Below are 69,323 nucleotides of genomic sequence, written 5' to 3'. Positions count from 1 at the left end.
AGCATCCATAGCACCGGGACTTTGACTGTGACTAGTGCCGCGGTCAGGCGACTGGCTGCGAAACACGAAAAATAAACGGCAACCACGTGGGATGCGGTCGTCTTGGAGAAGTGGAGGTCACTTTTAACAGCGAACGCCGCCAACATCTCGGACGAGGTGCTCTCGATCACAACGTATACACCCACGTAGGCGCATAGCATTGCCAACGTAATGCGGGTGAAGCCCCTCTTATTCGCCGAATCTTCTATTATGGTGCCGATGCCGTCAGTAGTGGGTGAGTCCTGCGGTTTGAAGTCAGCTTTGTTGACGAGGTAGAGCACGATCATTGAGACCACAAGAGCCATATTTAAGGCGCTAGCTACTGCAACTGCGTACTGAACCTGGCTTTTGTCGGCTATTTCAGGAGTCATCAGGCGAATCGGCCCCATTTCTGTGTGCGCGATGTCACTGCCGTTGATTGCTGCCAGGTGCGTAGAGTGAGATGTGTTGGTCATGTTGCATCCGGGAACCACTGACAGGAAAGGCTTGGCGATGAAAGGAGCGAGAAGTCCACCGATGCCAAAGGAAAAGTGGAAAGCTTGCAGCGCAGGGCTGCTATTATCGGGCCACATCCTGATGATCCACACGTTCGCTCCTGCGTGAATAGTGAACAGCTGTGTCAGCCAATGATGGTGAAAGGAAGGTAGAGTTTTAAAGCATCTTCGGTGAAAGTTCGTTTGGTTGAGCTTGGAAATACAGCTGAAAAGTACTGACACAAACCAGTGTTTATAAAAAGTCTGATGTATCGATATTCCTGAAGAAGTGACCGCTTGAGTAAAGAAGCCTAGGGCTCATAATTATTACTGGTTGGTATCTGCAATTCATGCATTCTCCAAGACAAGAACGCACTAAGTAAAAGTTCTGTACTTAGTACACCTATTTCAAAAAAGCCAACTTGGGATAGGATCTGGAAATAATGGTAAAGGTTTAGATATTGAAGGCGGTACTTTTCTGTCATAAAGGTGAGACTCGGTATCTGTCGCCTTTACACCAGATTCCTTGTTCTCGTGAACACACCTTCCGATTAGCTCGCAAATAAACCCTGAAATGTTCATAAACCAGACTATGAGCTGATGCTCACCTGTGCCAAAGGCAGCAAGGCTGAGTCCTCCGAGGAAAACCATGACGTGAGCTAGCGCCAGGTATCCGCTGAGGGGGATCATGAGCACTGTGAAACTGCTCAGCGACATCATGATGATGGATACCACTTGAGTGTTGTACGTGTCGTAGAGCTGGCCACCTACAAAATCATTAAAATACTGATAGTTTAACTGAGTTAACTGCATATCGAGCAGCAGCAGGGCGTTTTGACAGCATTGTCTTTGCTGTGTCTCAATAATTAAACGTTAGTTCGCTGTGTTAAACTGGTGGCCATGCTTCCAGACCACAGATGACATGTTTGCTGCATCGATAAACGTTCTAAAAGCACTGTAGAATCTGCAGTGGAGAAATGCGAAATCCGGAGTGTTGCTGCTCAACACCTTACATCGCGAGCCCCTGACCATATATACAACCAGCGTTTTAATGAACGCAATAAAGTTCTTCGGCGTTCTGTAGTTGGTTTACAGGAAAGGAAGAACCCAGTATTTGTCACACATGTTTCGGTAGACAGTCCTGAAGTCCATCGGAAAGGTCAAAGGTGAAATCGCCTGCTGACATCGGGTTTTTGCGCGAATGCTGGTAGTAGTGCTGCAGCAGTAAATATCTAGGAGCACTTTGGACCACTAAAGTGCTTTAAGGCGACAGCGTTTATAACGCGGTGGTTGTTGTCTTTAGGGCGATGTATACTGATAGTGGTTGCCGATTTGAAATTCCGCTAATTCCTTCTTTATTACGTTTGCGTCTGCATGCTGCGTGATACAACGTTCAAGGAAGCGGTAAATGAAAGGAGCTGCGTGGACGCTTCGATCGGACGATCGGCGGGGTCAATTTCGTAAATATGCGTGAATCGCATGGTTAAGTCATCGGTCATGGCCGGAGCGACTCCATGACCGCATGTAATGTAATGAAGACGTCAGTTCCGGTTACTAGACAGGGCCGGATCTGGCATCATGATGGCATCACATCCGGTGATGACATCAGGACCGGTCATTAACGATGACGGCTTTGGAATCCCGCAGTAACCCGAGGAATCTCGTGAAGTGTGACACTTCGCGCGGACGGACACTCATGAGCCGATAGAGGTTTTCGCCGTAATAGCCGTACCGCACTCCCTCATAATCCTGCCATCTTGAAAAGGGAAAATAGACTATTTCACAAAATTTCCAATGTGGCTGGCGTTCAATATATAGCCGAATCGGTTGTGGTCTTCAAGAAAGCTCTTCCTGAACTAAACCCTTAAATCTTGAAACGAGCTCAGTTTTTACTTCAGGATAGCTTAAATTAGCTCATTTTGTATTTTTGGATGCATGGATAAGATAGAGAGAGGGAAATGGTGATGTTAAGAAAAATGACACTATATGGAAATAGTAGCTGTAGAGAGGGTGAGCGACTCTTAAGAAGACAAAGTGGCGAATTCGTACCAGAAAATAGGTGTGGGGTCGTCTATACTCAGGGGCGAAAAAAGTGAAATGGGGGCTGCATAGTGACGTTAGCTGTCGTAGCTCATACCCGAGTGACCCTCTTTCTTTCTTTCATGAAGTAGCCTAGTGCTAATTAATTTTCCGTTATTTGGTGCGTTGTGAATTTACGGCTAATTGCATGTATTCTGACATAATCAGCGAATTACCTAGAAAGCTATTTCCCGTAGGTTTCTGTTCGGCTGAATGTTTCGATCATTAGTCGACTGCTTGTGACAAAGTAACAATGTAAATTTATTCTAACCATGCCCCCCCCCCCCCCTCTTTAAGGAATGCAGGCAAGAATCCATAGGCGAGTCAAGTCGTGAAATGTGGCCGTGAAGAGTGCTTAGAAATGTTCACTTGCAACATTCCGCACTGCTTTCGCGCACGTACCCAGCAGAGAGCCCAGGAGGTTTCCCACGCCGCGAGTCGTGATGAGGTACGAGACGCTGGAGAAGCTGGTGTCGTAGATCTCCACCAGATCCAACAGAGCCACGCCCGTGAGAGCGGCGATGAGACCCTTTGGCACCACATGGCACCGAAGCAGCACATGCAACGCTCAGGCAAGGCGAGATTAAAACAAAATTCAGAGATTTTTAGGATGAACAGCGGAAACGTACACATTCTGATTTGAGACAATTCCGCGTGCTTGTTGGAATTTATGGGGCTGAATGGAACGCGTGCAGGCTATTAAGTGCTAAAAGTAGCATTTCAGTATAGGGAGGTTTAAAGGCTGCATAATTAATTATTTTCGCTAGTGTCATCACCCTAGATGGGGTGGGGTAATCCCGAATGCACTTTCGATTGTTTCTTACCGGCAGTAGGTATTAGCTTAAGGAAACCGGCAGTAGGAAACCGGCAATGGGATAACCAGAATGGCAGAGGGTGCTAGAAGTGGAAAGCCTTGTATAAATCATTTTTTCTGAAAAAAAAAAAAAAAACTTAAATCGACCAATGCTTGGCTTTGTTCGATTACATGGTTTAACGTCGAAACGTATCTCAAGCTACGAAATACATCGTAGTGAAGTGCTTCAAAATGTTCGACCTCATGCTCCTTTTCTTTTTCATGTCGTTGTTGTCCTCTTAACGTACGGCACATACCCACTCTGGGGGATCAGCTAGAATTGGTTGCTAAGAGATTTTAAGAGGTGTATATTTACATCGCATAAATGAAATGGTTGCTAGGTAGTAGGTGCACTGACATCGAACAGTGCAATGGCATCTTTCTTTTCGCCTCCATAGAAAAGCGACCACCGCTGCCGGGATTGCACCGGAAGTAGAAAGTCCTAGCCACTGAGCCTCCACGGCAGTTCCTTGATTGTTGCGACGCCTATCTCAATTCGCAATTTAATTGTCAAAATTACAATAAAATTATGTTTTTCAATAAATTCCAAATTAACAGCATGGAGAAGCAACTACTGTAACGAAAAAAAGTATATATTTTTATAATTTGTAATTGTCCAAATAGAAACCCTATTCAAACTGCAATTTATTGGGTCCGAAGCCCTCAAAGTAGCCGCTAGGTATCGTGTAAACGTTGCAGCCACAAAACTACGCTAACTAAAAAATCAGTGAAATAAATCTATTTCAGTATAGCTTGGGCAATGACGTACGTTTTGCTGTGCTATAAGTGTATGAAGACTAAGGAAATATGCTATGAAGGATTGTTATTCAATTCATAGTTGTGATTATGTGAATATGCTTCAAAATTATCGTCCGCTTACCTGAATAACTCAATAAACCACAATCTATTAAAACATGTGCACTAGGTGCACTTACGTATGAAAACATAAGCAGAAAATGGTGGGAAGTGATACATTGTTCCTTGTTTCCAAACACTTTTGCGTCTTTACCTGTTCCAGAATACATTAAATATATTTTTCAATTAATTCATGAAACTTCGCCCTTCTGCAAATAATGATAATTTTGATCTCACAGTCATTTCTGCTTCATTAATTTCAGAAGATCAAGTATTCTTGTCGTCTTCATTACACTGTCATGGCTTGTTTTATCGTCACTATGCGAAATGTGTTTTTTATTTGCTGAATTATGAAAGGAGCAAGTGTAGCACTTTTTTTATACAGACATAGTGTGTATGCTTAAACCACAAGTTAAAGTGTCACATTTAAAGGAAGATCCCGCCGTGATGTTGCGCGATATAATCTGCGCAACATAAACAAAATGTCTATATGATAGTGTAAATTCTCTGAAATACTGAAACTGTCCAGAATGTGCAAAACTCAATCACAACAACCGCGTCTGGAATGACGGCTGGTCACACTATGGTAAGTAGACAACTGCTCTCACCATTATCAAGTTTCCCATGGCCAAGTTGAAGGTACGGCCCAGGTTGAGCCACAGTGGCCTCCGCGAAGGCATGCCGACGGAACACTTGCCGGGTGTAAAAAAGGATTTCGCTAACTGTGCTGGCGCGTAGCGTGTATCATTTCGCTCCTGTTGACGACTTTTCGCTATCATCAACCTACTTCCACGCACACGCACAGCGTAAAAGCGTAGGATAAGCATATCAGATACCGGCGGCTCTATTGAACAGAAAAAAAGAGAGGCTGCAGCGATATCTCCACAATGTATCCTCATGCCGTGCTATCTACTGTAGTGCTCCTACACGAGACGCCATGTTGCAGGAACGTGTCACGGTACGGCAGGTGGTATTCAAGACCCTTTTATTTATGGCCTGAATATATTCTCGTATCCTTAAAATTGTCCTCTCCCACCTCTAGCCCTAACAAAAACGCCTCTGGATACGTATAGCACCGCAGTTCTTACTGATCCTCAGCGCGGTTACGCCTCGCAGTACCCTCCCAACTAGCCGCGTCGTAAAGAGATAACAGCTGGTACTTGTCTCCCAGTGGGCCGGGCGCGGGAATGCCTGCTGACGTGGCCATTACGTCAGAAAGAGAAGAAGAGCTAGTCTGGCTTGTTTTTTATTTGTTTGTTTTTTCCACCCTCGCTCTTTGTCTTGCGCGATAAGTTTGCTCCACCACGACACGTGCATTACCTCTTTAGCAGTTTGTCTCGATGCTGCTTGTTTGCCTCTTCTAACAGAGCGGAAAAACAATTTTGGACTATTCAGAACCCTTCGAGGAAAACACGACGATCTCCGAAACAAGAGGGGTCATGCACCATTGGAAGAAAAGATTTTACCCCCAGCGAAAAGAACTTTTTTGTAGGTACTCTATACTTAATATTATACAGCTTTAGAACGTTGTGCAACGCGTAATAGTTAACGGGACTAACAGGCTCGATTTCTCATGCGCAACCTTTTTTTTGAGGCTGCTATACTACAACGGAGATCACTTTTACCTCGATACCTGAAGGGTCAACGGATCGCGCCTTCACTCCAGCTGAAATTCACACTTGCTGCGCGCGCACACGCTTTTGTGTTCAATGAACGTCATTTTTCCGATTAACTGTGAGGTGTCGCTCGCAAATTAGCGTCCAACTTGGCTAACAGACGGATGCCAAAATAGAAGCAAAAAAGTATGACACAATGTAAATATTGCACGACCCATGGTTGTTTCATGCTTTGTGACGCGCAATCGCGCACGTATTTTTCTGACATGTTTCTAAATCGTCCTTGAAAATTCCCTCAAGCTAATGTACAGAGGCGGCTTTCGGGCCATATGAGACGCTATTTCGTCAATCTCAAGAAATGTGCTCAGTTTGAATTAGAAGCAGGTGGTAAAATAAACGAGACCGAAGGACTGCAGTGAAGTGCATGTGTCACAATTTTTGGCAACTGTAATGATTAAAAATAAAACACGTTTAATTAGTGCTCACATTGTTGTGCATCTTTGGCAGAAGATAGTATCACCATCTGCAGTGTAACATGGTGTACCAGTAGTCCACTGTCAATTCGATTCACTCTCAAAGGTCTTTCGCTTTGGCATGGCTGGTAAGCCTGGTAGAAATCGTATTCAGATATGTGGCGCAAACAAAGACAAACACAAGAGAAGATCCACAACACACGCGCACACTACCAACTGTAAGAAGAACCGGTTGGTAGTGTGCGCGTGTGTTGTGGATCTTCTCTTGTGTTTGTCTTTGTTTGCGCCACATATCACCAACTAGCCTCTCAAGCCGTTATTCTGGTAGAAATCCCTGGTCAAAATGAAAATGACGAGACGAGGTGCAAAGGCACCGCTTCCTCTGCTTTCTTAAGCGGTGATTTTATAGGGAAGTTCAACAATTTGATGAGGAGCGACGGAGCCAATTCATTTGAAGGATTGAAGGAATAGAGTGCGGTAGTGATACTGGAAGAGTGGTCTTGATGCAAGTATTTAACGAGAGTCCCATTAAGCGTCGTCGATGTCAGGGCAGGAGTGTGTCGTCGTATGCGCACACACCATTGACAGCTTTCCGGTGAGGCATCCGCCTATATTGATTGCAGTCAAATACCACTTGATAAGAATAACATATGCGGCCGTACCACATGCGAAGATAAGGCCGATAGTCAGATGGAAACCTCAACCAGTTAAGCTGGCTCTTTAGTTTATGCAGCATTTTTCAGTTGGTTCAAGCTAAAACAAACTAGGAATTGCTCAGACGAACTCATAGCACTCTTCGAACACTTCCCCAAATGCGGCGCCATTCGGTCGATTACCTCTTTACCAGCCAATTTCTACAATCTGCAGCAAAAATATTAGAAATTGGAGCATTGATATTTCAGTATTTTCCGCTCATCAAGTTTGCATGATGTTTTAGGGCTAGTTTATCAAAAATAGGTAGTTTATAGGCCGCAACGTCGGGAATAGGCATTTATAGGCACCAAAACTCTACTTGGGCAATTATAGGCACTGTAGAACTAAACCTAGTCTTAACCGTACTTCCGCACCTAATCAGTGCTCACATGTAAAAATAGTGGGCGTACAATGCGCAGGAAAAAATGGGAATTTGCCTACAATCCAGTCTCTCTACCCCTGCCTCATCAACCAATAAAGTTTTTCAGCTAATCCGTTAAACTGTGGTGACGGCGGCTGCGCAGGGGCAGAATTGTTGCTCTCCAGCACTAGCCGGTGTTTTACCACCTTTACTTTTGATCTACACCCCTTCTATTGTGTGTTCTAGCTAACACCTGACGCGTACTTCCGTGTTGAATATTCCATTTGTCGACCAAAGTATCATTTCTGTACATAAGTATCCTCTCTGTGAGACTGGTACTATACAAAAGACGTGACACAGTAGATTGATATGCTCAGCGACGAACGAGATATGTCAGGAGTATAAAACAGAGGTAGGCGATAACGCCTGGCTCTCTTCAGTGAATTTGACGACCCCATCTTGTTGATGAGCATTTACTCGGTGCGTGCTTCACTTGCAATTCTAAGAAAAGGTTGCTAGTACTACAGTGAACCTCATTTTTGGAGAGGGATGAATGCTCACTGACAGCCAATTCAGACTGTGCCCTTTTAAGAACAGCTAGGCACGTATTGTCTCGTTTCAAGAGGGCTGAGTGCCTCCGGGGTAAGTTATGACTTAGTCATAAGCGAAATCTTCTGTTTCTCAGGTAATAATGTTCACTTTTCTGCGCTTTTTCTCCCTCCAGTTTATATGTCATTAATTTTCCGCTAGCGAAGGGCAACAAGGCAAAAGTTTAAGGTAACTTTCGCCTCTGTTTTTTTTTTTTCCACACATTTTCGGCAGATATTGATATTACTATCCTTTGGCCTTCACTGGCTAGCATTTAGGTTCTTATGCCTCTCTAAAAAAGTGGGTTGTCAATTAAATTGTTTAGAAATATGTATTTTGATATCTCTATGCAGGTTAAAACGTGGGGATCATCAGGATGTGGCGACCCGAGAACAGCAGCCCTGCACTACAAGCTTTTCATCTCGCTTTCGGTGTTGGCGGACTTTTTGTCCCGTTCATTGCCATTCCTGTCCACAGGAAGCGCAATCAACGCGAGCATATTGAACGCAGCCGGCTTTTACTTGAGGTTAGAAGTTAGGTTTGGCTCGATTGTGGAGTTTAACGTCCCAAAGCGATTCAGACTAATTTCGACCACCTGGGATTTTTTCACGAGCACTGACATCGCACAGCACACGGGAGTCTTGCTTTTCGCCAACATTAAAAAGCTGCCGCCGAGGCCTGGATTTGATCCCGCATCGTTTGGAACAGTAGTCGAGCGCCGTAACCACAGCGCCATCCAGGCGGGGCATCTGCTCGTGGCTGGTAACTTTAGTTTCTTGGACAGCAGCAATGTCAAAGTCATTTTCAATGACTAGGCGGCTACCCCGGCACTGCCTGCTCCTACTTGACAAGCCTCGGACATTAAGTGTGGCTACACGAAGGGCTTTCTTGACGTTCGTTGTCATGCTCACTTAGAGCAAAAGGGTTGCATTGGTTTATCTGTGTCCGCTGTGCTGCAGACCATGCGTCTTTTAAAGAGAAAGTCGACCGCCGCACCCCTGAGGGCTCCCAGCCGTTTTGCTGGAACTTGAGATGCCGCCATGATTTGTGCAGATGAAGGTCGCCGACACCGGAGAACAACACGGCCACATTGTTGCTGGACCCCTGGCGGACCGCTTTGTCGTGAGGGGTGGCTGTCTGTTTTGTCTTGCTACCGAGTCACGGCTGTTTTGGGAGGTGGTTCCTCGCTGCAACCGTCTCCAGCACCCATTGTCCCTACATGCACTCTTTTTGCTGGTCCCCGCTCGTGGCACTCACAGGTGGAGCTTTTCATTTCCTGTCAACCATCGACAGAGCTTTCAAAGCCCTGCTGGGAACCCTTTTCTACGACCTTTTTGCTGCGTGGCTTTTCACTCGCGTGATCTTATTCACCAATGCTAGCATCACCTTGGGTTTCTTCCCTGGCGGGGTAAGAGGCGTCGCTCGCTGGTAGCTGCACTAGCCCACCTTCAGCGCATCTGGAGGCTTCTTCCAAGTCTTGAGCGTTCATGACGGGCTCTGCTACTACATCAGTTCTCGGTTGGACTGAGATGGTAGCGTCCGTCTCTACGCATTCGGTATCGTCATGCCCGAAGCGTCGGCATCGCGTGCAGGATGAGACTTTGCAGTCACACTTGATGTGGCCTGTGCTGCCGCACCATAAACACAAAGGAGCTCGGTTAGGAACCACCATCAATGCAACCTCACTTCTGACACGTAAGTGATGAGGCAGATCTTCGATTGTGGTTCCCGCCTTCAACCTCAGGGCCACTAAACATGTCTTCGACTCCCTGTCGTTGATTCCTCGGATTCGCCACTTCTCTTGGGTCAATTCGGTTACCTTGCCATAAGCTGCCAAAGCAGCCCAGACGTCGTCGTCGCTGACTCCATGAAGAAGCCAATGAACTTTAAGCCTGACGTCTTGGTTGTCCGGATTAATAACGAGGCACGGGCATGCCTTGACAATGAGGTCTCCTTTAGCAAGCCTGCGCTTTGCCACTTCAATTGCCTTGATTGTCACTGCCCAAACACGATTCATTTGACGCACCCAAGGTGATAACGTCGGGGAGGGCATTAAAATCAGCAAGGGCATTTCTGCAGGACACTGATTTTGACTCTAGATGGTGACAGCTGGAATGGATTATGTTCTAATGTGAGTAAATGTGTGCGTTGATGCTGACTTCTGGAGTGGACTATGCTATTCGGTGAATGAATGTGTGCATAGATGGTGACTGCTGGATTGGAATATGTACTAATATAAATGATTGAGCGCATGGCAAATTTCAGAAATATTAGGACTTTTGTAACACATAAGTGACGCTACGGTGGAGCGATTGCCAGCAGAATAAGCAAGAATTCCACCTGTAGCACACACCTCAACTCGAATCATTTCAATCTTCTACACGGAACGGCTGCGCCTTCACGTTTCTATGCAAAGCAAAAACGGTATTCAAGACTATCTGACCTGAGGGCAGTTGCGGCAGTATCACTTGGCAATTGTGTCAGCTCAGCTTCACCAGTAACCCTTTTACCATGGGCAAAAACGGATGCTGATACCGCTCTGTTGGAGCACATGATAAGCACGTCCGCTCTCTAGCGCAACCGGAAAAAGAATTCTGCAAGGCCAGCAATCGCCCTGTCCCTCTCTTGTCTAATGTCCTGTCAGAAGTCGTGACTGTATTATCCCCACAACAGTGTCGCATCAAATGGCCCAAAACATCCAGTTATTGAGGTTTGAATATGTCCTCCACCAACACTACCACCATCAGCACCGCCACCCCAAGCTCAGTGATTCTCCTGAAAGTATATGATGCTGCCGTGTTGAGGATGTCTATCGGATGTTGAAACATTCTTGTGCAACCTGCTGACGTTTATTATTTAATAGAAAAAGGAGGCAGCTGCATGCAAAGGGCTCGCTTGTCGTATATCTCCTGCTACAAGCTGAAAGAGGAGGCATGCAAGGGTTATGTTGTTTAGAGGTTGCTGACCAGCCCTAGGCTTAGCTCAAACGCAAATGATTAATCCATAATGTTTTAGTGGCCTGTGTTCCGTCAATTGTGGCTCAGTGCCATCAATTCAGGGTTCGCTGCGGCGATTATTCAAATATCTCTACTAGGGAATGTAGGATGCAGACGAGCTGGCTGGCTACCGCCGTTCTGACCAAGCATGTGCTCAAGTATTCGCTTCCATCTTTGTGTTGACTAAAAAGACATGAATGACCTTAACAGGGCAAAAAAGAAAATGCACAGTGGTCGAAAGAGTTCCGCAGTTCGGAAGTCAACTTTTAAGATGATGTTGTGTCTTGACGCTCCTTCGGGTGCAGAAGACGTATGCTATGGTCCCCAGTGCACACAGTATCCACGAGTGTTGAAATAGCGACAATGTTTCTTTTGGTGTTGTATTCTCTGAGTCTGACCACACCGTGTGGAAAAAAATGGGTTCGCAAAAATTCAGATTTTGGCCCCCCGTACACGATCATTTTCACCGAGAGAGGGTTGAGGTTGGCTTTTTTGTCAACCATATCAACCATAACAGCCGAGCACCAACCAAAGATGGTGGCTACTCTTCAGAGCTGAGGATCAAATTGAACATCTGCCATGTGCGAGGCTGATGGCCTACCACAATAGGAGCTTTGTTGTCGAAAATGGCTAGCGGATAAGTAAAATATGGTTCGAGAGTCGTCTTTTTCGCAGGTCATCGCGGGTAGTGACAAGTGAACAAAACCAGCAGAAGTGCATGTACGTGTGCATAACTGACGTCCGATTTTGAAGACGTCAAGAATTCTTTGATTTTGGTGCAGTTTAACAACGAAAAGTGCTTTAAACCCTGAAAGCCGGCAAAGTCCTGGTAGCCAGTAGTTCAGAGTAGAGCTGTAAACGCTACAACAAGCACGGGATCAAATTTTTGTGTAACGACAAGAACTGCGAAGTTGAGAATTATTATCAGCTTAAAGCGAGCGTACCAAGCCCTAGGTCCCGACGCACATCAGTGGCTGAATATTTGTGGTAACTGTGAGGGCAGAAATGTTGCTAACCCTCTGCTTATTATCAACTTCATTATACACTGCCATGCCAAAATATAGACATTCATCAGAAATGTTTCATACAACTTTTATTGTGATGGCAATACTGTGCCAGGTTTTGAGTCGCGTAGTGGTTAGAGCGCCCGTCTCGGATGCGGGAGGTGGTCAGTTCGAAACCCACTGCCGGGCACCCACCGGCAAAAATGGGTACAAGCGTCCCCCGGCCTGGTGCTCGGCTTTTCCAGGGGTGTGCGTTTGGGAGAAGCTCCTTAAACCCCGCTGCGCGCCCCTCCTCCGCAGTGGGCCCAAACCCAGTTTCGAACCTCGCGCCTGCAAAGGTGGTTCTGTTTGTCTTGCAAAGGTACTTCCTTTGACCCTCACCTGAAGTGCTCCCTTAGAGCCTGAGCTGCAGCAGTCCGGCGGAGGCCACGTTTGAAGAAGACGAAGAAGAACGCTCGGCCACCGGCACCCAATGCTTTCGCTCCACATTTAGTTTCGCTCCATGCAAAAGCAGCGGTCCTTGTATTCAATATAAAAGATCCTGTAAGTCTGTCTGTAATATATCTGCAGCAAATAATACCACAGGTTATATCATTAAAGTATTTAGGGGTCGCTTATGATGCTAATCTTTCATGGCAGCCCCACATTAACCATATTGCTACGAAAGGGGCTCGGGGCGTGGGCATGTTGCGCCGAATTAGTCGTCCCCGATCTGGAATGCGGAGAGATGTGCTTTTAATGGTTTACGTTATGCATGTGCGTCCAATTTTAGAGTTCGGTTCAGTCTTGTTTTCTCGTTTAGCAGCTTATAAAATTCTACCGCTTGTTCTCTTGGAGCGAGAAGCGCTTCGGTTTGTCATGGACTTCCAAAATTTGTTGCCAACAATGTGCTCGACCTTGAAGCCCGGATACCTCCTTTGGTATATGGACTACAAATTCTAACTGTTCAGACGTACCTAAGGATATATGAATCAGAGTTTCAGCGATCTATGTCTATTTTTTGCTGTCAACCAACTTCTTTTTTCGGTGTCTATTGGCGTACATTTCACACCCCGCAGGTAGTTATGGTCAAAAATTTGCTAGAGCCTTTAAATGGTTTCCTTCCTAGTATTCTACCCATACAAACCAGCGGTCCGTCTGTTGAAATTGTCTATGACGACATATTCCCGAATAATGTTAGACTTATCATCCGTTATTCTAAACAGATTATTAGATGATCATTTAAAAAGCCTTTCTGCTAGTTTATTAGTAGCTACTGACGCATCTCAATGTAATGAAAAGGCGGGTGTGGGTATATATTGTCCGCATTTAGACTGGTCTTTTTCTGTCTGGCTTGCGGACTTCACCCCTATTTTTGAAGCGGAGTTTCTGGCGGTGGTACTCGCTTTACGGAAATTAGACTCCTCTTTTTCTGAAGTGGCTGTAATTTCCGACTCTCTATCCTTGTTTTCATCTCTCTCTTCGTCAGCGGATTCTGCGATAGTAAAAATCTTTCTCTCACTGATCCCTAGACATTCGAAAACTGTACATATGGTATGGGTACCAGGCCACAGCAATGTAACTTTAAATGAATATGCTGATAGTTTGGCAAAAGAAGCCCTCAATGGCCCCGTATTATCTATCCTTGCGGCAACAGCGTACATCACCGTAGCGATGTTCCGGAGAAGGGTTTTATTAAATACGAAAAATGGACATCTTTTAGGATCTTATGACTATCTGCATCTAAATTATTCTTGGAATACAAAATTATGTCATTCACGGCCACTTGAGTTGTCTCTAACAAGGCTGCGATGCCGTATCCAACCTTTAAATTTCTATCTTTACAGGTTCGGTTTGGCACTTTCTCCGGTCTGCGCATTTTGCGGTGAACGGGATTATTAGATCACTTTTTATTGTTTTGCAGCCGCTTCACTACGTTGAGAAGACAGTTGATGGAAAGGCCATTGCAACAGCTTGGCCTCAGTTTAAGTAGCCCGATATTGTTATCATTTGGCGACACCATCCTTGGGCACAGTAAAAGGTCTGTTCTCAACGCCATGCAAAATTGTTTACTGGAATCAAATCGTTTTCCTGTCTAAATATTTAAATATCACTTGTTCTACAATTCCAGTGTCAATCTCCCGTGTGTGTTACCACTTTTCATTTTATATTTCACTTATTTCCCGTTTTGTTTTCTTTCTTTGTTTGTCAGAAAACAAAAGGGTGGCATGAATGGCCGCTAACGTTAGAGGAAGTATAGTAGCTTTGTAATGGGACTTCCGTGCGATATAGCCGGGAGGTCATATATCCCCAGTCCATTGTTACACGACAGGAACGTGGGTGGATGCTTTGTTGGCGTTCGAGGTGTAGCACGTTGTGCGTGTTCGGTTCGATGTTTAGAGTATTGAAATCATTATTAGTTAACTTAGTGCACCCAATTCTGCAAACTGCGCGTCCTAACGACCGAATGTCGGGAGAAAATGCATAGCGAATGATACTGGTTTATCTCTAGTCAGGAACGACAGAGACAAACTTTTTATCGTGTGCATTTTTTGTTTGCTTCAGATACTGATTTCGTATCTTGTACTAGATAAAGGCTATACTGCGCATTATCGAAATGCTCAGGGTTGTTTTTTTTCTCGCGTACGGCACAACCCTGAACGTCTTTGACTGCAGTCTACTATATAATGACGCTTTTCCGAATCAGCAGGCTATGTGGAGCAGCCATGTACGCGCTCGTCCTGTTCCTGGCACTCGTAAGTCATTCGTAAATTTATTGCTTCTGTAGTTGAATTTTCATTTTATTGTGAACGTTGTATTACTTTTCGTACGTTCTTACCGCGCGGCAGAGGGAAACTAGGGCGCGGCAGAGGGAAACCAGCCCCTCAAGTTGTCATTTTGAGATGGAGAATCTACACTGCAGAAATGTAAAAGTCTAAGCGTTGCATCACGTTTGGACTCATTACCATTATGAACCAAAGCAACGTCATTATCATTGCTAATGTCATCATTATCATCGCTACTATCATCCTCCCGGTAGACAAGGGGAATTATGATGTGCTTATCACGAACCACCTTAAGAAGGACATTGAAATTACACCATATACCATTAGATATTTGTTTGTTGACAAAAATACTTTTGTGCCTTATGATCTATTTGTGTTGGTGGGACTATTTAGTCCTTGGAAAAACTGTATGATGGACAGACATGCCGAGCCACCGAGACTGTCCAAATCCATGTTTCGTGAGCAGTGGCCTCGGGTAAGAAGTGTATATGCTGCACAGAAGAACCTCCAAACTAACTGCCGTACCTAGACGCATGGGTGTGCCTTTATGAATTTTGATGTTTTGGTGGTAGCAGTGCCGGGTTAGGAATATTACGGGCTCATATTAAGCAGCCCGGAAACTTGAGACATGAATAAGTTTGAGTAAGGGAAGGTTTTACTTATTGTACGGAAGTTCTCCCATGCAATGAAGAAAAATAAAATCCCGGCCGTGGCGAAGTTAGGTAAAGCGCTCGGCTGGAGATCCAAGGTATGGTTGTTTGATTCGCGGTGGGAACAGGATTTATTTTTAACTCTCTTCCTCGCGGTAGACAAGCAGATTCATGATGAGCGCTTAATGTTCCCGGCTGAAATCGTGCTTCAAATATGCAATAGAGAGAAAAAAAATCCCTGGCCAGGCGCAGTTGATTAAAGAGCCCGGTTGGGGACACAAGGGACAGAGGTTCGATTCCCGGGGCAGACGGGATATCTATTTTTCTGAGGACGTCATCATGACGTCATTGGATTGACAGCTAAAGTCTAACCGATTGAAAGAACTAACGCCGACAGTGTGAGCCATGAACCTAAATAATCTGGGGTTGACACTTATGGTCTGATCTAAAGATATAACGCGATAGCGTACAAGATACCACCCAACACAAAAAACCTTACTTTAACTTATGCCACATGAAAGTGCCTGCGTGACCTACAGGGGAACATGTCTTGCTAGAGATGCAAGGGTCCTCGCAAATATGAAAAGAGAGGCGTGATTTGGCGGCTCTTGCCAAGCGTAACGTCAATCAATCCAACGTGTAATAAGTGCGCGGCCACGTCAGCTGCAGGCTACTGCCTGCCAGCGCCATACTCATGATTTTTCCCGCCCAACGCCGATGTCGACAATGCGGACAACGCTGGGCTTTTCTGGCGAACAGCGCCGTTAAAATGGCACAGAAAACGTTGGAACACATCAAGAATAGTACACCTTCCCGCATGCGTTCGAAACGCTGGTTAGATGTGCGTGTGATTGAAATTCATGAATGGAGGATGTCTTTTTTTTTTTTTTTTTTTTTGCGTAGTGACAATGGGAATTAGTGCATATGATCAGCAGAGCACAGTGAGCGCATCCAAGCAGATGCGCGAAGAAGCCAGTACACTGCTGAAAGCCTTTGACTGTTCATCCTTGGTTTTCGCATATTTGTGAACCAAAACTTAAAACTAAAATAAAAAAAAAAACGTCGCTGAACAGCTCGGACAGCTTCCCAAATAGACAAACTTTTCCCGAGAAAAAACTTCGATAAACTAAATATAAACTTGACATAAGTCGCAAAGATTGAACGTGAGTTTTCAGAGGTACATTGATGTTAAGAATGAGTACGCTGAAGGGGAAGTTTCTTGGCAAGTAATTCTAATTAGGTCCACCCATCTAGTTACCGCACATGAGCTGCAATTTATAGTTGCGGCCTGAAGAGATTGTTTTGGCGAACCATTCTTTCTGAAGTTGGTCTTAGAACGACGGCCCTTGTAAGCCGGACGGGCATCCAGGTTCGAATGTGCTCCGTTCTTCTAGCGGATGTCTGGACGCGGCTTCGGACGTTCGAATATTATTCGGACATCCATCGGCCATATTGGCCGCGCGAAAATCCTCGCATTGCAAACTAGATTACGTCTAGCTGATCTTGGACTGATTTCGCTTACTCCGTTTCTTCCGTTATTTCAATCTAAAAGTGATGAGAGGGGAGAGGAGAAGGCTGCCTGTTGATTCAGTACTTAATTCGAGCGAACGCCGACATAATTTTTTAATATATCGATGACAGGTGAAAACTATATTGTCAAGGCCCTTTGTTCAAGTTGACAAAGTGCGCTTTTTATTGAAGTAAAAGCTACCTTTTGGGCATAGTCTAATACGTCGCTTAACAGCCGTGTGCTCTCTAAAACCCGTCTTGAGTACACTTATGCAAGGCCGTGGAAAGCGAAACACCCATGATTGCACTTCAACCCGAAATCCGCACGATTGAGGCACCCGTAATGACTTGCAGCAAGCTAAATGTTTAAATTTACGAATGCTAAGTTCCTGGCCTAATGGGGCCTCGAACACTATACTAATCAACCGGTTTGAACCGCCATTGGGCTGTCAATACTGACGCTGTTGACGAACTGTGTTGTTTTCTTTCCCTTTGTAATCTGGTGCTCAATTTCGTCCCACTAAGGCTGCACAAGATGCATATGAAGGCACGCTGAGGGAAAGCGCAAGCTGACTTGTATTGGTAGGACACAGCGTTTAATCAGAAAGAGAACACTTTCAAACGCAAAAACGAGCAGGGTGCCCCCCCCCCCCCCCCCCCCCCTCCCTCCTGACTTCGCAAATCAAAGGTGGATACCGACACCGTATACGAAGCAGCGCAGCACTAATAATCAATTTATTACAGTGAAAACCGGCAGTTTCAGGCAAGAATGTTCTATTGGCAGGATCGTGAAGGATCATTTTTTGTGAAAAGTGATTTATTTTGCAGCTGGGCAAATATCAATGCTGTCAGAAAGAGCTAGAGGAATTCGTTATTGTGAATAGGACACAGTCATACCGGTAGTCTCTTTTTAGTGTATATTTGAGACTTAAGCACTGTAAACAATTTTCTCGCAGTGCTTTCATCCGTAACCAGTTTATGCATGGAAGGCCAAAAAAAAAAAAGAAAAACAATATAGAGGCCCACTCTTTGCTGAGAGATTAACGCGTTGCTAACCTGCGCAGTACATTATATACCTTCTACACCTTATCACAAAGTAATTAGTGCCTATCCACGCCTAAGTACTAAGAGCTCATGTGTCAGAGTAGGTGCATAATTGCTTAACTGCTGTGCCTTCAGGTTTATGAGCCGGTGTCGTTGTTCTACATAGTACAGTCCGGTAGCCAATACTTATTTCGAGTACCTTTTGTCATTCAGGCGTCAGCTGAGCCCAGGAGGCCCTTGTACAATATTGCTCACATGGTGAACTCCATTGCTGATTTGGATAATGCCATGAAGGATGGTGCCAATGCTGTCGAGTCCGACATCGCCTTCTCCGATAACGGGACAGCGACAAGGCTCTACCATGGAGCACCATGCGATTGCTTCAGGGAGTGCCACGCCGAGGAAAGGGTTGACCGCTTCTTCGACTATTTACGAAGGAGTACCAATGAATGTAAGAAGACCAGGTTATTCAGAATAATTACCGAAAAGCTTTAGAAAGAGTACATTGATTTCGAGGAGCGGTAATGATGTGGCTTGGTAGATTATTGGATCTTTCTTCTTACCTGTGGTTCACACGTGATTATTTATGGCTTTCGTTATTGGGCGTAAATGCTTATTTTAGCACTAAACGTTAGATACACGCAACCAGCAATAAATAAATAGCACCTAAGGGTCTTGACAATAGATTATTTTATTATTGATGATTGATTGCCATATGTAAGTAAAATATTTCATTGGGCAGAACCGAACTGTTTATCTCGTGTTGCCAACAATTTTGTCGACTGTTTTTTTCCGCAAAACGAATATTAAACTCGCAAGACTCATCGTTTCACACTTATATGACGACTAAGGAGGTATACATATAACAAGGTTTATTTCACTGATTTTTATTTCTTGTATACCGGCGGCATCCTGCTAGACAATAACTGGGATTGCCAGAAGGGGCGGCTGAGAAGCTTTTTACCAGTTATGTTTCAATCCTAGAACGAATGGTTAAAGCATGCTTTCATTGATTTATTGTGTTCTGTTCAATGGCCATCATCTTTAGCATGCAACCGTTGCACCAAACGAATGCAGCCCCAATTTGCCATTTCACGTGCTATTGTTTCACTTTTCCAGATTGGGGCCCGTATAAAAATCAGTTCACCCTTCTCTTCCTCGATCTCAAAATTGAAGGTGTGGATGAGGATCGAAAATATGCGGCAGGCGTTGACCTGGCGCAGAAACTAATCCTGAATCTCTGGCATGGAGGTAAGAAATTTATATTACAGGTGGGCAGTCATCAGAGCCTGAACGATGATCACTAATGTTTATTTTTTCAAGTGACAGCCGTTCATAACGGTCTCCCATGGCCCTGTGGTAGTTCACTAGTCTAAATATCAAAATGTCTAAAATACACCATAACCCATGCATACATGGACTCGACAGCACCGGGTTGAGTCAGCGTCGAGTAAGCGAGGTCACAGTTACTCGATCCTTTTGGTGTCTACATGACCTCGCATTCTAGTCCGTAAGTATCGCAGCGGAGCTTAGCGTCGAGATTCGAAGTTATCTTGTAAGTTTCGTACCTGTATTTGTTTCCGTTGCCTTTTACTATCGCGAGCTTCAATTATGATTTTTTAACGTTGATGAAGGCTAAAAAGCATTCAACTTCGTTGACGCTCCTCGCCGCTCCGGAAGCTTTTTGATCCTAGAGTTCCCGTAACTCGAATCCTTGACTCGACAGCGTCTACATGCTTTTAGTCAAGCGGGTCCAAGCGAGTTAACCTACCCCCTGCAAGTGAGTTACCGCGACCCGCTCCGCCACCTATTTTACTCGATCCGACTGTGTATACATAAAACCGACAACTGGTTTTTTACTCGGCAGGCTTACTCGATCCTACTCTGTCGAGGTCAAGTATACAGGGCTATGGACACGAAAATAACGTGGGAGTCTTGTTGATCGACTGCCCCTCAAATGACGATAGCAACCGAAGAACAAGAAAGAACTCGGAAATGCTTTGTTTTAGGCTGGATAGTTGGACTATTGACAGTTTACATATATAAAGCAATTTAAAATTATGAAGTCATGGAGAAGGATGTGAAGCGGGCATAACCAAAGGGAATAATGGGAAAGTCAATAGTCGCACCGTGGACAGCACTGCGAAAAAAAAAAGACATTTTTTTAAGGACGTGCAAACCGGCAAGGTGAGAAACACATAATAATGAGAACTTCTCTTAGTACTGGAAATATGTCACTTCATAATTTGTAGACTAGCAACAGAAAGTGCAAACGGAGAAAGTAAAGAACCATTATAGATAGTTCATGGAGTTTAACGTCCAAAAACTACAAAGGTTATGAGAGACGTCGTAGTGGCAGCCTCAGGAAATTTCGACCATCTGAGGTTCTTTGGCGTGCATTGACATAGCACAGCACACGGGCGTCCTGTTTTTCTCCTCCATTGAACGCCCTAACCTCTGCGCCACAGCGGAGAAATTCAGAAGTACCTAACTATCAATTTGCGATGACAGTGCGTTACCGTTACGTCAACCACTGCCCAAATAGTCTTTTTTAAACTCAGGATTTATGATATGAACAACACGTTGCTTATCGAGTCCTTCCGTAAATTAACGCTACATATGCATTCGTTATGATAAACTCTGCTTAGCTAACTACGGTTTAGATTGAACCGTTAATAGCAAGGCAGATACTCGCAGAAAAGTTTCAGCCAATAAATAAGTGATGTTTGTCCCAGAAAAATGTAGCACGCTTCCTGTCGAAAGGCTAAGATATACATAATGCGTATAATGTCTACTGGCTCGAACTATCTACAGCGAGAAAGGAAGATTGGAGCAAGTTATATTATTTGCGCGTAATTGTAAAAATTAAGAAAGGTGTTAATTTATGTTAGCTACCTGTTTTCTTATAGGTGTATGTTGAACGACACACAGCACTGCAGTCTTCATTTCTTTAGTAGTAGTAGCAGTAGTAGCATTTATATGGCCATATGAAGATGCACGCTTTATGCAAATATTCGTTCTTACTGGCGCGGTCACGCATTAAGGCGCAAGTGGTGCTGACAAATCAGTGTTGGTGCAAGGCGGAGGGGTAATGAATATACATATACGAATAATACTACAAGATACATGCTAACAGCAAGTGCATGTGTTCAGTGTCACGTACCGAAATCTTAGACACGTCTTTTTTCATTTTCGTCAGCAGTACTTCCTTTCCGGACTATAAACGTTCTGCTTTCGATTCCAAGCGTTTCTGGGAAGAATGTGCTCCGGGGTGCAATCGATACAATATCGAGCTACAACAGCAGGCTCCTGGACAAACTAGGTGAGCTGGTAGTGATTGGTGCTGTTTTCTTACCACTTGTTATTTTAACATTATAAGGATATCTAGACGGGTTGAACCTTATATAGAAAAGAAATGATGGCCGAAATATTGCGGGTAGGTCAAATGCGAAATAGGTGTGCTGGCTCTTCTGTTTTCACTTCGGTTTCGAGCAGCACATAGTAATTAGCATGCTGCCATAATTGACCACATTATGTGAAAGACGACCTTCAGTTCAGTTCAGGCGTTCAGTCGTGTCCGACTCTTCGTGACCCTATGGACCATGTCACGCCACGCTTTCCGGTCTCTCACTATCTTCTTAACATCACATAGCTTCATCTGCAATGCCTCGAGAATGCCATCTAACCATCGCGTTCGCTGCCTACCCCTTCTCCGGCGACCCTCAACCTTTCCCAACATCAAATCTTTCTCCAGCGACTCCTCTCTTCTCATCAGATGACCAAAGTAGCTGAGCTTTAACTTTAGAATTTGACCCTCCAATGAGCAGTCAGGGTTTATGGTCGACAATATCGACTGATTTGATCTTCTGGCAGTCCAAGGAACTCTTAAGAGTCTTCGCCAGCACCACAATTCAAACGCTTCAATTCTTCGGCGGTCAGCCTTTTTCACAGTCCAACTCTCGCATCCATACATCACAACTGGAAAGACCATAGCACGGGTGATACGGATCTTGGTTGACAGACTAATGTCTCTGCTCTTTACTAGGCGGTCAAGGCTAACCATTGCTCTCTTTCCCAGAAGCAGGCGTCTCCTAATTTCATGGCTGCAGTCTCCTTCCGAGGTAATCTTGGCGCCCAAGAACAGAAAATCTGTCACAGCTTCCACTTCTTGTCCATTGATGCTCCAGGACTTGATAGGGCAAGACGCCATGATCTTCGTCTTTTTAATGTTCAGTTTAAGCCCAAACTTCTCACTCTCTTCTTGTACGCGCATCAGAAGTCTCTTGAGTTCCACTTCACTTTCTGCCATTAAAGTGGTATCATCCGCATATCTAAGGTTGTTGATACGTTTTCCAGCAATCTTCACTCCAGCTGAAGACTCGTCCAGACCGGCCTTCCTCATGATGCACTCTGCATATAGGTTAAATAGGCAGGGCGACAGTATGCAGCCTTGCCTCACCCCTTTCTCAATCGGAAACCAATCAGTAAGACCATGACCAGTTCTGACTGTGGCCTCTTGCCCTTCATAAAGGTTCCTGAGGAGACAGATGAGGTGAATTGGAACTCCCATCTCTTGGAGAGCTTGCCACAATCTGCTGTGATCTACGCAGTCAAACGCTTTCGCATAATCAATAAAGCAGAAGTAAATAGGTTTCTGGAACTCTCTTGCTTTTTCCATGATCCAGCGAAGGTTGGCAATTTGGTCTCTAGTTCCTCTGCCCTTGCGAAACCCAGCTTGCACGTCCGGAAGCTCCCGATCCACATACTGCTGCAGCCTACCTTGCAGGATTTTTAACATCACCTTGCTAGCATGCGAAATAAGCGCGATCGTGCGGTAGTTGACTGGCCATAGGGTTTTCTTGGCAGGAAATACTGGAGTGGGTTACCTTACGTGGATACAAAGACCCGCAGTTCATGTCATACGAATGTACAGCCTTTGTCAAAACTTTAGAGCCCAGAGGGTTTGCTTTTAAGCCATTCATTATGACTTCTATAACAATCGTCGAAGTCCTAGCCGTTAGAGAGGGTAGGACGAAACATATTCTTCTCTTCAATAAGTTTGCAAAGCTGGGAATGCATTACGAGCCACATAGTATGGCTCAGAAGTGGATTCCTTGGGCTGTAAACTTTTGGCAAAGGGTGTACATGTACGTCTAGAAATAGCTTATCTTAATTGGGATCACTTGGCTCCTCTGGGTCAAACCCGGATCTGAAAAGTGGTTCCCAATTTGGCTGCCCTTGAGAACAGTTTCATGCCTTCGAACGGGCGGCTTGGGGCGGGAAAATGGAACGACGTTCGGACGTGTGAACAGAAAGAAATTGCCGAAATCGGTGGAATAGCTTCAGTTTTAGCAAAACAATTCACGGGAATAGCTTATGACCTCATGTATTACAATGCGATATATTTCGAAGCTGTTCACGTCTTAATGTCGCAGTGTGCGTAATTCTCTCATGGTCCCATTTGCGGACCCCTACACGTCTGCTTGTGGACAGCCAGACACAACTTCGGGTAATAACGCCGATGGTTAGATGTTTTCATCGTGAAGGTTTCTCTAGGTGGTGATACGGACACAACCAAGATAAATCAAAGCGAGGAGTTCGCACTTAAATTCTAGGAATGTAGATTCCATTGTTATGATGTAATGTTCCTCTTGTCAGTAAGGAATGTTATCACAGGCGCAGCATTTTTTTTATCGAGGCTTCTAATGGTGCTTTATCATTAATATGAAGGGAAGGTAAAATGCAACGTAACTATATTTCAAGTGGTGGAAAGATTTAGGAACGTAGATAGCACTTTGGTGACCATGTCTAAACTACAAGCACGGAAACGCCAGCAGCTGTACTTGTTTCGTGATTACAGGGACGACTGTGATAAAATCCACACCTCGTAGGAAAGAAATTGAAAGAGTAGACAAGCCCGAAAGTTGGCAAATTTTAAAGGTACTTAGTGTAACATGGACGCAAAGAAGATGCATCGAAGCGAGGACTTGGCACTTGAATTCTAGGATTGCAGATTGCGGTGTTTTGATGTAATGTTCGTCTCGTCAATGAGGAATTTTATCAGAGGCGCAGAATTTTTTTTCGTGGAAGCTTCTAATTATGTCCTATGATTAAGACGAAGAGGTGTGAAATACAGCTTAAATATTTGAAGTGGTGGGAAGCTTTCGGAACGTAGACATCACTTCAGACATCGTGTCTAGACTACAAGCACTAAAACCTACGTTGCTGTATCGGTTTCATAATTACAGGGACGATTGTGGTAAACTCTACATCTCGTCGGCAAGAAACCATAAAAGTATAGAAGTGTGAAAGTTCGCAAATTTTATAAGTACTTAGTGTGAGGTAAAAACATACTTGAGTGTGGGTGACTACGGAAGTCACCCACACAAATTTTAGTTTCCGGAATACTTACTGTGATGTTCTAATGCTGAGCATATTTCTTGATTTAGGATTTAACGTTGCCGATAACGACGATGTTGACAGCATCCGGGGCATGTACCAGCGACTCGGCATATACCAGCACTTCTGGCAAGGTGATGGCATCACGAATTGCTTGTCATATCTCTGCTCAGCCGAGAGATTGAAGCGCGTCATCAAGAACCGCGACTCCTACGGGCGCCAGCACTACGTCGAGAAGGTATACCATTGGACAGTGGACATCCCGGAGGTGATGCGGCGTTCAATCAGGTAACTGCTTTGTTGGGGAGAGAGCTTCGTGGTAATCGCGAACTTCTAGGCACAAGATGACGTCACGAAAGTGCAGACTTAATTACTGCTATGCTATGGTAGTCTGGTAGGTATGTGGCAGGTCTGGCATGACAGTAACAAGGATATCAATGAGAGAAAAAGACAAAGGGTCTGCATCGCTTTAGCGTCTTCCGGTCTGCATAGTAGTAGCACTAAAGACCAAGTTGTACAGAAAATCTGGGTTCAGTGCTGTTAGCCTCATGACAACAATTTAATAAAAAACATAATTATTACCAAGCAAATAGCGCTCACTGCGCTTCTTAAAGATAAGCACAGTCATTGAGTCTAGTCGGCCCCCTCCTTTGAGGGCTGGGGCACAATTGTGTTTCGAAATAACAGAGGGCTTTAGGCAAATGGCTTAGCAGCCTTATTTAAGTGCTACCTCTCATCCGCCTGAATTCGTCTTTCGAGAAGTTTTTCGTGCAAAAGAGCGTTACTTGCATAGCCTCTTGTATAGTTCCTATACTTAGAGAAATTGTTTGAGGCCGATTTCACGAATGCTATATAGCATACATGAAAAAGGGAAAACAAAAGCGTTGCGACATGTTCTAGGTACGTGGAATATTTTATTTTCTTTACGAAAGCAAGGAACCAGAGGTTGTAAAATATGTTTGACCGATTTTCAGTGAATGCTGAGGCACACTGATGTTCACGTATGAAGTTCCATTGAGCGGATGTCTCCAGTTTCTTGAGCTATTTTTTACATTCTGTTTGTTCAACTACCTACGCAAACAAAAATAATGACATACAATTCGGCCCCTGCAAAATCGGACAAGCGATGCATTGGCAAAAACTACCTGCGTGGTGTTCTTGAGAGGTCGTACCCACATAAAATTGATGTCAGGTTGCCGACTGAAGTTGCAAGGTTTGCAGAATGCCAGTGTCTCTGACGATACCGTGACGGCTAGCTGTGATGGAATACGTGATGAAATACATCACAGCAGACAGGCGTCGGGCCAAGGGAACCGAAAACGGCTGCAAAAGACACAGGCTTACAGCCGTGCATTATATGTAAGCGCAAATCGAACGGGCTGAAAAAGTTGGAGGGAAGTGTGGTCTGGACGTTTTTTCACTGTGCCCGAAAAGCGAGTCCGCATCTGCAAAGGTGTTAGTGAGAAAGGAATCCGGCCTCAACAAAACGACAACCACGAATTCAAGTTTCCACCATTGCACTACGGGCATCACATACTGCATACCCCTCTCCTGTGGTAAATGTTATGTAGGCCAGGCTGGACACCACATAAATTAACGGCTACGAGAAAGCCATCGGCAACTTGATTCATTAGTGGGGGACCTCATTTGGCCAGCACTGTAGACGTTGTGGGTGAGCGCCGGTGTTTGATGCCACGTGTGTTGGGTAGACAGGCCCAAGGTTACGCCGTGAGATATGCGAGACCTATCACATTAATAGGGAAGGTGATAACACGGTCAGCACATATTCATTTGCCTTACCGAATTATGAAAGATGTAACAAGGAAACAGTTTCTCACATTTAGACCAGTTTTTTGCTTGCATTGTTGCAAGCAGCGTGTGCATGCGCCATCGCACTATATTTGTGTACCTTTTCTGTCACAGTAGGATCTTCAGTTGATGTTTAGCTTTCGTCGTGTTCTTTTTCTTTATCTTTTCTCTTATTCCATGCGATTGTCTTTTTAATAATTAAAGCACAGCGCAGTTATTAGGATTATTTTAGGGCATAGCATTTCATTTAAAGTTCTTTCGTGTCATGTATTGCAGGGCCGGTGTGGATGCCATCATTACCAACAGACCTCGTCGCATGTCCAGAATCATGGAAGAAGATGAGTTCAGTGGTCTAGTGCGTCTCGCCGACCTCACTGACAGTCCCTGGGAGCGCTTTTTCGGCCCAACGCTTTCGCCAGGGCAGCTCACCAAAGATGCCAAGCACCTCGCAGCTGAAGGCTTCGACTCAGTACTCGACGATGCTGTTCATTTTCTTGAACAGTGATTTAAGGATGTTCATGCATCACGACAGATAACGAAAACTTTATTTGTGCGCATTATGAATCGCAAATAAAGATAGCCCCGCTCCGCACTTTGCATATTCTCCGACTTCCAGGTATGAGTGACCAATGGCCATAAATGTACTTTAAAAGTGAACCCAATTATTAATAAAAGGCCGTTGTGCCCATGTCAGCAAGTGTCGAAACATTTACGGTTGTTGAGTGACCTACAGCAAGTCATCAGCCCAGAGTTCCCGAGTATGAATGCGTCTGGCTGTACAAGCCAAGGTCTGAGAAGAGCAATGTATACACTCAATTGATTCATTTTACCATCGCGGCACTCTCGCTTAGAAAGTAGGAAAGCATCGACACGTTAACACTAAGTGAACACAGAGCTCAAACTCGTACCTGAGGGTCAATTAACGGCACCCCTTAACAAATACTCAAGTATTAAATTAGAGCTGTGCCCACTTATCACGAACGCTCAAGTTGTATTCGTTGTATGTTAAATACATTGTAAATAGGTCTGGTTTAGTTTATAAGGTTTAGCTTCCCGAAGCGAATAAGGCTATGAGGGACACCGTAGTGAAGGGCTCCGGAAATTTCTACCACGTGGGTTTCTTTACCGACGCTGACACCACCCAGCAAACGACGCCTTGCTTTTCGCCTCCATAGGAAAGCATACGCCGATGCTGGGATTAGATCCCGCATTCTTGGGTTCAGAAGTTGAGTGCCCTAACCGCTAAGCCACCACAGTGGGGCAGACAAACGGTTATTGGAAATTTCATGTTACAGCCGGAAAGCGTTTGACAAGGTTTCTCATGCGCTTCTCTTCCTTAAATTAAATAACCTGAACATTGACCCTAAGGTGCTTGCATGGCTGAAAAGTTTTCTTTCAAACCGTTCACAATACGTTACAGCAAATAACATTGATTCACATTCTATACCTGTCCGTTCTGGCGTACCTCAGGGGTCCGTTCTCGGGCCCCTCCTTTTTCTCATCTATATAAATGATTTACCGGCTAACATTTCTTCTCCAATTAACCTTTTTGCTGATGACTGCGTTATTTACCGTGTAATTAATGATGATAATGATGCATCTTGCCTTCAGTCTGATATTAACAAGGTTCTTGATTGGTGTAAGGAATGGAATATGGAATTAAATATTAATAAGTGTAAGCATGTGCACATTTCTCGTAGTTCCAGCATACCCACTACTTATCAGATTAACAATGTTTCTCTTGGGACTGTGTACTCTTACAAGTATCTAGGTGTTTACGTTTCTTCTAACCTATCTTGGAAACCCCACGTTGACTATATTGTAAATAACGCAAACCGCATGCTAGGGTACCTTCGGAGAAATTTCTCTCGTTCATCCAGTTCTTTAAAATTATTGCTTTACAAAACTCTGGTACGCTCCAAATTAGAATATTCTGCATCTGTCTGGAGCCCTGGCATTGATTCACTCGTTTCCGATTTGGAAGCTGTGCAGAACCGCGCCTGTCGCTTCATACTGTCAAACTAGCACCGAACAAGTAGTGTAACTGCCATGAAATCAAGTTTGTCCCTTCCACTTCTATCTCACCGCAGATCAGTAGCATCATTATCCCTTTTTCATAAAATTTGCCACAACAGCTACCTGAAAGAAAGATTACTAACAAGACAATCTTACATATCAGCGCGCATTGATCACCGCCATAAAGTTGGGGTTCCATCTAGTCACACAAAATGTTTCCATGACTCATTCATACCTAGAACTTGTGTCAGTTGGAATCACCTTCCCCATGATATCGCACGTATAACAGATAACGACGCATTTCGGAAAGCCATTGTTTTTCTTTGAATGTATATTGCTTGTTACTATGTTGTTTGCCCTTTACTTCCTGACAGTTTTTACTTATCCCCACTGCATTGTGAAGTTGTTTTTTTTTTCCTTGTTCTTTTTGCGCATGTTTTTTATGTACTTGTAATGTATTTTCTTCTGTAACTTTGCTGTACGTACATCCTTATACTTTTATGTATCCCACTCCCCTCTGTAATGCCTCCGGGCCCTGAGGGTAAATAAATAAATAAATAAATAAATAAATAAATAAATAAATAAATAAATAAATAAATAAATAAATAAATAAATAAATAAATAAATAAATAAATAAATAAATATGTGCTGGTCCTTTTTATTCAGAAGAGCCATTGCTTCAAAATATTTCCTATCATTCAAAGCTTGTAGAAAGGGGAATTGTTGCGTATTGTTTCAGTGATACGACGAAGAAATGCACCCACAGGACTGTCAACAATGTTTATTGTCAGGTTGAGAGGCTCGTTATTATAGGATACCCTTCAAACATTTTAGCACCAGTGGCGGAGCAGATGCTGAAAACATTGAAATGTGGCACCGCAGTCAACCACAGTGGCAGTGCGAAAAATGTGTCTGTGATACCTCATGTTCGTGTTCTAGTCCATTATTTGAAAATGACTGGAAAGAGTTCTGGAGTAGATGTTGCTAGTCAGCGCTATGTCTCGTCCCTTCTTCTCTTCTGGCCTCGTGCCGTTGCACTGTTGCACAAGAAATCATGTACCCATCTTGTATTGTATGTAAGAACCTGTGGTGTAAGTGTCATTCACTCCAACGAAGTCGTTCTAGGATGTATTAGCTCCGACTACATGTGACTCAACAATGTGGTGCTACAAATCTGCATCCGTACTATAAAGTGAGAGGCTGAGAGTGTTCTCCGTCGCAACCCGGGCCATTAAAGTTTGCGTTACGGAAACATTCTTGATGCACAGCTTATTCACTTGCATTCACGGGACCATTTCTTGCATGACAGAAAAATCCGAGATGGGACGCCGACATATCTGGTCAGTCATTTGCCATCAGCATTCTTTCATCATGCGCCTTGTTTGGACAAGTTGAACACGTGATTGCTCGCAACGCCCACTGACCAAAGAGCTCTCTCGCCTCCATCTGGAAAAGCAACACGTGGTGCTTAACACGCGAGCGGGACTCTCCTATTGTTTTCCAGGTACTCGGTGATAAAAACGCTTGTCATAATTTTTTTCGTCGTGCTAAAAATTATGCTCAATGGCGCACTCAGCTAAGGAAAACAGAGATTTGCTTTTGACCCAGGTCTTTTTTCTTGCCAGTAGCGTAAGAGAACATAAAGACCTGCGCCCTTCGAGCGATCCTAGTGGAGAAGAGCGGTCATAGGTCGCTGTCAGCCAGGATCATGTACAGTTACACAATAACACGAAGCTTACTGCGATTTGTAGCAGAGCTAATAGTAGCTTTTTGAAGCCGCGCCTTTTTTGCAGCCGTATTTCTTTTTTTTTTGTCATTGTCGCGGAGGCTTTGAGCTGCTCGTCGCTCTGCGCTCAAGTAAGCATTATGAAACAGAGAGGTTTAACTACGATACGGTGTTTACAGCACTTCCCCTCTCGCTGTGCCAGTGTTGTGCGTTTGAAATGCAGTACGTGAAACGCTGTGGCCTCTACTTAAGTAGTATACCTGTTTTTTGTAATTCTAACCTCACTGGACATGGTGTGTTCTGGGAGACGATTACTGTGACCCCCGGCTAGGGCTCGGTCTCTCAATGGTTTGCTTCCGGAAGTGAGGATTCGAAGAAAGAGAGGTATTTCATCGTGGTCACCCGCACGCAAAAAAAAAAAAAAACTAAGAAAGCTGTGATGCTTTGTCTTTTGCTGAATTTATGCAGCGCTGTCAAAAGAAAAACATTCACAATCTTTTTGCACACTTAAACCTGTGAAATTCGCACGGATTGCTCATAGTCAAATAGTTCAATGTTGAACTTTGACGCCTAGAACATTCAATGGAGTCTACTATCAATATGATTAATCACGGAGGCCCTATACTGAAAAACAGTGATTTACACACCAAAAATAAATGAAAATGGCTATGACTGATAAATGAAAAAAAAAAATAGCATTCACTTGAAGGCAAAATGAACACCGCGGTCTTCATTCCGAGTCGTCTTGTTGATTTTATTTTGAACAATTTGGTACGCTACAATGTCGTATCAATTTGTTTCCTGTTATGCCTCACCTGGCTCCAGTTGAACTTTATCACTTTCTTTTAGAATCATGCTTTGGCGCAATGAAGGGCTCGCAGCGAGCTTGTTTTATTAGTACAGTACACAAAGCAGCCCAAAAAGTTAAGAATATGAGGGGATTTAGGCTACGTATTTCAAAGTTCTGCAATTCTTATTCTTTGTGCTTCTCTTGAAGCAAACTAACTTTTCAGGTGTGTCTTCTGCACCAATGATCTACATTTCATCTGTATCCAACTAGCTGTTCATTGTTCTCAGATCTTAGTATGCTGCAAATGAATAAATTTAGGGAAGCGGCAGCGTTGATGGCTCCTATCTTCTGGCTCTCTTGGCGTATACTCCTTTGCGTTGTTTCACTTGGGTACTCAAAAAGTAATCACCTAACTAGTATTTATTTATTTATACAATACTGCCGGCCTCGTTTCGGCCCAGGCAGGAGAGGCATACAAAGTACGGAATTATTACATTAGCAGACGTAAGAACGAAAGGACCAAATCTCTATTAACTCACACATGCATATTAGTGTAAATTATTGCGCCCGCCATATTACGTGAAAGACCTTGCGACAGATATGCCCGCTTCAACCAAACCGCATGAACATGCCTGTTTGGCCAAGGCGCAGTTTATCTTATTCAGGATTCAAGGGCACTGGAGGGCTCCATTTCGATGTTATCATCTCGTGTCAATGCCGAAATCTGCGTTGGCAGCACCTGCCACATCAGGCATGTAAATGTCACGTGGTCTTATGACATGACGTTCGCCGCGCGCGAAAAAAAAACCCCATTATGTGGCTCTTTTGTAGCGAAATGTACACTGCGATAGGTTTTCAAGCCGCCGGCGTGGCACCGCGGAAGACGAAGACGAGAAAGGATAAAAAGAAAAGGAAGTAAAACAAAAAGAACTAAAAGAAGAAGACGTAGCAAAAGTAAAAGAAGGAAAAGACGAAGAAGAAGACAAATAACTCGGCAGTTGGTAGAGGCAAACAACAACATCGAGTTGCTAGGACAGAAGGTTCGTATGAACGTTGTGAAGGCGGTGTGCCCCGGGATGTGACATAGAGACTATATAATACCACTAGAAGTCGTCTACACCCGAATGAGAATGGTCGACAACGAGAGGCAAGGGGTGCTCATACGTGAGGGGGTTCCCCTATGTCATAAATAAATCAGAAACCATGGAGTAAACTACTATGCACAAAAGCCATGTCTTTACTTTGAAGCCTAACCAAAGCGTAGTCATGCAGATTGCTTTCGCATAAGTCCAGGTTTAATCCCAAACTGAACCACTGATAATATATTCTTTTTTTAACTAACATTTTTGATCCATGGCCCCTTTTCTTAAGCATTTCAACCCCAGAAGAGCTGAGCACCAGGCCGGGGAAAAGGTTGTAACCATTAGAAACCGGTGGGTACCCGACAGCACCGGGGATCGAACATGGTACCTGCCGAAAGTGAGGCGGATGCACTCACGTGTCACCGTTAGAATGTCGCGGCGGGCAAAAGTAAGCTTTGCATTCCATGTGTAGTGATAACTTCGGCCGATGCGAAATGCAGTGGTATGGAGAGGGACACAAGTGACGGAGGTTAAAACGAGCGACAGTTATGGAGCGCATTATTTCCCTCAGTTGCGTTACGTGTGACTGATGGCACTAATAAGAGGCAAACGAAGGCGCACAGCAAGGATTGCTTTGTCTTTACAGCTGCGTTAACAACTCTCGAAAAAGAGAGGAAGTGCACTTGGCCTTGTAATTGGATTTCCTCTCGCGATAACAGCGAGCTGCATCTCCGTCGGCGACGAGTACAACTGTCGCCGGCAGTTGCGTGCCTGCGCGATTTCCCCTCATCGTACGTGTCAAGTCTCATGGTCAGTGCATTGAGATTTTACATAACACTCTGGTGGTGATTGCATGGAATATGTACTCACGAACGCTATAAGGATTTGTGATATTGTATACACTCTTACTTGCCAAATAAGTACTTTTTGGCAAGTACTCGCAGATTATGACTAGCAGCTTACCGGTATCGCTCAAGAGGAAAGTATACAACAGTTGCATCTTGCCTGTACTCACCTATGGGGCTGAAACATGGAGGCTAACCAAGACAATTCTACTTAAGTTGAGGACAACCCAGAGGGCTATGGAACGAAAAATGGTAGGGGTAACATTAAGAGATAGAAAGCGTGCAGAGTGGGTCAGAGAAATAACTCAAGTTACAGACATTCTAGTAGAAATTAAGAAGAAGAAATGGACATGGGCAGGACATGTAGTGCGAAGAGAGGATAACCGATGGTCGCTGAGGGTAACAAACTGGATTCCAAGGGAAGGAAAGCGTAGCAGGGGGCGGCAGAAAGTTAGGTGGGCGGATTAGATTAAGGAGTTCGCAGGGGTCAAGTGGATGCAGCTAGCACAGAACCGGGTTAAGTGGAGAAATATGGGAGAGGCCTTCGCCCTGCAGTGGGTATAATCATGCTAATGATGATGATGATGATACACTCTTAATCTGGTTTCACATAGTTTGCAGTTACAAGTGGAACTTTTCAAAAGTTCCACTTATAAGTGGACATATTTTTTTTAATTTTAGCTTATAGCTGGAACATATCCGGAACTAGAATAAGAGTGTATTAGCATTGATTTGTTTACTCTTGGTGGTTATTACGTGGAATATTTACTCACGAAAACTATAAAGCTTGTGATCTTCTATACTAGCGTAGATTTCTTTACTCTGGCCGACAGTTAGATCATGCAAGGCTTTTCGTCTTTTTGGGAGACGATTCTGTCGAGCGTCTTATTTTAGAAAAGGCAGGAAAAAGTGTGAGATTGCGATAAAGGGCTCAATAACACATCTTATCTTTTATTTTTTGAAGTGCCACAAGATAAAGCTGAAAACGACGAGAGCAGAACGTGACGACAATGTGGCTTGTGTGGAATTTAGAGCGGCGTGGTGCAGCCGTTGTCCTATTCGCAGCGTTCCTGGGGCTCGTAAGTTACCAATAATAGATTTGTTGCTTGTATTTGTTCTCTCTTTTGAGTGTATTATTAATTTACACTTTCATATTCTGCGGACGTATGGTGCCATGCCTATACGCTCTTCCCGACACCATGTCGAATTATGAATCCTCTGCTCGGTAGCTAAAATGTATGTTATCTAAATATTCCTAAAACAAAATAGGTAGTGCCGCTTAAACATTTTTTTTTTGGTGTCAGAAGAAGAGTCGGAGTGCAACATTTCGCGCGTAAAAATCTTTGATTACTTTCGTTCAACTTGTAACTTTGCAAAATTACGTCCCCTTCCTAGCGTATTTCATTTTTATGATTCGAAACTCTAGTCGCGAAGCGATTTAAAGGAGTTGTACACTGCCATCAGCTACCGCGCTAAGATAGCGACCTACAAGAATGCAGTAAGTGGAAAATATGTCGGGGAGACAGGATTAAAGGGTTGTTTTGAAAGTTAGCCATGTTTATTTTGCCGCAGTATGATTAATACTGGTATTCTAGAGGAGAACAACTTTCAGAACAGCGATTTTTCTTTTACCAATTTATAAATGCTCATTTTCCGCTGATAAGTGCAATTCGACGCTAATATACTTGCAAAACATAAGATGCTGTGATTGAAGGCCTACACAAACGTTCAAACGTGTAAAAAAATATAACCGAATAAATCAACCTTTATTTGATTGAAGGCAATGCTCTCGGCCGCAGTTTGGGTAATTAAGGAATTAGGAGAGAGGGGACGGCTCAGTAGAAGGATTTGGAAATTGCTACCAAAAGTCGCTTTTCTGTCATGCGCCGATGCAGTCCAGCATACAGGAACTCCTGCGTTAAGCTGCCATTCAGAAGTCGCTCATAAAAAGACGAGCGCAAAACACGGGGACAAAGGAACTGAAATCGACCGGACGGACGCTGACTACCAACTGTTTATTCACGGGAAAACTAGCACAACATAAGCCATATAACGCAGACCATGTGACCACTGGGAGGAACGAGAAGAAAAGAAAACACAGTAAATCATGTCATGTGTGTACAGCTCTATCTTTTTATGAGCCGCATCAAGACGACCTCTACACCGGTCTTTGAGGCACGAGCACCAGAAAGCAAAAAACCGAGAGGACGATAACATGGCATAACTACACGACGCATGAAGGATAACAAGATAAAAAATCTAACAACGCGCGGGCTAAGGGGCGGTGTCAGAAAACGAACGATAAAGACGGAAAAAAAAAAAAAAGGACTAATGAGCAGGTGAACGCGCAAAGAACAGCGAAGCAAAGGCCGAATCACAACCTAAAAAGATACGCTATTGTACAATCTTTGGTGATGCCAACGATAATCAAGGCGAAATAGGGGGATCAAAAAGCACTAAGACAAACCAGGTTACGGTTCGATAAATAAGAGGATAGACAGGGAGAAATTTACAACGCGCACATTCAAAGAAACTTAAAACAATGAACAAAGGGGTTCAGCTACGATCCAGGTATCGCATTTCTGTTTCGTGCAATAAAATCGATAGAGTGCTGACACAAGAGTCACCCGCCTTAGCAATGAAATAAGCCCCGATCACTTCGCTTACAGTTTTGCTTTTAAACATCCCCAAGAACCTCGTGCTCGCTAATATCGGTTAGCATTTATGGCCAAACTGGTTGCAGTGATCTGAAAGGTTTCCCCCGCATTCGTTTTTTACATCGAGGAAGTGCTCCCTGGCCCTAACGGTAAAACATCGTCCCGTCTGGCCTATGTACACTCTACCGCATGTAAGGGGTACTTGATAAACCACCCTGGTATGGCAGTTGGTGTATCGTTTTGCAGGCCTAGTAGTGCAAGCCGCCTGTCTAGGTTTGTTAATCAATGCACGTAGCTTCAGAGCGTGCATGGGGCGGAAAAGACGACCCACACATCGTACCTTCCAGCTATCTTTTTAATGATTGTGTGACACCTTGTAAAGATAGGGGATTAGTGCCACGCGGTTTTCTCTTTTTCCTTAGTTTTCTTACCCCTCCATTTAACTTTTTCTGCTTTTTCATCTTGTTATCCTTCATGTGTCGTGTAGTGATGCCATGTTATCTTCATCTCGGTTTTTTGCTTTCTGGTGCTCGTGCTCCAAAGATCGGTGTGGAGGGTGACTTGATGCGGTTTATAAAAAGATAGCGCTGTACACACATGACATGATTTACTTTGTTTTCTTTTCCTTTTTCCTCCCAGTGGTCACATGGTCTGCGTTCTTGCTTATATTGTGCTGGTTTTCTCGAGAATAAACAGTTGGTAGTCAGCGCCCGCCCTGTCATTTTCTGTTCTTTTTCCCCCGTGTTTTCCGCTGGTCTTTTTATGAGCTAGTATGAACCAACTGGCCCAAAGAGCTATTTTGATCAGGAATCGCTCTGCGGGTTTCAATGGGAGAAAATGGTTGCCATTTCCCTCATAGCCAAAAACTGTGGGAACCCGAAACAGTAGATAAGGGGAGATGACTCGTGTTCGTCAGTGCGGAAGAAGATTAGCAGATAAAGGTTATCTGGAAACACGTGCCCTCTATTCGTTGCGATCGCCTTTGCTACGCCCCAATCGCTAATTAGCGAAGCAAACAGACGTCATGAAAGCCTCCAACTGTCGCTCCACAACACACTGCCGCCGTCATTTCATTATATAAACAGGGGTGGCGGGAGTAAACTTAACTTAGACACACGATACACGAGAAAAGAGATGAAACGGCTGACGTAAGAAGAAATTAGAAAACAAATGCTTTATGGAAGGGCTGCTGCATTAGTTCGACCATCTAGGGCTTTTTGACGAGCCGTGATGGCCTGCAATTTGCCTTCCGGTACCCACGATTTGCCTTCCGGTACCCAAAAGCAAGCAGAGGGGCCAACTAAAAGGCATATCATAATACTTTGCTTGCATAAGGAGCAGCATGAAAAGGTTTCCGCCATATTTGCCTGACCGACCAGTAGCTGTAGATGCGCTGCTACTTCAGAAGCTACGGTGCATAATACATCGACCCGAGCCCAGCACTGGGCAACATGGCCGGATGAGATGATACATTTGAAAGGTGACGGAACATCAAGGAGATCATCAGGTAATCGGTCCGATTAAAATTTATCCAGTGCATTTTGGACCGTAAACTCCACCGCTCGATTGGTAACTTCGGATTTCGCCTCGCTGGGTGAAGAAACCCTGACTGAAGACAGATAGTGCTCCTCCATGTTAGCCCAAAACCAACTTAAACACACAATATAAGCATCGCTGAACGAGAAGGCGATGTCAAAAGCCCTTTCGCGTCGGCTCACAAGGCGAAGTTTGAGGGTTCTTATTCAAACCGTGTACGAGGTTGTACACTACTAAACCATGAAAAGCCATGCTCGACAAGTGCTTTCACTTGCATGCTTAAACCTCCTACTATTTTATTATAATAATACAATGCTGCCGGCAGCAAAATGCTTGCTTAGGAATGCTAAATATACACCTTCACGCTACTGGATTCAGAATTTTGTCTCAGCACCACAAAATGCCGGTCTCACCCCCAATTGCTGCAAATCGACAGACTCCGGGACCCGCTTTGAAAATCCATATCGGCGCTTCAATTTTCCTTCCAAAATCAGCCGAGGATGGCAACCCCTGCATAGACCTCCCTCAGAAACTCTTCATGGTGGCTGGGTCTGGCACAGGGCTTGAAGAAACTGGAAGCATTCGGGAGTGGCATTTCTCATGATAGGGAGTGGACTGCTGAAAATGACGGATAAATATACACGAAAGCAAAGCTCACGTGTTACTTGAGCTTGAACTTTAACTACGTATAGCAAATAATTTATTCATGCGATAATGGTTAGAAAAATATACTGGCACTGAATACGGCCTCTATACGGAGCGCCTAGGCAGCTTACGTAGTGACTGCATGCCAGAGCGATGACCTTTTTCTACAGTTATTATCGCCCTGTTGTTTCTTAACACTTCATTGGCATAACGGTGCTCCATCGCCTTACGCATTGCTTACAGGTAGCGGCTGATAAGAGCAGACCAGTGTACATTATAGCACACATGGTGAACTCGATTGGTGACTTTGACGAAGCAATGGAAGGAGGAGCCAACGCTGTTGAATCCGATGTCAGCTTCTCCGAGGATGGCACCGCGGCAAAACTGTTCCATGGTTTACCGTGCGACTGCTTCAGGGAGTGCGAAGCCGAAGAGGATGTGGGTGCTTTCCTGGAATATGTGCGAAAGAGTACGAGTGCAGGTAAAATTACAGCAGCTATAAAAAATTTGGTCAAAGCCAGTCTTATAACCTAAACATAAACAAAAACTCAGAAAAAAAGCGTGCAGTCGTAAGTATCAAGGAGTGCTTCCTCTCAATTCGGGACTCTACGTCCTTCAACATCTGGTACTGTCTTTACAAATAGGAAGTTGTGCAATCAAATTCTCCAAGATACTTCCAAAATAATTTTCTAGTGTACTTTTACAAAACTACGCAATAGGGTACACTACCAACTTTTCTGATCTCTCTATTTAAGTCTAGATGTGAAGCGATAGTTTCTTCACGGTAAAATCGATCATAAAATTTGTCACGTTATTTGTAAGAAGTCTGCATTTCTGACGCCACATATAACCTCCAAAAGCTCATACGTTCCTCCTGTCTTTTAAGAACTCGTTTTTTTTTTCGGGACATTTACGAAAGAACTTACGCCTTTCATTGCTATGGTTCAGCCATGAAACGTTTATATCAGTGTTTGTTTAATAATGTTGTTGACATCGTTTCGTTACTGCGTAGCATGGAATATTTCTCCTGGCCGCGGCGTGAGTTTAGATGATGTTTGTTGACATTCCAAAAAAAAAGGTTTCCTTTTTTCTGGAGAAAAGGTTCTGTAAATATGTGATCTGGCTATCAAATGAAAAGTTTGAAAGCTGAAGGAACTTGCCTTAAACCACAAACGTCTTTGAAAGGAGAAGAAAGGCCGGTCGCCACTGCAATTTGTTTATTCACGGACAGAGGAAATGTATTATTATCATTATGTATGGGCAATAGGCTTGCATTACCTCTTTGCTTTGCTTATATATGTAAATAGTTTTCCGTGTCATTCCTAGTCGTTTTCCTCCCTTTTCCACTCTATCACTGTCATTTTCACTTTTAAGCTTTTCGGGAGGTAGCCAGGTTTCGTATATTCCTCGCAGAATTGCACGGCGCACTACTCCAGATACTGGAGTGCCTTCTATTTCGCGATGGCGCTTCTACTGGTACCGCAACACATGCAAGCAATTCACTCACAGTAGAAAAGAAATGGCGTTATGTTTATATCTTCAGGGTTGTCATGCAAGCAAGCAATTTTTGTTGTATGCTGTTTTTGCAGAGCCTTTCCTATCTACCCGAATCTCAGACTTCTCCTAGGTGGCTTTCAAATCTACTTTGAGTAACTGCGCGAAAACAAAGATCGCCTCTTTCGGACCCAAGCCGAGGCAAAGAGATCAGCTTTTGTTGGCCACTGCACTAAAACCCCGCGCCATCTCAATTTCTACAATCAAAATATTACATAACATTTACGAAAAAAAAAAGGATGTCTCATTTCACTGACATAACCGGGCTAACATTCCCTTATTGCGTTCAAGGATGACCGGCTTATTCCAATGCTAAGCTTGCAGTCTTCCACGCTGCACGGTGCAGATGTCTTCGTCTCTATCCTCTTCATCGCCTGCGACATAGTTCTTTTCTGAGTCAGGCCTTATTCATCCCAATAAGAGCTCGAAGCAACAGGTAAATTCTAAACTAAACATGACAAGATGTAGCGAGAAAGCCAGGCAAAGCAAAATGCAGCTTAACTAGTCCTGAAATGGTTCTGCATGTATATCCTTGCTTAGAGGAGGACGAATTGTATTTTGACGTTAACTTCAATAGCATTGCTTCCGCCAAGCACTGAGGAAAAAATTTCCCTCTTGTGACCAAAGACATATTGTTAATAGAGAAAGATTAATTACCACCAAGTATATTCTCCAGGAAACGTGGCGGCTAACCAAGAGGGTTCTACTTAAGGTGAGGACGACCCAGAGGGCTATGGAACGAAAAATGGTAGGGGTAGCATTAAGAGATAGGAAGCGTGCAGAGTGGGTCAGAGCAATAACTCATGTTACCGACATTCTAGTAGAAATTAAGAAGAAGAAATGGACATGGGCAGGACGTGTTGAGCGAAGAGAGGATAACCGACGGTCGCTTAGGGTAACAAACTGGATTCCAAGGGATGGAAAGCGCAGCAGGGGGCGGCAGAAAGTTAGGTGGGTAGATGAGGTTAAGAAATTCGCGGGGGTAAAGTGTATGCAGCTAGCACAGAACCGGGTTAATTGGAGAAATATGGGAGAGGCCTTCGCCCAGCAGTGGGTATAGGCTGATGATGATGATGATGATGATGATAATCTCCAAGCTTTGCCTGCCAGTTAACTGGCGCTCAACGTGGGGAAAACTACGAGACGAGCGCCACAATGGAACGCACTTGCCTTTCAGCGACGTCCTGCTTAAACCGCTCGTAAGCTCTACTACAGAATTGTTCTGGACTTAAACGATAAAAGTCCTCGGCACAAGCTTCCTCCATCACCCCTCCCCCCTTCCCCTCGCCTTTCTACCTTTCGGTCTTTTATGGCGGTAAAGCATGTTAGCCTTGATGCGCCCTGCAGCTGCCCTGGCCTCATTGAAAATCTAATCTTTGGAGTTGGAGTTAAAGTTTATTTCTTTCTTTTACAAAACCGGGGAAGCCAAGGCAAAAGGCGGCAAGCTATGACTGAGCCTTGGCTCCCAAAACAGATAACAACCTTTCTTTATCTTTATTGTTTTTATACTTCCAGTGAGATGATTCCTTTTATGACTGAGCGAGTCGTGGAGCGCGCTGATAAGATACCGACGAAGACTATCCCTGATACGTCTTCTTTGCCCATAAGTACATTTGCTTTCTACAGATGGAGGCCGATACAGAGATAAACTCGCCCTTCTCTTCTTGGACCTCAAAGTTAGCGACCTCGATGAAGAGCGAAAATATGGAGCTGGCTTCGACATCGTGCAGAAGCTTTTACATCATCTCTGGCACGGAGGTAAGAAACCTGGAGGGCGATCATGCGTAATCAGCGCCAGCGCAAAGACGTTGATTGAATCGTTGGTGAGAAATGATAGTTGAAAAAGAAAAAAGAATGAACACGTTGTTTCTCAACCTTTTGGAGGAAGTGGCCGCCAAACTGCTTCCTTCGTATTTCCTTACTTTCCACGTTCTTCATTATATACGAAGAAAGAATGGACTTATTTATTGTTGGCCCCCTTCGATTTGACATGTTGACTAGCCGTACCTTCGAATCTAAATACGGCCCCGTAATAATGCAAACTACATATTCTCCATGGCGCGGGTTCCGGTAAAAACTTGCCCATAAAGGTAAATGTATTTTACCATGGTTACCATTTGGGCTAGTTGATGCGAATCCTCATAGTGTAGAGCCGAATACACAGAAACACAAGAAATACACGGGACAGCGCTAAACATCGGTTGCTAGTCAGCCCTGTCCCGTGTGCTTCTCTTCTTGTGTTTCTGCTTCTTTTACTGGTTTAGTACATTAAAAGTACACAGAAAAAATATGCCCCCTCCCCTCCCCCCAAAAAAGCCCTAGATAAAAGTGCCCATTTAATAAGGAGAAAAATGGAGTGCAATATCTGCCCTGCCTAGTTCTTGGCTTACACAGGGTGAATTGGTTACATTGTCGCCAACATTTGCTGTTTTACGTTACATCTTCGTTTATGGCTTTTAGCTTGAAAATAATTTGTATTTTTAATCTTCGACGTTTTTTTTTCGCCTTCCGTGGTTGTATCTACTTAAAGGTTTACTAGTTTGCTTGTGGCTAGCCGCAGCAATGTATGCCACAGCGCTTCTTTTTACCGTCCTCTTAGAAGGTGCAAATCAGGGAAATGATGCCGTGCGTTCGTTATAAAAAACGAATGTGGCGCCGAAAGCAGTGTTATCAAGAACAAGCATATCGCTCAATCGTTCTACGTATTAAGGACATGAATGGTCGGTCGAATATTTAGGTTCAGCAATTTTTCTATGCAAGATATGCACTCTTTCATCGTGTGATCACGTATTCCAAAATCAGCTCTGCCGCTTCTTATAGGGAACAAAGAGGGTGATTTCAATGGATGGGAGCAGTAGTTCAGTGTGGCCAGGAAGAGGTACCGGTTCACCCTGGCCACACTGATAAACTTCACCCCACCTTAATAAATTGATACATTTTCGCCCGGAAGATTGACTTGGAGTCAAATTTTTCCTTGGGAATATTTCTTTCTGAGGGCCACTTCCTGAGGAGACGTTTCTACCTAGGAAATCTTTTCCGGGGCCGTATCTTGCGGTGACCGTTTTTCCGGGGTCGCTTTTGCGGTCATCCGTATGGCGCAAAGTTTAGTGACAATCATAGCTCTGCGTCAAAATGTTTTTATGAGTGCTGCTAATAAAGTTTGTAATGAGAATAAAGAGGGTATACAAGCTCTAAATTCTTGAAGCATATTAGCGGTTAGAAGAATATTAACCATGGCATAGCGGGAAAATAATTCCGGTGGCGTTGTGTGCCATAAATATCTTGACCCATGTAGTTCGTGCACAAATGTATACAACGGAGAAGAGCGTTTATCGGTTAAAGTATCCGCTGCAGTTCTGGCATGAACATGGATATACGCCTTGAACGGACACTGAGAACAGCTCCATTCAGTTGCTGTTTTAAATGAATGTTTTTTTCTCTCGCTCCTACTGCATACGTGGATATTTATCCGCCAGAAAAAAAAAAACAAACAAATTATTTCACTAAAAATTGAATATAAATTTTTATCATCGCTGAATTCAAAATTGTCACGAGTTCATTGAAAAGCATTAGCTATTACTATTTTGAATCAACCGGGAGGGTCTAAACGCAATGATTTTACGTGAAAAATTAGATTGTGTTGGCGGAAAATATATTCAGTTGTTTGCGGTTCTCCTATCCGGTACAAGTGTAGCTTTTTTTAAATTAGAGTTGCAGATTTTTCATTATTAGAACGCAGTATGCCATTGAGAACGAAAAATTTAAGTTCTTCGTCGTGGACATTTAACTTCAACAATTTACCAAAATCCATTGATCTACTCTCGTGGGAGTGGCTGCCTGCCTGTTCGTTCCTGCCATCCTCGTAACGTCGAAAACTAGACTTAAGGTATGAAAAAGAAGTGCCGTTGTTTTCATACAGGCACTGGCTTCTAAAATGATTGCATGAAAATAAAACGCGTCGAATTTACGTTTTCTTTCAGATGCCGAATATGCAGCCATTTGAAGGCTTAATGCATATATGCTTACTCAGGACCCCCCCTACGCCACCCACGTTTCATCAATGATACAAAAAATGAAGGTGTTGAGATTGAGATTAGAAGCCTTAGTACTTCATAAGAGTGCTAAAAATCACATTTGCTTTCTAGCTGGCCAATTCTCTTCTCAAGCAGATATTATTGCTACAATGCAGGTGGTAGTAATCTGACTTCCACTTCCCTTTGTGGAACGCATTTCAGCTGAATGCTTTATTTGTTTTGATGATAAGAGGAGGCGTATGCTGCGCGTGACCATACGGGACATTGATTTTTGCAGTGAAAAACGGGAAGCTGCTAATCGAGGTGCCAGTTAAGCAAACCATGCAAGGTTCGCAATTAGAAAGTAATTAACTGGTTGCCTTGTTGTGTCCAGTACCTTTTCCTCAGGCCATGGACGTGCTCTTCTCGATCCCGAGTGTTACAGACCAGGAGGTGCTACGCGGCGCTATCGATTCCATTTCTGGATACAACAGCACCTTGCTCGATAAAATAGGTAAGAATTCGTGCTTGTGATAACCGCCTGTTGTTTTTCTCTACATCACTGATTTCTTGTTGAGGGCACCCAATTAAAATCAAGAAGCAGGTTGTAAAATTACCATGCGCAAACACTGCAGGGGCGCCCAGCATTCGTCTTTAACGTAAGAAAGCCTCATACGTTTATACCCTTTACTAAGATCTCATAACACTATAATTAAGAATCGCATTTGTGCTGTGCCAGGCTCGCGAAAAACTGATAACGCTGACAAAATAAATTTCCCAAATTCCTAATACATTGCGATATAGTAAATGAGCGATATAGTAAATGGGTATGTGTAAAAATAAAAGGTAATGGTGTTGTGCGTAAGAATTATTCAGGAGATAAGATATGAGTTCGAGGAAGTTGAAAAATATGGATGTCCAAGTAAAATGTTTGGCCCAGGATTTGACGTCAGTGACAACGACGAGCTGGACAACATCAGCAAAATGTACGAGAGACTCGGCATACAGCGCCACCGCTGGCAGGGAGACGGCATCACAAACTGCCTCTCCTATCTACGGAGTGCTGACAGGCTGCAGGGCGTCATTGACAACCGCGACTCCCAAGGACAAGAACGCTACATTGAAAAAGCGTACGACTGGACACTGGACCTGCCAGAGGAGATCCGGCGCTCGCTCAGGTAGGTATATGGCGAGCAGACAGCACCACACCGCTGTATTACTGTAGCGCACTGAGGGGCGGTTCCAGAAAACAAGCAAACACCTTCCTGGTTGGAAGTGGGGAAGTTTCAGCATAAGAGGAGCAAGGATAGCGCCAAGGCTGGGATGCTTTGCAAATATTCGTCAAATCGCGAAATAAATAATGCTATCCTCCGTCTCCAGGCTAAAAATCTTGAGGTGTTCGAAAGTTGACCGGATCCCTTTGCACCTTTTTTCATATTGCATGATCCGCACCTAGGAAAAACGTCCGCGCCGTCGTAGAGTAGCGTCAACCTTTAAAGAATGAGACGTCGTGCTCAGCCTTTTGTCCTGCCTTACCCTTACGCGACGCCTGAGGCTCATCCTGCCGCGCTGTCATGGCCTCAGCTGGTAAACAAACACCGGCTCCTTTAATTGGAGATGCATTACTAGCCACATTCTTGAATTTCGCCATAATATCTGACGAAGCTCCTTCTAGATTCCGATCGAAAACAAAGAGAGAAAAAGAAAGAAAGAAAAACTCACCGCCACTGGTTTTTGAACCAAGGGTAAGACTAAGATACCAGCTTTGCTGAACACTGCGTTAGCCCAACGCTGAGTTTGTTTTAATACACAATATTACACAGAGACCATCATCAATATTTCGCAGGTGTAACACACAAAATCTTTTACTTGCTTTAAAAAAATACAGTTTCAGTTCCCGCCTGTAGCCAGCCATATGCCGAGTCTAAAACTTTCATTTCTGTTCCCCTCATGGGCCGTGCGTGTAGGCCATCCTGCTTTTCCAAATAATATGCAAGCCTGCATTCTTTCACACAGAGCCTTTTTGTTCGATTACATAGCGGTATTTTGCCAGTTAAAGCATGGTTGCAAGAGAATAGAGTTTTTGTAGCTTTTTGTGAAACAAAGAATTGAAACCATTAGGCATACGTTTTGGGACTTCTGGACTTCTGGACTTCTAGAGCGTAGCTTTAAGACGTCCTACAAACGTCTTTTGGGAAAGCGTTTACCGCTTGGCCACCGCGGCATCACATACCTCTCGATTGAAAACAATTCAAGATGACGGATGAATGGGCTTGTTGGTCATTCATCGTGATAAAAGAGCGCGGCTAGGACACGGACGAGGGAGGAAACAGCGCTTGTGCCGCGGTTCCTTTCTCGTCCGTGTCTTAGGTGCGCTGTTTTTTCACGATTCAAGATGATCTTGTAACGGCTGGCCTGAACTCTGCCTAACACTTTATATACAGTTGGGGGGAGAAGGGGGAGGAGGAATCAACATTTATTGGTCCGAAATAATTCGATGGTGTATGCTTGCACCAGACGGGGCGGTTCCCTAGTTGCGGGACCCATATATGTTCCCAGCAGCTCCTGGCCCCTGTCCGTCAGTGGGAGCTGGATGGATAGGGCGGGGCTAGATAACAATGTTTCCCATCGCTGAAGGTGTTGAGGTGGGGGGTATTGGCCGGAAGGGGAGGAGGGGGGGGGGCCTTGAGTTTTGTGCCATTCTGTCAAAACGTGCGGCACGGTGCCTTTTTCTTTTTTGCAAAAAAGGACAGAGCATAGAGTTGCTTATTTCTCTTCAAAGTTTTTTTCGCGTGATGTAACTGAGATAGATGAAAAGCGAATATAAAATACAACAGCATGTACAGATCCTTCCAAATGCCCCAAAAAAGTACCCTGAATACAATCTGATATAACGACTAATTCTTCAACTAAAAAAACAGCCCTCAAGAAGCATCCTTATTGTCCCCAGAAGAAAAGAAATTCAGAATGATGCACTTGTCTCCCTACATGCGAAAATGGGAAAGTAATTAGAGTGCCTAGTTCAATTATGATGTCGTTCTGAGTTTGGTTGCTTTTCAGAACGCTGCAAATTTCGTTGTTTTTATCAGGTTTATTTTTATTCTTTAATCTCTTCTTTTGTTTCTTTATTTTTATTCTTTAGTTTATTTCTGTCTTTTTCTTTTTAGTACCCATTTTTTTTTTGTGCCTCTGGTGTCCTTTTCCTGAGTGCCCTCCGGCGACTTTACGCCCGACGCGGATAATTATGAACAAGTTCTAGACAGTCGGCATCGAGTATCGGCCCGAAGACTCGGCTGAGAAATGGAAGCACAATGGTTCAACGCCACTCATGGAGCAAAATATTTTCGCAATAAAGAGAGGTTAACTATACCGTCGTACAAATAAATAGCATGAACAAAAATGTCCCGCGCTTATGCTTTGAAGTAGGATGATTCGACTTCTGCTTTCAAAGCGGAACCTGACACACACTATGCAGACACCCTATACAACTTTTAAAAATTTGGGGAAAAATAGCGTAGCCCTTGCGTCACGCACGCGGCAGCTCGATTAACAAGAAAAGCTTGCGAACTATGATACGCCCAAACACCATCGAGAGGTTTGATCAGCCAAATCGACTAAGTCGTATGACGGAGGATTACGAGCGAATTCGCTGACCAAACTGTCGTATCGCTCACAAAAGGCGTGAATATTTCATTGCGCTAGCACTGCATAGATCAGGTATACCAGGGAAAGAGCCATTGCGTTTCACGATGTCCGGGCTTCACGATCATGTCTTCGTTGAATAAACAGCTCACGTTCCGCTCCAGCTGAGTATTGGGGCTGTTGGCATGAGCTACCAATTCGAGCAGTCCACTTGATATGGGAGAGTGTGCTGGGAATCGAACCCGGGACCCTTGCATCGTGAGTCAGACAAGATACCCACGGGCCATGGATGCTCGTTCGTATTTCTTTAAAGTGGGCTTTGTATCTACGCCGGCTCACTGCCACTAGAGGAGGGGGAGGGTGTGTACTGCTCGTATACATCTTACCGCGCTTGTATGGATCTCCTGAATCGCTCGACATGCGCTGAAGTATAAAGCTTCAAAGGAACAGCCAAACCAAGCCAAGTTAAACGAAGCTGGACCAAGCTAAATCTAGGAAAGGGTAATGCTAACCATCCCTATAGCAGGCGCCAGTCACGTTAACTTGAACAATTTAAAAATGGGACGGATCATTTCATATTTCGCACATTTTTGTTATCCACGAACTCCTCCAAGAATGTCCTCAGAGCGCGTATTGCAGTAAGTGGCGCGAATCATTTCTAAAGGCGAAGGCCTTAAGATGTTCAATTATGAAAAAAGCGTGTCGACATTGTGTCATAAGTTACGAAATGTCGGTATGATATAAGAAGTATGACGTCCTAATCCAGTGACACAGAACAATCCGCGACAGATGTCACCGCCCTTTATCGCAATACCCGAACATGACACGCTTTCATATATACTCATAGTTGGCAGAACTGCAAGTGGCGGCAGTTTTCTCGACACTTGTGCCAAAGTTCTGGTACAATTATTCATCACACAGCACTGCGTGTGGTGAATCACGATTTCAAGTTGCATATGACATGCATCTGCTAGACAAGTTCAAGGCTAGGTGGCTAAGATCGAAAAGACGACATAGATGCGTCCAAAGGCATGCCTTAAAACCGAAGTTTTCACGATTGCGGCCTCCAGAGGGCCTGTGAAGCATGTCAATCTACATTCAATTCGCGCAATGCAATACCAGCAGTAATAACTTTAATGCATGCATTGGAAACCTCACTTGGAAACGTTTAACCAGCGGAACTATAAGGCAATCACGTAAACGTTTTGAAGTGCTTCAGAATAATGTCTATAAGAAATAAATGAATATTGAATGGTTTGGTCGGGAAATGTTTAGGAGCAATACACGAATTAGTAAAGGGCGCGTAATGTCTCAAAAGAGAGTCGTTTTGCTTTTTGAGTAAGGGAGCATGAGCACATATACAGACTTTTGTCTGATACTGGAAAACGATTGGCTGCCAACCGTTAGCCGAAATAAAACCAAATTCACAGCATTCATAATCGAGTCTTTATGCCAAGAAGCCTGTTGTCAATAGGCGGCTGTTTTTGTTTTCCTCGCAAACACTAATCTTCAAACTCAATCGGAGTATATGTCCCGGAAATATGTGGTAAGGATTGTTAAGCAGAACACTAAATACAGGAAAGTTATAGTTTTAATAAGATGCATTTCCCCAGCGGCTCGTGACTTCGTTCCTCAAGTGTTCGTACCGTTCTTCTTAAAGACACGTATGCAGTCGACGTGAGCAGCATAGTATACAATGCATAACAAGATGTGGCTAATGAATGAATGAAGCCTTAATTTGAATGAAGGGATGGCTCTCGGCCGCTGTATGGGTAATTAGGAAGTTAGCAGGGATGGCAGTGTAGCTTCTTCACGGTTCTTCACGCTGTTTCTCGTAGCCTGCCATGCTGCCGACCAGCCTCGACCTCTTTCGGTGTGACTAATAACAATATTTTATGTGATGGGGCGATTACTGATATTTAGTTCTGCAAGTAAAGGCTTATTGAAGGTGTGCCTTCGAGACATTTTTGCAGTATGACCTTTATGTGGTTTTTTACCTTCTTTTGGGGTAAGTGTGAAAATGCATTGAGCAAGCGAATTTGATCGACATGGTTCAATTCCCCTCTTGCATACATAAGATACATTCCTTGGAAAAAAATACTGCTGAGAGCGGGGTGCAGGTAGTATATAATCATTTCCAAGATCTAAACATGTACGGCGCAAAACTGCCGTCTGCTTCAGCAATGAACGTTATCTGTCAGTATCTATCAATGTACACGGAGGCCCCGTCAGTTCCTGCTTGGGGAAAATAGAGGCGAAGAAAAGGATGGTCAGTGTCGATATAATAATAAATGTCAAAGGAGGAGGGGGGGGGGGACAGAAGCCCTTTCCGCCCTGTCTTCTGCCGTATTTTTGCTCTATCTCTTCTGGCTGAAACTGGCTGCGCTGCGCGTGTTTCAACCTGCAGTAGAAAGGTTTAACATTATGGAGAAGTAGCAAACTCCATATTTTTTCTTCTCTGTTCTTTTCTTGCAGGAGGGGTGTGGATGGCATCATCACCAACAGGCCTGAACGCATGGCAATGATAATGCAAGAAAGCGAGTTCAAGGACATTCTGCGTCCCGCTAACGTTTTGGACAACCCTTGGACGCGCTTCGTGGGCCCGTCTCCTTTGCCAAGGTTGTCTACTAATGACCTCAGCCATCTGAAAGACGAAGACTTGGTGTCAACGATTGAAGACGCCTTTAATTTTCTAGGGCGGATTTTTTAGCCAGTGATGCCATTCGTACCTTAAAGGAATACTCCGGGATCCCACTGAGGGAAAAAAAAGTAGTTCTAGTACGTGGTTTGCCATGTTTTGCGCACCTCCACAATTTTGGGCCAATGCAGTGCAAATAAACGTGTGTTTACAACAAACGCGTTCGTGAGTGAAAATATACCGGCCTCAATTGTTTTTATATTGATTATCAGAGCGTGACTGTGAAGTTGTAAAATGTCAGAGTGACGAGCCTCTACATGTAGAAACGTGTCTTTCGCTCAGTTTTTCAAGCGCAGTTCATGAGAAAAAAAAAAAAAACTCGATTTCGTGTGCGGCTTCTATTCAGAATATTGCTCGAGCTTTATTGTACCACTGAGTAAGATGCGCTCAATAATGAGTGCTAATTAAACCACAAAGATGCAGTGATAGTGTGAAGTTGTTTGGAATAGTAACCATAAAAGCGGGAAGAAACCTTTGTGTCTGTCTCTTCCAAGCGAAAGATAAGCGTTTTACCCGCCGGCTGGCACAGTGGTTACGGCGCTCGACTACTGTTCTCAAGGGCGCGGGATCGAATCCCGGCCTAGGCGGCCACTTTTCGATGGAGGCGAAACGCAAGGCACCCGTGTGCTGTGCGATGTCAGTGCACGTTAAAGAACCCTAGGTGGTCGAAATTTCCGGAATCCTCCACTACGGCGTCTCTCATAGCCTGAGTTGCTTTGGGATGTTAAACGCCGCAAACCAAAGATAAGCGTTTTCTAAATGTTGAAGTGCATCAAGGAGGAGTTTACTGAAGCGAGAAGTGGCATTTCCCTGCCTGTGCAGCTTCCACAAATAGACGCGTAGCCCTCAAACCAGGAATTGCAAGGACAGCGTGATACAGCAGAAAATAACTATCGAAGTTACCTGTTGTCACAACAAAATTTCTGTTCTCTTTCTAAGCGTAAACTTGTTGTGAGCAAAATAATTTCGACAGGAGTCACATCGTGTAGGTATACATAGTAAAAAAGTAGCGCAGATCAGCATACTACAGAAATGTGCCCCGAAACACCGCATAACGAGAGTAGTGGGAAAGAAGGTAGCGCAAAAAAGACTCGGACACAAAAAGACGACACACGCAGTGTTGAATCAAATACGTGCTTATTTCATAAAAGAAACGTGGTTTCTATACCGTCGATATCACAGTGAACCAGAAGAGATGCGCTAGCAAGGCGCAATAGAAAGATACGTGAGTTATTTTGGCAGCAGAGCAACGGAAGGGCTGCTTACACGTTTATCTTCTAAAAGTGCAATCCACTCGGCTTCAATTGCTTCACGTGTTTACCTGCTTTTATGGAATTTTAAATCCACACACTTTTTGAGATGAGGAATGCGTTTGCACAAGCGACAGTGGGCCGCGAAACCATTCCCACCCATGTCCTTTCTGTGTTGAAATCTTCTTTATACTCTGTTGTTTCCTTCGATATCACGGACCAACCGCCCAGTTACCTACCCTTCTGAAGAATAATGTGATGGTGCTGAAACGTTTGACCTTTCAACAAAACTATGTTAAATATTTGCCGTAAGTTTGACATTGTTCTGCACTTTCTTTCAACGGGGAATTCACGCCGGGCAAGGTTCTACAATGAACTGCCAGGCAAACACCAATGACGAAGTTGAAGAACACTACATATGGCATCTGAGTTGCAGTGTAAATTTGGAAAGGATGGTGGCGTGTCCCACAATGTATTTCTTGACTACTGTCTGATTTGCTCTCAGAAGTATTGCTACTGGGCAACTTTTTTCTTGGGCAATCACAGAACGGGGATCTCCCACGGACTGCATTTTTGTCTGTACAATCGTTATCGCATATGTACTTGCGCAGACTTTGTGCAAATAAATTTTAGACTTCAATGTTCATCCCTGCTACTCGCTTGAACAGAGACAGCCAATTACAGTATAGGCATCATCCTGGGACATGGACGGACATCAGCTAGAACGGCAAAGACCTAAGAAAACGTAAGCTACCGGCACACGCACAAGAAGAAGACGACAGCCACATCAGGCAAATGAGGAGAATATTGTAACTTTTTGATATTGAGGCTTGAGAGATTGGAAAATCAGTTGCGCATTTATTTAGCTTGATGAAAAGGTAATGAAAAGTAGAACAATACGGAACGGGGATGACAATAGCTGCGCTGTGCAGTTAACTGCACTATAACTTATTTTCATCCGCTGGATTAAAGACGGTCGTTATCATCCGGATACAATGTTTGACAAGCGAGATAAGGCAGCCTTCTGCACACCTGGACGTCTAAACATTAGACGCTCACGAGATAGCGGGTTATTGCAAAGGCGAACGACATAATTGGTAGTCCTTGCTCTCTTACTCATTCTGCAGTAAGCCCCAAATGTCGAGGGCAAATTCGCTGCCTACGAGGTTGTATAGTGTTCCCATTGAAGTCGTCGAGAACACGCTAACAATGAAAACAACACTTAACAGTTTTTACATGCTACCAACAACGCCGTCGCTTACACTGCCGCGGCCATGTTTAATACTTCAACAAAGGCATAATGGCAACGGATTCATCGGAGTTGGAAATTTGGCAGTATGTAAATTACACCTTACGTAACAAGTTTGGAGATAAGTTGCCTCGTCTTCTTGATAGCAAAATTAGTGAAGAGGTTAAATTCAGCTTCCTTCCCACGGGAATATGTGGTACGTTTGGCATGGCACTTCTAATATTTTTTCTTTTGCCGGCACCAAAACATGATTGATAACGAAGGTGTATATTATTAAATTTTATAGGAGACAATATTCTTACCAGTGGCAATAGTCTCAATGAATATATTCGCCAATCAGGCAGCAAAAATGGTTTTCAAGAAATATGCAACTAAAGAATATGTTATAGAATATCAGTACTTTTCCACTCGTGCGACAGGACAATACAAATGTAAAATATAGGTTTTTTGCAACCACAACCTGCGAAGAATATCAATAAATAGCTACGTGTTATATACAGAATATCTCGTGTTACGCGAAAATTTTGACATCAGGTGAAAGTCAGGCCATGTGCAAAACGATGCCGAGATTGACACCGGGTGGTTGCCTAGCGGAAGACAACTCTCTACGCGGAGTAGCCTAGAGATGGCTCCTAAAAAATGTTAACCCTGCAGATAAGAACTGTGACCTTTAGAACTCGCAGGATATCTTTAGGTCAGCGTGCAGCAGCTGGAAAACGATTAGAACAAGAAAGCGAAACTTATCGTCAGAACTTATGGGCGCTCCGGGTCACCTTGACGCTGTTTCACTGTCCGTGCTAAAAACTGACGCACCGGAGTAGTGTTCTGTATCACTGCTCTTATCATCCCTAATAATTTTTCCTTAGGTGCATGAGACTCTTAAAAAACCGCAGCTTCTGAGGGATAGCGACATGCGGCGCCGCCGCCTTGATATCAACGCAAGCATGCCACCTGGGCACATGACCCATCTCCAAGGGGGCAGGGGGTGGGTCGTTTTGAACCCTTAAATAAGCTTAATACTAATTATTGTTTCCTGCAAAGAAAGATAATAACGTGATGGCCTTTTTAAAAGAACACACGGAGGTTGGATTGTCTTCGATTGATGTTGAGGATTTATTCTATTGCGTGCCACATGCACAACTGTTCGACACAGTGCGCTAGTGTACAAATTTTAATGGGGTCTACATGCTTCCAAAATTCAGCAAGTGATAGAGTGAAAAAATCCATGTGGCTTTCAGAGATTTAACTTCGCACCACGGTTGTTTCCTTTAGAAGACTTGTGTGTTAAAAAAGGGGGCATTTGCATAAGTTCCAGTGTTGCCCCAGTGTTACCCCAGTGTTACCCAATATATCTATCTTGCACTGACTGTGCCTGACTACTATTGACAACGACTCCGTGCTGTGTATTTGTAAGTATGCTGACGGTTTTCTGATGATTTCAACAACTAACTATACCTTGATACATGCCAGTATACTGTACAAGGAATCTTATGCCGGATTAGATAATTAGGGAACAGTCTCGCTTTTACTTATGAACTACCGGAGAATAACTATTTGAAGTGTTTAGGTATTAACATCAAGTATTCAGGAGGACATGCATGTTGGATGCATTTCCTCTGAGTAAAGAAAACATTGCCGCCTTATGTTCAGCAATTTCTAATACGGTAAAAGGGGTCATCGCTTCTCTTTGCTTAGAATCCGCACTGAGAAAGTCCTATACTCACAGCGTTAATAAGTCTATCGATCTGTGATTGCTAACAATCAGATCGACAGACTTCAAGAGGCGAGATTCCAATGCTCTATTGTGTCTACAGTAGCAGAGGCCCTGATACAAAATGAAAAGGAAGAAAATCCTCACAGATAGGCTAGGACAATGCAGACCACATGTGGTCCCTTACCCACACCGACTCGCCCACAGCCTGAAAAAGGTTGCGGCCAAGTATGACGTGCCTGTAGCTTTTTAATACCCGAAAAGTCAGCGTTTTGTGTGCCCGTGTCGGGTAAGAAACCAGCCTCAATGCGAAAAGAGACATTGCAAACTTTTTGTGGACTGTGCAGTTGGGGTGGTGTGTGGATTTCCGTTGACCTGAGGAGAGACCTATATAGGCCAAATATGCTGTTGTACTGGTTATAGCGCGTTGATGCATTCAAATTCATACAAAAAGAAAGTGGGTATAATTTGCTCCTTGAGTGCAAAGAGCGCACATGTGAGCCCGTGGCATGATGCGCTTGGTTGTTGTGACTAAAAGTATATACTTTTCGTATACAGGCTACGTTCGTAACTTCATGCAATATGTGGAGCTCTAGACCGCTAGGTGCTTTATGCACAAAGCATCAAAATGGCCCAAAATTCAAAACCACAAAACAGAGACAACTTTGATCCCAGTTAAAAAAAATGGTGTTATCTGCGAGTACATTTCGTGTCTTTTTTTTCCGGGATGGTGAGGTGAGCGACGATGAGTAACAAAATACGGGTGGCGACACATGGAGATAACAAATAAATTAGCTGAAACTTACGAAAAAGCTTTAAAATTTAAACAGCAAGTTTGGGTAACATGAATCTGGCTGGCTCGGCCTAACCGAAGTTGAAGAGTTAAGCGATAGCACAGAACAGTCACGGGACTCTAGGGCTGAATTTTAATGCCTCGGGGCCCAGCCCACGTTTGAATAGCCAACTGCAGCAAGCATCACCACGAGTGGTTACTTGCTGCTTACCGCGCCCCTCCAAACATTTCTAGAACTAACAACTCTTCCGAGGCGCATATGAAAGCAAAGAGCAGAAAAAGTCAAAGCATACAAATGGCTGTGACCCGAGCGGCCATATTAGCTTGCGGAATCCAGGTCTCCGCCTCACAATCTAAACTTGTACGCAGGCCCCTATCTTACAGAGAAAGGGGAAAACTAACAAAAAGGTCCCCTACAATTTCAACGCTCCCCTTATTAACCCCGTGTCGCCTACGTGTTGCCACTGTGCACCTGGTCACCCCAACAGCCTTTTTGACAACCCTAATTTGGCGTTATCGTTTCGCTGTATTCGATAAGTGACTGTCACTGACCTTCACCCTTGCTGTGAAACGGTCTCCCTCCAAGCAGGCGCATCTCCATTTTACTATACGCAGGCTTTGCTGTTGCGACCTCGACTCACATGCCGTCAGGCACTTCGCCTGCCATTCCGACAGCCTCCGTAGACGTTGTCCCCCTAGCACTGCGCGAGGACCTCGATGTCGACAAGCCGCTTTGTAATGCGCACACACAAGGAACCACTGCTGACGCTTGACTGTGCCGTCCAAGTTTCCGCGTACCAACACCGACCCTTACACTACGACTCTTATTAACATCTCCCTCAACAATCTTCAGCCCCTCAGAAATATTACGGACTAAAATATGTTGCATTTTACTGTTTAAAATTATCAAAATAATATAAATCTGATCGCTTCTCCTGAAAATTTTCTATGTTCAGTGCTACGTTCTGGCACGACACAATAAACTGCTAGCACTGAAATTGTTTTCTGTATTATCCAGGCCTTGTTCTCTATTCTAGGAAACATTTTATTTCTATAGCTGCAGATCTCTAAAGATTCCACCTAACCTACGAGGACGTCGCAGGTTAAGTGGACGGTGGGTTCAATACGCGTTGGCTTGCCTTTTCGCTGAGCTTGACAGTTCTTTCGACAAGAATATTCGCCGTTAGGCTCATTTGACGATGTTGCTGCTGTAAAGAAATACTCAGTTCGACCAAACCTATCATGCTGCAGAGTGTTTTTTTTTATAATTGTACTTAACAGCACATTAGAAAAACCGTCTTCCGTATATAGTATTGCTAATGTTTATCATAGTCGAGAAATAAATAATATTATTAAGAGCCAGATTGCTTACTACTGTACCTCGCAATAAATAATTTACAGAATAGAGAAAAAGATAAACTGTCACTTACATTCTCCCATGCAATTTCAAGGAATTGTGAAATTATTCCATTTGAAGCTATCATAAACCTTGCCAACAAAGCAGAAATGACTTTATAAGCAATGAGAAAGCTTTGGATATTGCATACGACAAAATGAGACTGAAGTCAGCAAATACTAAATGTAATTTTGACGCCTACTTCTTAAGGGGAAGTCATAAGTAATCCAATAGAATAAAAACATGCGTTTTGTTTTGTATATCTCTATGCTTAGTTTATTATTAGTTAGGCTCGATGGCAGATTAAAGTGGAATAAATTCATGTATGGGGAAAACGCCGGACGGTTTACGTTTTTTTATTTCGACTAATGTTTTGTAATTGTGCGGTGCAGTGTTATTGAATACACCGTTTAATTGTATTATTTTATTTCTCGGTTATGATCAACATAACAATCAATGATATATTTTTGAACGCGAGTTTCCTAATGTACACTGGTGCACTGTCACAAGCACAATAATTTGCAGCCTGAGAGTTTTGGTGGAGTTATGTATTTCTTTATGTATTCGACAGGAATGAGCCAGAGGTGGACACTACTATCTACAGGGAATGTGCGAGGGAGCCCAGAGAATGTGCTAGCGAGCAGAAAGCAAACCCGTCATGCTTTGCTTGAGGCTTTCCAGCTTAGATGGATGACTGGTTCGCTTTGTGCTGCCTCGCGTTTTCTCTAGGCTAGATGCCGATGTTTGCAACCACGTGGCCTTCGCCACAGCTTTGTTTTGTAGTGAGCAAAACTGCTGGTCTCTCGCTGAGTGCTTTTAGTACTGAAAAAACTGCGCTAAAAAACAACTCTGTGAAAGGAACGAGCGCAACTCTACAGCCTCCAGAGAAACCTCGTTCCTTTCCCTTCGTCTTTGTATTGTGGCGCAGTTCTTTCTTTCTTTATATATGAACCGGATGGTCACAAGAACGTCCTTCTGTGAATATAGTTCATTTCAACAGCTTTCAGCCATGGTCGAGCCAGTCCCATTGCACAAGATCAGTTGCACATGCGACCTCTAGTTCGAACGCTTGCCTGCTTTGGTTACGGCTTCCTTGCGCAGGACCACGCATACAATTGAGCCTGAAAACAGAATTAAATAGTTCGCAAGGAAAACTGAACTTAACGGAGGACCACCACGGCAGAATACCAAATGAATTCAATTGCTATTTGTTTCAATAAGCTCAATTTGCCTGTACACTCAGGGAATCGGAGCTTACGTGAAAACAAATTCCACTGTGCGTCAGTCGCATTGATTGTGAGTGAATTTGGTCTTTTTTGTAATCCTAAAGTCTCTCCTCGTAATTTATGATCCCCTCAGTTCAAGTTTTCTGTCGTAATCACGGCTTACCGCTTTGCGAGTGGGAAGAACGTGAACGTTCCGTAGCGTGGAGTCCGAATCTCAGCTCATGATCAAGTATTTACTGCAGCAGCTGTGTATGTATACTGATTTTACAGGCCCCTACAGTGTGATTCTCTTAGCAAATATATCAGATATTGCCATGCATTTGTACCCTGTCCTGTGACCGCTCTCACACTCCCCTCTTGTGCAATTTCCAAGCCATCGAGATCTTCAAGGCCATTGCTTTAAACCGTATTCGCCAAAGCGGATGCCACATCCAGTTCTATGCGAAAATGCGTGCCTCCACTATTCAACACTGCAGGCTGTTCCTTGCAACCAATTTTAGGTTTGAAACCTTCCTACCCGCTCTCTGCTGTAGTGGAATCTACCTCTCCAAATTTTATGTGCCTTGTTTTTCCTTTTGCGTTAGGCCTAGATAAATGTAAAAACGGCGCACATAAGGCTCGACAAAACAGAGACAACACAGGATGCACAAGAGCGGTCTTGTCTGTCCTGTGGTCTCTTTTTGTTTTCGTCTCTTATGTTCACCGTTTTTAGATGGATCATTACCAACTGACCAAGCTTTCTACTTTACCTAGATCAACCTGACTTTATTTTCTTCTTTTCCAAACGATTTGCAATCGCAATCGATTTTTCCATTTGTGTCAACAATTATTTCCTCCCATATTTTTGTATTTTGATAAGAGTGGCACTGAAATTCCTCGCCCCTACCCCTAACAATCTATGGTTTTTCATGGCTTTACATAACAGGATAATTTGCAGATTGCGAATTGGCTAACAAGCAGGCCAAATTCATGCCAGCTTTTGCTGTGAAGAAAAAGAACAAGATACGACAGGTAAGATATGCGCATTTGTTTCGGTGTATTTTTCATTTTCTCGCACGTATATCAGGGATACCTTGAGGTCACACTATCTCACACGATTGCTTCTATATATGGCGGGGAGAATTCGATTAACCGTTCCCTTAAAAAGGCGTCGATCACTGAGAATGCTAAAATCGAGTCGTTTGCAGGTTGTCGCCGTGAATCTTCGTACATCGTTGATGCTAAAGCCGCTGGGAGGCTACTTATCGCTTCCTGATGCGAGAACATTCGATCGGTTCATACGTAAGAGGCGCAACCACGCTTGAGTGCCTTTACGTTGTTAGAGATTGTGCGATCTTCGTAGCTCATTTTATCAATAGTGTTCTTAGATAGCTTTAAATAGAAGTGCGAAAGTGCGTGGCATTTATTCTCTTTTTAAGCGCCGCAAGACATTAATGATTCTATGGCAGCAACGAAGCTGTTTAGGTCTTCCTGGATGCTAGACAGTCTCATAAGATGTCTCGTACGCGGTGGCTTTCGTTGCATTCCGGACTGCCGTCAGTATTGAATGACAAAATTATGCAGCTGTGTAACTGAAGAACTCACCGTTCGATTATTTTGAGTTCAAATATATTTTTCGAAACTATGATTTCTGAACAGTAAGGAATTTTTGGTCGACCTTATTATTTTATCACCTCGCACCGCAAACATGGGATGTGTTAATATATATCTTGATTTCCACTATTTATAAATTTCTATACTAGTTCTGAGGCGGCAGAGTTTTGAATCATTCAACTCGTCTCGGCTGTCCGTCCTTGGAAATTTTGCTTACTCTGCAGAGAATGGTGAACGGGGCCAAATTATGAACGGTGACTGATAAAAGGTCAAATAGAACGTTGGAACAAGTCACAGAAGTGTCACCTGCACCGACCGTTTGGATGCTGCCACGTAATATCGGCGTGAATATAAATGCTCAAGAATATTTCGGCGGACCTGAGACACGAGGATTATATTTGCGGTGCATATATTCAGGGCATCTCCGTCTTTCATTAAAAGCTGCATCACAGGGCTTAATGAACCATGCGTACACTACACTAAAGGGTGAGTGCACACTCAGCTATTGTTGTTTATTGGAGACACAGTGAAAAAATTATATCTCATTTACGGCCACATATTTGGAAAATATTGTGCAGGTTGGGAACATGAACGAGAATGTGATATGTATCGCAATTATGTTAATAAGATGTTTAAACTGAAGGCTGTGCAGGTTTAGGCCTCTGAAGGCAGTTATGATGATATTGTAGTGAAAAGCTTCCAAGAAGACACTGAATCAGCAAATAACAAAATAGAAACACACAATACAGTACTGATGAGCGATTTGAATAATGATAAATAGAGATAGTTGTAAATAATGAAAAATGTTAAACAAATACTCCATGGTAATAGATGAAATAAAAGAATAAAACAAAAAGTAGTAATAGAAAAAGAAATATACAAAAATGAATAAAAAATAGAGAAACAAAGAGGAAAATAAAAACACTAAAAAGTTATTTCAGACCATGCTATGATGGCGAGTGAACCACATCCTTCCCCTGCCTTGGCCGAAGAAGTGCGCCGTTTCCGGCTGGTGCAGACGTAAACACGTTCCTAATGTCTGTATATCCTTGAGCGTAGCCAAATCGAAACTTAGAGCAAACAGAAAAACAAGTCCCGATAAACAGCTAAACCAAATTAAACCGAGCATTGTCGCGTCTTACTCAGTTCAACCCTGGTTGAAACCTCGCAAAATTGTTTTTTTTTTCTGTGTGTGGATTTTGCTTGAAAATCAAAGCCCCATCCCTCCCCCCCCCCCCCCCCCCCCCCCATTTGAGAAACACTGTTTTAAAGAGTGACGGTAGCCTGAATCGTTCGGGAGGAAGCGAAATATAGGCAGCATTCAAATATATGCTGTGAGAGACTAGGCCAGTTGTGCCACACCTATAGACAAAGAGGCCTACATTGATCTGTATGGTATCTGAACTAACAGGAAAACGTTGTGACTGGCAGTAGTGAAGAGAAATCAGTTGAAAAATGAAAGTAAATAAATCTTTACGAACGAGAAAAAAAAACAGCAGCTTGGGAGTATCAGGCAAGTACAAATTTATGGAACGACTTAGGAGAGATCGCCCCCGAAACTGGCCACTCTCTATACTACGAGTATACTGATGACGTGAGTGCCACCTACGCTACGGTGGTCGCATTTCCATGGGGGCAAAACGCAAGGTGCCTGTCTACTGATTGACGACAGTGGAAATTATTCCGGAGCTCTACCGTGGCGGCGGGCCACACAGACCGCCTATGAACGGCAGAAACAGTGCACACAATAATGCCATACCCTTGCCATACCATACCATACCATACCATACCATACCATACCATACCATACCATACCATACCATACCATACCATACCATACCATACCAAACCATACCATACCATACCATACCATACCATACCATACCATACCATACCATACCGTACCGTACCGTACCGTACCGTACCGTACCATACCATACCATACCATACCATACCATACCATACCATACCATACCATACCATACCATGCCTTACCATGCAATATCATACCGTACCATACCGCATACCACAACTATACCATACCTCACCTTATCGTTCCTTACTTTACCTTACCTCCCCATACCTTACCTACCTTATCTTACCTATTCCATTTACAGCCTAGTTAAAATAACACCATTTCTACTGCTTTCAGCAATGACTGACGCGCGATCTACAAAGAATAACAAAATAACAACAGACCCTAACATGAAAAAAAAAAAGAAAAACGAGGCGAAGTGTAGACTTCGCTTGATCTGCCTTTGATTTTGTTCATATTACGCGATGCAGTCATCAGATCTGATTGTTTTGATTGTAAATTGCATTTTTGTAGTTCTCCTGCTCTTGTTTGATGACTGCATACTAGATGCTGGCAAACACACATCAAGGGTAAGGTGTTCGGTCAAGGAAAAGCTCTCAATAAAAGTAACTGTCTTGTTGCTCCTCTTGCTGTTTAACCCTTCTCCTCACTGGGCTGTGATATTAGCGGGATTTTATATCACATGATTTGGCTTGTGACAAACGACACAAGTGCTCCTGAGAAAAGCACAGTGGTTCCTGCTAATTTGCGTTTGTGAATGTGATTATTCCGTGCTATACAAATACAATACAAATAATTAGTACATTAGTGCTCCTGTACAAATAATTTTAGGCATCTGACAACGTCTACTGGCGTGCAGGCAACTGCCCTATTGGAGTAGACTTGGATATCACTTAAAGAAACGCTGATGGATTTCCAAAGTTAGGTCATTGACCCATGTCAATAAAATTATGGGGATATGCACCGTCGACCAGTGCAACATTAGCGGAATAATTTGCTAACGTAACGGTAAAGTTAAACCGCCACCACGGTAACGCAGTTGGTAGATCACCGTTCGGGGCCAGTGGAGGTTGTGGGATCGAATTTCATTATCTGAATACGTTGGTCGTTTCTTGTCCTCGCTATATTACCTGCCTCCGATGAAAAAAAAAAAATTCTACACTTCTCATTTTCATTACTGCACTACTAAGGACTGCAGTCTTGGTATCTAACCGGTCAAAAAAAAAAATACCTTGTTTCAATTTCTTTTCACTTGCTTCACTGTGTGTCACAAACAGGCCTTGATTTTCCTGTTCAATCTGCTTGTTGCTAGGACGACGCGTAGTTTCTCTATCGATTGTATAATAATGCAATATATCGCGTTTTGTTTGAGAACAGTAGGCATCGGCGTCCCAAGAAACGATCTAGCGACCAGAGTGGAGGTTAGGAGCATTAACACTGCTCTTTATCTTCTGTGTTTCCAGTGACATTTTGGGGGGAAGTGTAGCGTATTTTTCGATAATTCACACGAAAATTTAGTAAATAGACGCAGCGTATGTTTCTGTTTCTCCTCAGGAGAACGATGCACCATGTTTCCGACTCGGGAGTGTTGCCAGGTAAAGCACTCCACACGCTCCACTGGCAACTCTCCGACGAGCCGTTTGCCATTCAAACCCTCGAGCCCCGGCGGAATAACAGCGCCATCACGAAAACTCTCAGTCGAGACTCTCAGCGTTTCCCCTCGCCAGGTAAATAAAACCATTGCAAGCTTCTATTTTCGAGGCAGCAAATGAAACTTAGAAAACGAAAATCAAGAAAGTCATTGTACCACCTGACCACCATTGGTGCGGCCTCGATCAAGCCTGTTTCGACTTAGTGCGGCATTGGCGCATTGCCAAATTCACTGGCTCAGTGTTTCTCAAATGGGCGCTTGGTCCTTAGGGGAGTCTGAGGAGCGAGGTAGAGAAAGGTCGCCCTACACCTGTGGCTTGCCTAGACAGTTTTGAGCTTTAAAAGTATAAATTTACTAGGATATATTATAGTAGGGAAGTTCAAAGCCGACTTTTGTTCTTTTTAATGCGAAAGAAACGCGAGAAGAGAGCGGATATGAAGAGTGGGCGTGGAATAGCGAGAGAGAGAGAGAGAGAGAGAGAGAGAGAGAGAGAGAGAGAGCATCTACGGCCCTTGTTTATGCTCGCACCGATTGAGACTCCAGGTCTGATTGCAGTGCAAATCATTTCAAGTTTGGATGATCGAACAGCGTGGTGTTAGGATGAGTCGAATCCCTTCTAGCGGCACAGCCTACAGGCGCTGACGCGTCGCCTCTTATCAACATCCTCCGTTGGCTGAGTCGCGCTGGTTTATCAAGCGCACCTTTTTTAGAGGCTAGTTTAGCCTTGACTCATTCCTAATTCTGCGACCTGCGTCCGGAAGTCCGACAGTAGTCCGCACAAGTCGTCTCCCGTCAATACCACTGGTCCACCAGAAGTCCCCGACAAATCCATGGCTGAGAAGTACTACACTAGGCAATGGGACAAGATCCAAACATGTCAGCTCAAACCACTGCAGATTTAACATTACTGTACAACTTTCGCTGTAACTTCTCTACTGTCATGCGCTAGTTCCTGCAGTAATATAGACCAACATAGAATATCAAAGATTAGTTGGACAGCGGTGGGCCCGGATGTGTTACTAAAAGCTGCGGCCCTAAATAGCACAGCATTCGTGCTGGCAGTATGCGGCGAACTGTCAGGGCTTCTTCTTCTTCTTTTAGGTACTGTGGGGTATTCTTACTGAGGGGATACCGGACACAGGGGTTATGCCGGCCTAATTTCCTGGCAGCTCTCTTGGCGTCCGGGGGATGGTGAGATGGGAAGGGCTCATGACCTCATTGATTCAGGGCTCCCGCCAGACGCCCAGAGCGAATCCTCTCCTCCTGATTTCTACGATGAATTTTGTTACTAATTCTAGGTGGGCGCAGTGAGAATATCACTGGAATAACTGTAGAGGTAGCGAAGACATCTTTGCTATGCAGTGGGAGTAGTCAAGCTTATAATGATGGCAATCATGTATTATTGGCTCTGATTGGTATAAAGATACCCAACAGCAAAGTGAGTTTGCTACACGGGCCATCCACGTAACAGCGTATCGAATCAACAACGAAGAGCAGAACTCAATACACGTACTGAAGGCGTCCAAAGAACAGCAGGTTGCCCACCAGTGTGTTGGGTGCTGTCAGCTACGCGCTAAAAAATAGTGTAGTATAACATTAGAACACTGCATAGTGCATGCTGCTGGCTGTTATGTTGCCTATCGTGAACCTACACTAACTTTGCCCATTTCTCTGATAGTGAGAGACGCTCCTCTACCCATACACCTCAAGAAAGCTTAATAAGTGCCCCAATATGAGAACGGAATATTTTTCCCCAACATTTCCGCTTTATGGTGTGTATGCAAAAGTTTAGACGACAATGTTCTAGAAAAATTAACCATAAGAAAGCTCATTCGCGCGGTCAGAGTCGAGGGCTGTTACTGCAGCTTATCTAGAACACAAATAAAAAATAAAAAATATTGTAGGAGCCAACAAGCGCTGCGTTATTAATTCTGAGGATAAAATTCACGATGAAGATGCGCAGCAGAAGCCACACAGGAGTTGTGAGGTGAGGGAAGATCAAGGCGACGATCGAGTTCGCCGTACAATTACTACGTGGTCATTCGTTGCTGACAACTCCCGGGGATGGTCGACGGTCCAGTCATTTTAAAACGGCAGTGGGACTCAACAGCACTCATTTTATGTTTTTTTTGCAGCCATTGTCAAATTTAGGACGGACGAAACTCGTACCTCCGGAAGTGGTAGAGGCCCTTGCTGAGCGAGAGAGGCTTAGGATACTCGAGGAAGAGCAAGAACTGAAGGTAGGCTTTCTAGCAGGGCTCGTTTACAAGGCAGCTCAGCTGAGCTGCGTGTTTTTCGCAGGAGTCTAATTTTGCCGTCGAAGAACTCCTTGCGAGAACTCCTGGCCTGGAAGATGATGGGCGAAGGTAATTCTCACAGCTGTGCGATATATGGCGCTGTTCAATAGGAGCACCTGCCGAAGGAGAGGTTCAACTCTAAAAATAAATACCTCGCTGTGAGGAAGAGCGCATGGCAATGTAGTTTTCAGTACAGCGAGAAACATTAAACCAGCTTTCGAATATGGATATCCTCATAAAAAGGTCTTCATAAACATGGTTGTCTGGGAAGTCGCCCTTCGGGTACGAACAACTAGAAAACCAATGTTCTTCAAATTTAAAGTGTATTTAGTAGCCTGAAATGGTTGTACCACTGTTTGTTCCTGGCGCTATAGAGCGGCCGCTTGATTCATGAGCCTTCGTACTTGGTTATATTTTGAAACTCGCGGATCAGGAATTTTTAGGATGATGGGGTTGCTCAGAATTAGAAATACTTGTTCTGAAAACTTTAGAGCTACGACAGACTAAATTCTTAGCAGGGTGATGAAAGTAGCTTCTAGTCAAAGCATGTTTAGGTGAGATCATGTCAGATAGGTCGGCAGGCGTTTCAAGCTTTTCTGTCTAGAGTTCAAATCAGATATTTTGCCTTTCTCTGATGGTAGCAGGCGAAGCTTTCTTATCACAGCTACCAAAATTTGAGTCACCGATGTGGGCACTTGCTAAATATATTCACTTGCTCTCTATCCCTGTAACCATCGCCAAGGCTACTCTATTAGCCTGAAATTTTATAATAGTCGGTATATACCGGCGGCAAATTTTTTTTTCTCGGAAAGATAGCTTATGAGTGTATATCCGTGGTGGTTGTAAAACGTTGGCCTAAGATCGTAGCGCGAAATCACTCTTTTCGCTGGTCTGGCATTCATTGCGGTAATGTTTGGACGATGAAATGGCTGTGCAAGTAACATAACACGATAGCTATAGCTTCATTATCCTCCGTCCCTGTCTGGCAGGCGGGAGGGTCGCTGTCGCGATCACTGCCTGGTTGGCACGGTCAGCCTTTTTCTGCTGGCCATCAGCGTCTCGCTCTTCGCTGTGCTCTTCATGATATTCTCGGACTCTGGTGAGTAGCACCGAGCATGCGAATGGTCATTGATTGAATTACGCTGCCTCCTACTCCTACGTATATATATATAGCAATATACCTATATACTCCTTACAAAAATTGTCTATCAGAGAAAAAGAAGCCATGCGTGTGCCCTCTATCAACGGTGCCATTACTATAAGCGGATCCGCCAATTTTGAACTGATTCATACTAAACATTTCATACTTTTCTGTTTTCCGTTCACACAGAATAAAAAGCCTCTGACGGGAGTAAAAACACGTTGTTTCTTGCCATTGACTTCCAAATCAAACTTATTTCGCGGCAATATGTATCCAAAGCATTAACTGAGCTTCATCGCTTCAAAGTGATATTCTGGTTTACTCTGCCTAAATAAATGCCATTCAGTTTTTATAAGCATGATTGTGATTTTATTATGTATTTTCATAGGCATTGTTTCATGCTTCCCTATTAATAGTAAGGAAATTGGCAGCGTATGTTTTTGCGCAGCAAGGAATTGTAGACTTACTCTCTTCTGCCCATGATGAATTGTTCGTGGTTGTTCAAAAACGTTTTCGTTGTTAGCACTGGCATGTGAAGAGCGAAAACATTCACAGTGGCAAGTTCACGGATAACAACATCACAGCTTGCAAGCGCGTCCATATGCATTCACCTCTCACATTCACAAGTAGACACCCGTTGATGAATGCAAATGCTTAGTATAGCGGGCGCGTTGCTTACGTTCAAACTGATGACGCATAATGTGTTTTTAGGAATAATATATAAGGAAACCTTTCAAACTTTCCTGATAGCAGAAGCGCCAAGGTAAACTGCAATGACGTTTCGTAATTGGTTTTCAGAGCCACCTGTTGTTATTCAAAACAGTTTACTAAGAGTGTATACAAAGTTTCTTGAGAATATTGCGATGAACGACTCCAATTCAATCTTAGCACAAATAGGCGATGTCATTTCTTATGCATTAAGTTTACATTTTGTCATGTAGAGGGGTTTTTCTTGTGACACGTTTTGTATTTCTAGGCTTTAAAAATTCTGATTGATTACAGTGCGTATTTTGGGGTCGTTTCTCCGTTTTCCGAAGTACAAATTTTAACAAGGCGGAGTCGAAATTCGGTTTTATTTTTGGGGGGATGAATGATCGAAGAAATACGTAGATGACGATATCGTTCAACCAAACGTGCAACCAGTACCCTTTCCGCATTCTTTAAAGATATATAAATCTTCGTTGCCGGAAAAATTGATCTACGTAATCATCTTGTTCAAGGTCGTATACTTATAAATTGCAATAAAACATATTGTTTTGCATTTCCGCTCCAGCTAAATTTTCTGTTTCTGGTAAGTATTTGCTACATTCTTTTCTCCCTAGTAGTCCACATGTAAAAAAGCTTAGATATTTAGATCTTTTTCTGCATGTCTCAACATGGATGCGCCTGTCTACATCAGCGTAGGTATGTACCTCCAGCAGCCTTCGCTTTTATGTCAAAATTGCTGCAGCATAATCAGAATGACTCTTACTGTCTCCTTTACTGCCTATTAGCTATAAATACACCGTATTACTCTTAGTCACATTGTCCTACTATTCGCCTCCAGTAAACTTGATCTTTGGGGAAGTATTGACAATCGCAATCGAATACCGAGACTGTAAACGCGGAACGGTAGCTCCCAAATAATATGCATAAAAAAAAGCTGAACAGTCTTGGAATGAAACAACAGATCGCGATAAATACAGTTTTCACTACCACCACATATTACAATTGGTACAGAGGCGCTAGTAACTTTACGGGGTCACATACACTATGCGCAAATTCCGGCCCGTGCTTGCAGACCACGTGAGGGAAGTGCCCTGGATAATAAGTGTGCGATGGACTGCATTTGGCAGGTACCCTTAGATTTACAGCTGTGTCTCACAAAAGCAAATATACGACAGTTTTTTTCGTACCGGATGACAATTATGGGGCAGCAATGTGGTGTCTAAAGAAAAGTGTTGACCCTAATCTAGGTAGAGTGCAGCATGCGAAGGAATTAGCTAGAGCTAAATTAGTCCTTGCGTATATCTCATGCCAAAGCTAGGCATCGGGTGGCCTCTAACGAAACCCGAATAAATTCCAAGAGAAAACAAACGAAGCAGCTGTTTGCAGGAAGGCAAATAGGTGACAACATTAGGAGTTCGCGAGGAGAAGACGTAGAAAGCTGCCGCAAGGCTGCATTATTTAGGATAGGCTTTAGACCTGTGGTGGCCGTCATAGGCAGAATAATAATATAGCTATTAGGCTGCCCATTCTAATACCAAACGATCGGCTCGCTTTGGACCATATGCAGACAAGATGTGCTTTGTACGGCATGCACGGTACCAATAAAGAGGCTAACGTAGGCTGCTCAACAAAGTGCACTTTTTCTTGTTTAGTAAGAAAATATACAGTTGGACTTTGCTTTTCCACAAGCTCCTCAACAAACTGCACTTTTTATTATTTAGTAAGAAAATATACAGTTGGACTTTGCTTTTCCACAAGCTGCTCAACAAAGGGCACTTTTTATTATTTAGTAATAAAATATAGAGTTGGACTTTGCTTTTCCACAAGCAGCTCAACAAAGTGCACTTTTTCTTATTTAGCAAGAAAATATACAGTTGGACTTTGCTTTTCCACAAGCTGCTCAACAAACTGCACTTTTTATTATTTAGTAATAAAATATAGAGTTGGACTTTGCTTTTCCACAAGCAGCTCAACAAAGTGCACTTTTTTTTATTTAGTAAGAAAACATACAGTTGGACTTTGCTTTTCCACAAGCTGCTCAACAAACTGCACTTTTTTATTATTTAGTAATAAAATATAGAGTTGGACTTTGCTTTTCCACAAGCTGCTCAACAAACTGCACTTTTTATTATTTAGTAATAAAATATAGAGTTGGACTTTGCTTTTCCACAAGCTGCTCAACAAACTGCACTTTTTATTATTTAGTAATAAAATATAGAGTTGGACTTTGCTTTTCCACAAGCTGCTCAACAAACTGCACTTTTTATTATTTAGTAATAAAATATAGAGTTGGACTTTGCTTTTCCACAAGCTGCTCAACAAACTGCACTTTTTATTATTTAGTAATAAAATATAGAGTTGGACTTTGCTTTTCCACAAGCTGCTCAACAAACTGCACTTTTTATTATTTAGTAATAAAATATAGAGTTGGACTTTGCTTTTCCACAAGCAGCTCAACAAAGTGCACTTTTTCTTATTTAGCAAGAAAATATACAGTTGGACTTTGCTTTTCCACAAGCTGCTCAACAAACTGCACTTTTTATTATTTAGTAATAAAATATAGAGTTGGACTTTGCTTTTCCACAAGCTGCTCAACAAACTGCACTTTTTATTATTTAGTAATAAAATATAGAGTTGGACTTTGCTTTTCCACAAGCAGCTCAACAAAGTGCACTTTTTCTTATTTAGCAAGAAAATATACAGTTGGACTTTGCTTTTCCACAAGCTGCTCAACAAACTGCACTTTTTATTATTTAGTAATAAAATATAGAGTTGGACTTTGCTTTTCCACAAGCTGCTCAACAAACTGCACTTTTTATTATTTAGTAATAAAATATAGAGTTGGACTTTGCTTTTCCACAAGCAGCTCAACAAAGTGCACTTTTTCTTATTTAGCAAGAAAATATACAGTTGGACTTTGCTTTTCCACAAGCTGCTCAACAAACTGCACTTTTTATTATTTAGTAATAAAATATAGAGTTGGACTTTGCTTTTCCACAAGCAGCTCAACAAAGTGCACTTTTTTTTATTTAGTAAGAAAACATACAGTTGGACTTTGCTTTTCCACAAGCTGCTCAACAAA

General features: G+C 43.5%; 3 protein-coding genes across 4 annotated transcripts in view; 2 read left to right on the top strand and 1 right to left on the bottom strand.

Moving 5' to 3' along the window:
• LOC146188566 (sodium-dependent glucose transporter 1A-like) overlaps positions 1 to 5,042 on the bottom strand; it is a 5,463-nt gene extending 421 nt beyond the window's left edge. Inside the window, exons 1-4 of the mRNA XM_084603143.1 lie at positions 4,908 to 5,042; positions 2,994 to 3,120; positions 1,121 to 1,279; positions 1 to 634 (exon numbers count right to left, since the gene is read on the bottom strand). The exon at positions 1 to 634 is cut by the window's left edge and continues 421 nt beyond it. Of these exons, the coding sequence (XP_084459269.1) occupies positions 1 to 634; positions 1,121 to 1,279; positions 2,994 to 3,120; positions 4,908 to 4,979 (992 nt within the window). The 5' untranslated portion in view covers positions 4,980 to 5,042. The remainder of the gene's footprint in view (positions 635 to 1,120; positions 1,280 to 2,993; positions 3,121 to 4,907) is intronic.
• Positions 5,043 to 18,223: 13,181 nt separating this feature from the next.
• Positions 18,224 to 26,712, top strand: LOC146188565 (dermonecrotic toxin SPH-like). The gene is made up of 4 exons (XM_084605075.1): positions 18,224 to 18,449; positions 19,118 to 19,249; positions 24,448 to 24,685; positions 26,483 to 26,712. Exons 1-4 carry the CDS (start codon positions 18,254 to 18,256, stop codon positions 26,709 to 26,711), a joined length of 795 nt encoding a protein of 264 aa, XP_084461201.1. The 5' UTR covers positions 18,224 to 18,253; the 3' UTR covers position 26,712.
• Positions 26,713 to 32,497: 5,785 nt separating this feature from the next.
• LOC146188564 (dermonecrotic toxin SPH-like) lies at positions 32,498 to 49,568 on the top strand. 2 transcript variants are annotated; one of them, XM_084603840.1, is made up of 7 exons: positions 32,498 to 32,630; positions 33,630 to 33,744; positions 37,747 to 37,984; positions 40,684 to 40,815; positions 43,465 to 43,584; positions 44,011 to 44,248; positions 49,188 to 49,568. In XM_084603840.1, the coding sequence occupies exons 2-7, from the start codon at positions 33,676 to 33,678 to the stop codon at positions 49,420 to 49,422; spliced, it is 1,032 nt and encodes a 343-aa protein (XP_084459966.1). In that variant the 5' UTR covers positions 32,498 to 32,630; positions 33,630 to 33,675; the 3' UTR covers positions 49,423 to 49,568. The 2 variants fall into 2 exon arrangements, with proteins under 2 accessions (XP_084459966.1, XP_084459967.1); XM_084603841.1 differs by lacking the exon at positions 40,684 to 40,815.
• Positions 49,569 to 69,323: the final 19,755 nt, after the last annotated feature.

This window comes from Amblyomma maculatum, chromosome 5, assembly GCF_055883805.1.
Source record: "Amblyomma maculatum isolate TAMU_Amacu chromosome 5, ASM5588380v1, whole genome shotgun sequence".
NCBI classification, from domain to species: domain Eukaryota; kingdom Metazoa; phylum Arthropoda; class Arachnida; order Ixodida; family Ixodidae; genus Amblyomma; species Amblyomma maculatum.
Note: the sequence above shows the minus strand (reverse complement) of the source record. Positions and strands in the feature narration are given on the sequence as shown.

Coding starts and splice junctions, on each gene's coding strand:
- LOC146188564 (XM_084603840.1), top strand. CDS start 33,676: ATGTGGCTTGTGTGGAATTTAGAGCGGCGTGGTGCAGCCGTTGTCCTA. Junction 33,745..37,746: donor TCGCAGCGTTCCTGGGGCTC/GTAAGTTACCAA, acceptor CATTGCTTACAG/GTAGCGGCTGATAAGAGCAG. Junction 43,585..44,010: donor CACCTTGCTCGATAAAATAG/GTAAGAATTCGT, acceptor TGTTTGGCCCAG/GATTTGACGTCAGTGACAAC.
- LOC146188565 (XM_084605075.1), top strand. CDS start 18,254: ATGGTGAACTCCATTGCTGATTTGGATAATGCCATGAAGGATGGTGCC. Junction 18,450..19,117: donor ACGAAGGAGTACCAATGAAT/GTAAGAAGACCA, acceptor TCACTTTTCCAG/ATTGGGGCCCGTATAAAAAT. Junction 24,686..26,482: donor GTGATGCGGCGTTCAATCAG/GTAACTGCTTTG, acceptor CATGTATTGCAG/GGCCGGTGTGGATGCCATCA.